The sequence below is a fragment of the Lactuca saligna genome, chromosome 3 (genome assembly GCF_052625555.1).
Source record: "Lactuca saligna cultivar CGN05327 chromosome 3, ASM5262555v1, whole genome shotgun sequence".
Lineage (NCBI taxonomy): Eukaryota > Viridiplantae > Streptophyta > Magnoliopsida > Asterales > Asteraceae > Lactuca > Lactuca saligna.
The window spans coordinates 112,819,877-112,891,965 of record NC_136419.1 but is presented as its reverse complement, the minus strand read 5'-3'; the positions used below and the strand labels follow the sequence as shown (position 1 = coordinate 112,891,965).

Sequence of the window (72,089 nt, the reverse complement as noted above, 5' to 3'; positions counted from 1 at the left end):
GCATCGAACCGAAGTCCAGAACTAACTGCATCGGATCGAAATCCGGAACTGACTAGGACCTTGTCCTTTGCATCAGACCGAAGTCCGGAAACTGACTGAGCATAACATGGCATAGCATAAACATATCAACTTGCATAAGCACATATAGTGCATACTGCATCAGACCGATGTCCGGAACACATAATACAAAACATACTTGAGTCACAAAGACATCAAGCAATCTCACTATTGCATCGTACCGAGGTCCGGATCTACTGCTAACTAAACAGGACGACATTATGGCCGTAGACCCATTCCTACTGGAAGGAAGACTCACCTCGTAGTCTAGCTGCTGAATGAACTGCTCTGGAATCTGTCTGCTGCTGTTCCGGTTTCACCCCGACTACAATTTCCATAAGTACACTCAATCAAATACTGATAACTATACTGGGGGTAAAATTACTATTTTACCCATGGACAAAGTCAAGCTCTTGGTCATGGTCAACATACAGTTGACCTGACTCGTCGAGTCCCTACTCTCATTTCTTAATTCTTCTCGCTACTACTCATCGAGTTTGGAATAGACTCGACGAGTTCCTCTTTGATACAAACACTTAGTCAATCTGCATCCGACTCGCCGAGTTGTATGAACAACTCGTCGAGTTCTCCTTCGTCATATGAACACTCTAAGTGGGACTCACCGAGTTGTATGAACAACTCGTCGAGTCTGTTATTGAGATATGAAGATTGCCTTGGTCTCGCCGAGTCAGGGCATTGACTCTTCGAGTCCCTCCATGGATGAGTCTGATCTCCGACTCACTGAGCCCCCCTAAAACTCACTGGTTCCACTTGGCATAATACATAGAAGGGGAAAACTCGAGGACTTGTGATCCGACTCGCTGAGTCTGAAGAACGACTCGCCGAATCGGTTGCATGCAACTTCTATACAATCGATTCTACTCAAAACCACTGCATACAATTTATAGATCTGGGTTCCTAAGGCTTTTTTACCATGTAAAGTTTCCAACTTTACGTGTAAATAAGCATGAAAAGGGATTTAAAGGCTCAAAAGACACTTAAAAGAGTAGATCTAGGGCTTTCATGCAAAATGGCTCCATAAAGGCAGTAGATCTGGGCTCTTGAAGCTCAAACCTAGCTAGATTCAAAGGCCATTCCACTTAATATGATCTCTATATTACAATCAAGCTAGGAAATGGATAAAGATGGCTTAAATGGGGTTTCTAAAAGAAAATTTATCATGGAAACAGAAAAGAGCTAAAATATACCTCAATGGACTCTGGATTGAGCTCTAGATCCTTGCTCTTCTCCTTCTCCTTGGTCCTTCCTTCTCTTCCTGAAAATTCTAGGAAAATCACACAAACACTCAAATCACAAATGGGAGGGTTAGGGTTTGCTAAAGGATGCTCTGAGAGTGAAGGTGGAGAGTTTAGGGCTCATAACTTGGTTTAAATAGGATGCAAAATCTATCGATCTAGGGTTTCTTCTAGACTGGCAGACTCGCCAAGTCCAGGTTATGGACTCAGCGAGTTGCCAACTTAAACGTTCTCACAGTCTCGTCTCTACTCGTCGAGTCAGGCCTACAACTCGCCGAGTCCTAACTAAAATGCCAAAAATACATAGATTAAAATACATACCAGGAATCAGGTGTTACATAAGGGACTTGTTTCACTTGGAGTCATATAAAGAAGTTGATCTCTCTGTTCATGCTCATTTGGAACTTGTTGGTCATGAGATATGCAAATTCATCAACCATACCATGATCTGTTGACCCGAATATGATATCATCCACATAGATTTGAACAATCATAAGGTGATTACCATTTTCCTTTCGAAATAAAGTGGGGTGAATCACACCACTTTAATATCATGACATGATAAGAAACTCAAAGAGAGTTTCATACCATGCCATTGGTGCTTGCTTAAGACCATAGACTACTTTTTCAAACTTGAAACAATAATCTGGGAGCTCTAGACTTTCAAAGCCAGGAGGTTGTTGCAAGTAAACCTCCTCTTTCAATTCACCATTCAGGAAAGCACTTTTTACGTCTATTTGATGTACTTTAATATTTTTGTGTGATGCATACGCTAAGAAGATGTGTATTGCTTCCGTCTTGGATACGGGGGCATAAGTTTCATCATAATCAACACCTTCTACTTGACTATACCCCTTGGCAACTAATCTTTCCTTGTTTTGAACGAACGCACCGGATTCATCGAGTTTGTTTTTGTACACCCATCTTGTTTCAACAATAGTGTGACCTTTTGGTTTCGGAACGAGTTTCCATACTTTGTTTCTTTCAAATTCTGCTAACTCTTCTTGCATGGAAGAGATGCAGTCAGGCTCCAAAAGCTTCCTTGATGGATCGGGGATCGACTGCGGACATAAAGGTTGCATAGTGGTAGTGGTCCGTAAGATCCTGCGAAGATCGAGTTTGTACACCTACGGATGGGTTTCCGATAATTTGACTCGGAGAATGTTCTTTTGTCTAGACATGTAAACGAGGTAATTGATGATCAGCAGCTGTAGTGGAAGGAACGTCAACAACGTCATAGGAATATGCGGTAGGAGAAGGCAGTTCCCCCTCGACTTGTGAGCAACGTGCAGAGGTGTCTTAGTGTAACACCGTAGATTTCGAGGCAAAATTTTTCATTTAATTAGTCAAATTAATATTAAAACACTTGTTTAAAATCTCATACACATTTGAATTACAAAAACATAGTTCCATTTTCACTTAGTAGAAAACCAGGATCCTCCAGAATACAACTCTTTCTTTGGTGTGTACAATCGAGCCGGCGCCATCCCGCGTTACTGAAAGAACCTGAAACAACATAACATAAACACGGTAAGCACGAAGCTTAGTGAGTTCCCCAATATACACCTTACGCACATACACCTTTCCAGGCCCTGACCTTCCGGTCCCTGCGCAATGCCTTCCGGCCCATGAGATAATCGCCTTCCGGCCCATAACGTGTTGCCTTCCGGCCCATAACATATTGCCTTCCAGCCCATAACATATTCAGAACACAATACATTTACTCTAACACATAAAGCACATATATCATATATCATACCTGACCTTTCTGCCACATAACACTTTGCCTTCCGGCCCATACATAAACATGCATATCACGCGTAGCAACTAACTTTCCATTTATAGCATATAAACGTAACACATAACATATTCGACCTTTCGGTCACACAATCAAACCCTTCCGGGTACAGTATAGTGAGAAAACTCACCTCGTGGGTGCTGGAAGTTAGCAACTCCTGAATCACTTGCACCTGATCTGCCGAGCTACAAGCTCCCTATAACAATATCTCCCTTATTAATACTTTGATCTTCCACATTAACTGAACCTAAGAAATCACACATAGGTCATCTCTGGTCAACGGTCCATGGTCATCTCGACTGGACTCGGCGAGTACCCTGGCGACTCGGCGAGTCTAGTCGTCCTCACAATTTCCTGGATGTTCCCTTTCTACTCGTCAAGTATCTCTCTGACTCGACGAGTTCCTCGTGGAAGAATCGCGGGGCCACCTCGACTCTACTCGCCGAGTCTGAAGAACAAACTCGGCGAGTCCCAGTGAATCTCCAAGCTACTCGCCAAGTCTGCTCATCCGACTCGGCGAGTCCATGCCATGCAGTCGATCAACTGCTTCCAGAATTACGTATGGTCCCGAAATACACAATCATGGGACTTCTAGACCTCTAATCATCCTATCACTGGGGTATAAACTTTTGTATAACAACATAATAATCCATCAAATCACCAAATTGGTTTCATAAACCCTAAATCCGTGTACACATCAAAATAACAGGAATGATCCGAAACATTACCTGAAAACGTACTCTCTGTGTCCCCAAACCTCAGAACTCAATCCCCTTGATCTTCCTTTGGCCAAAATCCTTCCTCTTCTTGCACCACGATTCCTTCAAAGTCACTAATGGCCTTCAAGCTTGCCCTAGATGCCACAGTCATTTAGGGTTCTCCTCAATCGACCAAAAGACGAACAATGACGGCATAAGATCCCTTATATACGTCCCAAACTGAACGGCTAGGGTTTTCCGCTGAACAGCGTCGACTCGCCGACTCCATATCTGGACTCGTCGAGTCCAGTCGCGAACCCGCAACCAAGTCCGTGCTCCTACTCGGCGAGTCGAGCTCCAACTCGCCGAGTCCCCCCTTTAAAACACCCCAAAATGTGATGTAATAATACTTCGAGATTTCGGGCTGTTACAATTCTCCCCCACTAGAAACAGACTTCGCCCTCGAAGTCTCACTCTGAAATTAGTGCCGGATACTGCTCCCGCATGTCACGTTCCGGCTCCCCAGTCACTTCCGATCACTTCCGAGTTTACCACCGAACCAATACCAGAGGTACCTCCTTGTTCCTCAGAACCTTGATCTTCCGATCCCTGATGGCCACTGGCCTCTCATCGAAACACAGGCTCGCATCCACCTAATTGTTCTTTAGTGGAACCACTGCTGACTCATCGGCTATACAGTTCTTCAATTGCGACACATGAAGAGTGTCATGGATCCATCCCAACTCTGTTGGCAGCTCCAAACGATAGGCCACCCGTCCTCCCTTCGCACCTTCACGAAAAGGTCCAACATATCGGGGCCCCAACTTGCCCCTCTTCCTGAATCGAATCACCCCTTTCCAAGGAGAGACCGTCAGAAGTACGAATTCGCCGACCTGAAACACATGCTTGCAACGGCGTCTGACCGCATAACTTTCCTGTCAACTCTAGACGATCATTAACCTCTGATTAACCTGCTGCATCTGCTCTGTCGACTCAAGCACGATCTCTGTACTGTCCACCACTCCCTGTAACCGGGAATTACCCAAGATGTAACTCTGCTCCAATTCTCAACGATCACCCGACCCATAAGAGTTAGGAAACCATGAATCACCGGATCCCCGATCCAAAGCCCACTCTATCCATTTCGGAACGACTGCGAGACTCATTCTCACTCTCAGATCAACTCTCACGAGCTCTCTTCTTGCAAACACATACCCTTGCTGCATTAGCCCCAACATACCTTTCCCTTCCCTTACTTAGTGAAATCCGCTTGGCAACCTTGCCTCTACTCCCCGGATCACACGTGCTCTGGATCTGCTCGCAAGGACTCTCGGGTCCATGCACTACCTTTCCTCAACGAACGAGGTTCCGACATCACCTTCCATGCAACAGCTCAAAGGGCGGCATACTAATGCACTAATGATGGCTGTTGATATGGGACAACTCAACCAAGGATAAATACGTACTGCGGCTTCCTCCAAAATCTAATACACATGCCCGAAGCATGTCTTCAAGCGTCTGAATCGTTCACTCTCTCTAAAGTGTCCTTAGATGTCATCAGGATAATCTCCTTTCTCATATTCCTCTTCAAGACTGAGTACCAGATCAGCTTTTGGCTCCACATATGAGCCCCCAACGGTCACCCATATCACGATCCAAATATTCCACTAACTTTCTCCCCGTGACCACTATCCCGACCCAGTGACACGCAAGTCACAAAATCCTCTTTTCCCCATGCGGGAAATATAATCCAACCGAGGATCATCCCTACTCAAATCTCTGGTCCCTGTTGCGCATATTCCTTGTGTATCTCACCGCATCTCCCGACAGAAGCGGAGGCCCCCGTCTTGCCCTCGACCCAATATCCAAGCTCCAAAAACTTAATACCAAGGCTACCCAAACTCAAAACTCTTCCACCTCATACTCTGCTCGAAAGAAATTCTCTTGCCATATAATGAGTACTGCGACTCCACACGGTATCACAACATCTTTTGATTAGTGAGTACTGCGACTCGAATATTCACCACAGACTACGAAGGCAATCAACATAACGAACGCCCACCTTGCGAAAATCCACTCTCTCAAATAGTCTCCCCGGATGTCCATACTCGAAGACTTCCACTAGATCCGTAGATACTTAATACGCCACACGTCGATTCAGTTCAGGATTCTTGAATAACTCCGAAGTAAGGATATCATAACCGAATAGCCCTGAACACTGCCACGACCACTGATCTCCTGTCCCGACATCATGTAGACCCAATAATACATTCCCTCTGAACCCCATATCTAGATCTTCATTTCTCACCTTACAACTTCGGTGCATCTAATCTTCTCGATTTGGAAAACAAGAAAATGCTGTCGCTGTGAAATTTGCTGATAATGCTCCGAAACCCTTCTTCCGATGCTCAAAATCCAACAAGGATACGCACACCGACCCCGGAGGTTGGCTGCCCAATCATTCTCTATCTTCTTGCAACAACACCAATCACTTATCATGAGTACATTCGTTCTCCTCCTCAAGTACTTCCCGCATAAACTCACTCTGACCTCTTCACTCGATCACCGACACCTCTGGTCTCATGATTTCTTATAGCAGATCTCTATACTTCACTTATAGTCACTCTTGACGAATCTTTGCTTTATTATGTACCACACCCGGTTCTCCCCCACTTAGGGTTCGAACCATCCCCAATTAACACTCAACTAACCCACGACTATTTTCCACCAGCGAAATCGCACCTGCTCCGAGGAAGTGCCACGCAACGCCCGATAATTCCCCCTTAAGGGAATCAATCGACCCCCTATACTCTGAACCTCTGATGAACTCCTCAAGAACTCCTCATCACGACTGTCTCTAATCGTTCCAAATCTCATACCAATCCAATACTAAGCATCTCAACTGCTCAATAACATCCCTGGCTCATAGACTGTGCTGCAGAATCGTCGTTCCTCTCACCTCAACTCATAAACCAATGTTCCAACACCGGAATTGTCCCAAGGATAGGGACCCACTCTCATCATAGACGAAAACTCTCTGCACTGCAACACTCGACTGAACTCCCCACTGCTACCACTACAACACATCTTATTATTCCCAATTAGGTGTAGTGTGGTTCTCGACTACCTCAATCCCAACTGACTGTCTGCTCATGATAAGCCACTGCCTCGCGGCACACATGCTCCCTGACACTCTGGAGGAAATCATCACCGATAACGACCTGCAGGGTGTACCCCCCCCCCCAAAAAAAAATCCAAAACTGAAACATCAGGCCTCTCGTATCTTGCACACAACATAAATAGCAATTCCCACCTAGAAGGTGACCTCTCCCTTATCGATTGATTGCTCAACTCAGATCGAAATTTTCCTCTCCTTTTAACTCCTTACCAAAATACTCTGATAGGCACTCGCCTTTCCTCTCGAAGGACGCCCCTCCACACTCAATCATGCTCTGCAGGCCTAAGACCCATCGTGCCCGATCTCTACCTCATTGATCATGACCGGATAACAAGATAACCATAAGCATCATTCACTACGAACCATGGTACTCATCCCATGACATCCCTTCCCAATCGGCTCCGGTGTATGGTTCTCGAACCACAACATCTATCCTCAATCTGTTCCGATGTATGGTACCCGGACCATAACATCACTCTGCAATCCGCTCCGATGTATGGTATTCGAACCATAACATCACCCCTCAATCTGTTCCGATGTATGGTACCCGGACCATAGCATCACTCTGTAATCCGCTCCGATGTATGGTGCTCGAACCACAACATCCATCCTCAATCTGTCCCGATGTATGGTACCCGGACCATAACATCACTCCGCAATCCGCTCCGATGTATGGTATTCGAACCATAACATCACTCCTCAATCTGTGCCGATGTATGGTACCCGGACCATAACATCACTCCGCAATCCGCTCCGATGTATGGTATTCGAACCATAACATCACTCCTCAATCTGTGCCGATGTATGGTGCCCGGACCATAACATCACTCTGCAATCTGCTTCGATGTATGGTGCTCGAACCATAACATCACTCCTCAATCTGCTCCTTAGGACCTCCTGAATACTCCCTGTATCAAGTATGGGTCCTCTGCTTTCAGTAGTACGGGCCCATACTACCTGCCACATCTACCCATACTTTCCACACGGACCATCCCAGAGCTCGTAAGTAGCTGCTCAACCTGCTCTTTCACCAATCCCATCGCACGTGCTCGCTCCCCAGCGAAATCCTCTACTCTTTCATCGTACTTATCCGGCTAGGTTTACTCCCTAGTCTCTTCCGTCGTCCACCCACTTCTCTGCTATCAGCTTCTGAAGAGCTCCTAATGATGCCAGCCATCTACCTCCTGAATATCGTCATACTCACTTAGTAGCTGACTCCCATCATCGAGAATTCCACAAAGCACAAAGCAGCAGCATTCGAGCATTGAAGAATTTATAGGACTCCCTATCTGTGATAGCTCCATCTTCTCGGCTCGTCCTCGGAGGTACCACTGAACTCTGTAGCTCCACCCCTTGTGCGTTCTAACTGGATACTCTCATTCATCACATATTCAGAAGCATAACGCACATATAACAATAAACCCTAGGCTAAGGCATCACAAATCAGGCCATTCTAGTCCTAAGATATGAAATACCTAGCCTGTCTCTAACATGCAATAGTATCTCATAAGTGCATGATAAATATTTCATAACTTAAAAGTAAGGGTATTTTGGGAAATCACCGTCTGGCTCTGGCTGATTGTACACACTGCTCTTTCTTGCTTTCTCTTTGAACTCTTATTCACTTTTTAAAAAACTATTTATTTGAAAACTTTTTCTTACTTCCTCAGTTTGAGTCCAGATTTACCCGAAGGCGCATCCGAATCCCTCAAACCAAGGCTCTGATACCAATTTGTAACACCGTAGATTTCGAGGCAAAATTTTTCATTTAATTAGTCAAATTAATATTAAAACACTTGTTTAAAATCTCGTACACATTTGAATTACAAAAACATAGTTCCATTTTCACTTAGTAGAAAACCAGGATCCTCCAGAATACAACTCTTTCTTTGGTGTGTACAATCGAGCCGACGCCATCCCGCGTTACTGAAAGAACCTGAAACAACATAACATAAACACGGTAAGCACGAAGCTTAGTGAGTTCCCCAATATACACCTTACGCACACACGCCTTTCCAGGCCCTGACCTTCCGGTCCCTGCGCAATGCCTTCCGGCCCATGAGATAATCGCCTTCCGGCCCATAACGTGTTGCCTTCCGGCCCATAACATATTGCCTTCCGGCCCATAACATATTCAGCACACAATACATTTACTCTAACACATAAAGCACATATATCATATATCATACCTGACCTTTCTGCCACATAACACTTTGCCTTCCGGCCCATACATAAACATGCATATCACACGTAGCAACTAACTTTCCATTTATAGCATATAAACGTAACACATAACATATTCGACCTTTCGGTCACACAATCAAACCCTTCCGGGTACAGTATAGTGAGAAAACTCACCTCGTGGGTGCTGGAAGTTAGCAACTCCTGAATCACTTGCACCTGATCTGCCGAGCTACAAGCTCCCTATAACAATATCTCCCTTATTAATACTTTGATCTTCCACATTAACTGACCCTAAGAAATCACACATAGGTCATCTCTGGTCAACGGTCCATGGTCATCTCGACTGGACTCGGCGAGTACCCTGGCGACTCGGCGAGTCTAGTCGTCCTCACAATTTCCTGGATGTTCCCTTTCTACTCGTCGAGTATCTCTCTGACTCGACGAGTTCCTCGTGGAAGAATCGCGGGGCCACCTCGACTCTACTCGCCGAGTCTGAAGAACAAACTCGGCGAGTCCCAGTGAATCTCCAAGCTACTCGCCGAGTCTGCTCATCCGACTCGGCGAGTCCATGCCATGCAGTCGATCAACTGCTTCCAGAATTACGTATGGTCCCGAAATACACAATCATGGGACTTCTAGACCTCTAATCATCCTATCACTGGGGTATAAACTTTTGTATAACAACATAATAATCCATCAAATCACCAAATTGGTTTCATAAACCCTAAATCCGTGTACACATCAAAATAACAGGAATGATCCGAAACATTACCTGAAAACGTACTCTCTGTGTCCCCATACCTCAGAACTCAATCCCCTTGATCTTCCTTTGGCCAAAATCCTTCCTCTTCTTGCACCACGATTCCTTCAAAGTCACTAATGGCCTTCAAGCTTGCTCTAGATGCCACAGTCATTTAGGGTTCTCCTCAATCGACCAAAAGACGAACAATGACGACATAAGATCCCTTATATACGTCCCAAACTGAGCGGCTAGGGTTTTCCGCTGAACAGCATCGACTCACCGAGTCCATATCTGGACTCGTCGAGTCCAGTCGCGAACCCGCAACCAAGTCCGTGCTCCTACTCGGCGAGTCGAGCTCCAACTCACCGAGTCCCCCCTTTAAAACACCCCAAAATGTGATTTAATAATACTTCGAGATTTCGGGCTGTTACACTTAGACTTGGACTGTAGGATTTGGATCAGAATGAGATTCCCCATGGATTGCGTATGGGAGTCCCTCTTGAACCAAAGATAGTTCCCCCTGGAATAAAGAATGTGTGATAACTCTTAGATCGGTTCTTGTGTCAATATTTTCTTCTTCATCAGAGTCTGAGAAGCATTTGATGGATTAGAGACTCTGCGGATGGAAACGGGAGCTATATCTTCGATAACTAGAACCTCGATGGTTGTTTCAAGAACTGGAGTAGTTTTTTCCCCCTCAACCAGAGAGGTGGAAGTTCCATGTGATAGATCTTCATACCTTGAGGGTCCAGAAACTTCTGCGTATTGTTGTTGAGCTTCCGGAGACACAAGAATTTCAGACAGTTGAGCAGTCTTTAGGGGTCGAAATAATTCATCATAGTTAACTTCAACTATGCTGAAAGGAAACGAAGAGGCTAGGATATCACTTTCCAGGATTTCTTTTGTTTCACTCGAAGGAGCAGTGTTACGGACGTAATAGTCACTGAATTTAACATCGAAACTTTCAACTATTAGTCGCGTGCATCTGGTAAGAACTATGTATGCCACCTTGTTTCTTGAGTAGCCTAGAAATATGCCTTCATCAGACTTCGGTGCAAATTTGGTAAGGTGATCCTTATTGTTGATCACAAAACATCTACACCAGAATATGTGAAAGAATCAGACATTCGGTTTTCGATTGTTAAGGCCCTCATAAGGTGTTTTGTTGAGACGCTTGCAGACAATGCTTCAGTTTTGAACAAAGCATGTTGTTTCCACTGATTTGGCCTAGAAGTATAGAGGGAAATTTACAAAGTTTAACATGGACATGGCTGCTTTTACCAGAGTACGGTTCCTTCGCTGTACTACTCCATTTTGCTGAGGTGTGTAGGGAGCAAAGAAGTTGTAACTGATACCTTTAGAAAACATGAAAATATCCATGATGATTAGTGAACTCGGTTCCGTTGTCACTTCGGATTCTGCAGACTGGTAGCTTGATTTGGAGGTAAATTTCTTTGATGAAGTTTATCAGGACCTGCGGTGTTTCGGATTTGAGTCTTAGGAAGAAGAACCATGTGAAAAGAGTCAACTCATCAACTATAACCAATATGTACTTCTTGTGATGGAGACTGGCTACGGTAAATGGACCGTAAAGATCAATATGCAACAGCAGTAGAGGTCCAGAAATTGATAAGTCAATGATCAGTGGATGACTTTCCTTTGATTGTTTTCCACAGTCACAAGCAGGGAAGAGTGTTTCAATGTTGTACTTCAGAATTGGGAGGCCTCAGATGAGTTCTTCTGTGACAAGGTTATTGATGTACTGAAAGTTTAGATGAACTAGCTTTCGATGTTATAACTAGCTAACTTTGGATACGCCTTTGGATAGAAAACATAGCTGTGGTTTCCTGATAATCAACGAGACATTTGTAACATCTGGATTCCCAGGTATAGTATTCTAATATTTTAATTTTGGAATTTGTGAAGGAACTCGGCGAGTTGAGGCTTCAACTCGTCGAGTAGGGTTGCAGATTATCATCCGGGTTCGCGATTGGACTCGGCGAGTCCATTAGTGAACTCGGCGAGTCACGCTATTTATGAAACCCTAATCGCTCGGGATTGGAGGCTATTTAAGGGCACTCATAGTCCCCCATTGCGGCTACCAGTCCCTTGAGAGAACCCAAAGTGATCTAAATCGTTTGGGAGGAAGGAGAAGCTATATTTGATCTTTCTATCTTTGGTTTAGCAAGAAGAAGGTGATCAAGAGCAAGAGGAGACTGAAGGAGGTGTGATTCTATTGGTTTCAGAGTCAAGAGACTTCAACTTGAGGTATTTATTCGGATCTTCTTCAGTTTTGGTATTTATTCTTAGAGTTAGGGTTTTCTAACCTCTTTTGAGGATGGTTAGGTGGAACAATTGGTACCCTCTCGAGTTAATGCTTTGGATCTAGACTCAAAGAGGTCCAGAGACCTTAACCCTTGGAGCTTTATGAGTCATCTTGGGAGTCATGAGCTTAGAATGTCATTTTGGGGCTAAATCACCAAAAGAGACCATCTAGATGATATATGAGTGTCAAGGTCTGGACTTTATGTGATTATTATGCTTGGGAAGGCCAGATCTAAGGATTCGAGGAACAAATCTGACGTCAGGAGGTCAATAGAGTTTGTGCATGGCATGTACTCGCCGAGTTGTCCTTGAGACTCGACGAGTTGAGTCGGGGTGGCCCTGCGATTCATACCTGGGGACTCGTCGAGTAAAGGGAGGGACTCGACGCGTTAAATGGGACTAAAGAGTTAGTGGACACATGTGGACTCGTCGAGTTGCGCAACTGCACTCGACGAGTCGGGTCAAAGTTTGACCGTTGACTTTGGTTGACTCTTAGGGTTTGGTCAACAATGAGGGCCTTTGAGCTAAAAGAGGGGTAAAATGGTCTTTTCCCCTTTCTGTGGGTGCCTAGAGAGGGTTGAGTCTAGTTCTGAGAGTTATATTTATGAGAGTATTACTTTATGTGTTTAGGCGGAGGCTAGATCGTATTTCTACCGAGTTAGTGATTTACCAGGACATCTGAGGTGACAGAGTTATTTCATGTTATTATGTGATGTGTTGTACTGCATTATTTCAATGTGGTTGATATCATGTGTATATCAGAGTTAGAACCAAAAGGTTCACAGAGTTAGGACCAGAGGGTCCATAGAGTTAGGGTCCACGGGCCCACAGAGTTATAGCCTCGAGTGGCTAGTATGTGTTATGTATGGTATTTTGGAGAACTCACTAAGCTTTTTGCTTACAGTGTTATGTGTTATGTGTTTCAGGTACCGGTGATGATCGCGGGAAGGCGCCGGCATGATTCGTGCACATGCATGGGTTTTTATGTATTTTGATCTTGGGAAATATTTGTGAAACAAAGTATGATACAATGGGGTTTTATCAATACATGTGTTGGAAAAGTGTGTTTAAAATGTGAAAATTTTGTTTTAAATTTTACGGTGTTACAATTTGGTATCAGAGCCTTGGTTTGAGGGATTCGGATGAATCTTCGGGCGTATCTGAATTCAAACTGAGGATTTGAAGAAATATTTGGTAATAATGTAAATTCTTTTTTTTAAAGGAGTAAAAGAAGTTTTGAAACAAACAGAGCAAAGCTGTGTGTACGATCAGCCAGCGCCTGAACGGTGATTTCCCAAAACACCCTTACAATAAGTTGTAAAAAAATGTTATGTTATGCTATATGATGAGTTATATCATGCATGCTAGAGTAAGACTAGGTATTCTTATTAGGACTAGAGTGGCCTAATATATGATGCCTTAGTCTAGGGATTTTCCTGTTAGGAATGCGTGAGAGTGTTGAGATAGCAGCAAGGAGCTTATGGGAGATTTGCTAATGAGTGGCACATGATTAGAAAGAATAGCATACTTGGGATTTGGGGCTCTGGGAGGAGGAGTTAGTGTGAATGCTGAGTCGGTATGGTCGGTAGTATTGGGCCCATACTATCGAAGGCACCGATTCAGTGCCCAATCAAAGTAAGAATCCTTAGGGTACCAGAGATCAAGTAGGGTTGGGATATCAAGTGTTTGTACGTCCGAGCAAATTACTGATATCTTGTGTTGTATTTCAGAGAGGCATCATGGTAGGGACACGTTACAGACCAGGGACCAGTAGAGGGGGTGTGAGCAACGAGGAGCTCCGCAAGATGATTCATGATGAGGTGGCTGTTGCCATCCACGACGAGATTCCAGAGATGTTTGGGTCTATTAAGACCACCCTGATAGAGACATTCGATGAGAGATATGCTGCTCTATCTGAGGCTGCTGTTGCTACGGCCACTGCAGCTGTAGCTACGGCTAGACCGCAAGGTGGTGATGCGTTGCTGTTCCGGGAGTTCAGCAACACAAAACCACCGGAGTTTGATCGGACCCAGGACCCGGTTGCGGCGATGAGGTGGATATCAAACATAGAGGGATGTTTCTTTACTTGCTCATCTCCTGAGCATTTGAGGGTCCAGTTCGCGCTAAACCAGCTTCGCTTGGGAGAGAAGGATTAGTGGAAGTTTGTGACGTTGCATTATTCTCCTGCTGAGCTTGCCACAGTGACTTGGGAGAGGTTCACTGCTATGTTCTGGGATGAGTACGTTCCCCAGGTGGAAAGGGAGCATTTGGCCCTTGAGTTTTTAACCCTCAAGCAGGGTACTGATTCTGTTACGGTGATTACGAGGAAGTTCCATGAGCAGGCGATGTTTTGCCCAGAGCACATGTCCTCCGAGCAAGCACGTATGAGCCGCTACCTAAGCATTTTGAGGAGGGATATACGGTAGTTCGTGGAGAACTCGAAGTATCGGACAATTGCTGAGCTTCAGGCAAATGCCCAGAAGAGGGAGATAGAGCTGGAGACCCAGGCTAGGGAGGAGGCTGAGTTTCAGGAGAGGGATCGGCGACCAACACACTCTCAGCCGGCAGCCAAGTAGGTAAAGCCTGCTGATTCATGATCTAGGAGTCAGAAGGGACGCACTTATGGAAAGTGCGGTAAGAGCCACGAGGGGGTGTGCAGAGCGGGGTCTTGCTACAAATGTGGCAAGGAGGGGCATATGGCCAAGGATTGCCCCAAGGGGTTTGCAGTATGCTAGCACTGCAACCAGATTGGACACCGCAAGGTAGAGTGTCCACAATTACGAGGGACTACCCAGGGAGCATCTTAGGGATCGGCCCCTGCTGCTATCAGAGCTACTGAGAGTCGACCAGTGAAGGCCGAGGTACCGAAGGCGCGAGGGAGAGCCTTCCAGTTGACTTCGGAGGAGGTCCGTGTAGCATCGATGTCGTGGATGGTATGTAATCTTTCATATATTTAGATTTATATTGAGTTATTGTGCTTATATTATGATATGTGTAGGTACTTTTCTTGTGAATTATGTACCTGACTTGGTGTTATTTGACTCGTGTGCGAGTCCGTCTTTTGTATCTTTGGCTTTTAGTCAGCACATCAGTATTAGTCGAGAGGTGATGAGTCGACCTCTGCGAGTTTCCATAGCTGACGAGAGAGCGGTGTATGCCACCGACGTGATCCGAGGATGTGTACCCGAGATTTTCAGCATCAAGTTCCCGAACGATCTAGTTCCTATTGCGATGGGAGATGTCTGTGTCATCGTTGGCATGGACTGGTTGAGCAAGTTTGGAGCAGTTATCGACTGCGAGAGACAGCTGGTGACCATACGAGACCCTAGTGGGGGATTTCTTACCGTATACGGTGGGGGTACGCGTTATGGGTCGGCATTTTGTTCAGCCGCCAAAGCGAGGCAGAGTCTACAGTAGGGTTGTAAGGGATTTGTAGCATTTGTGATGGATACGAGGGTTGGTTCAGAGAGACCGAGGTTAGTTGATGACGTTCCAATAGTGCGTGAGTTCCCAGACGTATTTCCGGATGAGTTACCAAGTGTGCCTCCCGAGCGGCAGGTTGAGTTCAGCATCGATTTGGTTCCGGGAGCTGCACCTATCGCTAAGGCACCATATCGCCTTGCGCTTCCAGATATGCAAGAGTTATCCTCGCAGCTTCAGGAGCTGTTGTGGAAGGGGTTTATTCAGCCGACCTGTCCTCCATGGGGAGCTCCTATCCTTTTTGTTAAGAAGAAGGATGGCTTACACCGAATTGCATTGATTACACGGAATTGAACAAGATGACGGTCAAGAACCATTACCCGTTGCCAAGGATTAATGATTTGTTTGATCAGTTACAGGGAGCATCTTGGTTCTCCAAGATCGATTTGAGGTTGGGATATCATCATGTGAGGGTGCGAGATGAGGACATCCAGAAGACAACATTCAGGACTCATTACGGGCATTACGAGTTCGTGGTGATGCCTTTCGGGCTCACCAATGCGTCGAAGGTGTTCATGGGCCTCATGAACAGAGTGTGTAGGCCGATGTTGGATCGCTCGGTGATTGTGTTCATTGACGACATATTGGTGTATTCGAGATCCAAAGAACAGCACGAGGAACATCTGAGAGAGATCCTCAGAGTTTTGAGATCGGAGAGGCTTTACACCAAATTCTCCAAGTGTGATTTTTTGGTTACGAGAGGTCCAGTTCCTAGGGCATCTCGTTAACCAAAAAGGGATATTGGTCGATCCAGCCAAGATTGAGGCGGTGATGAGTTGGGAGGTGCCGAGGTCACCTACAGAGATCAGGAGTTTCCTAGGATTGGCAGGCTATTATCGGAGATTTATCAGGGATTTCTCCAAGATCATCGTGCCACTCACTAAGTTGACCCGGAAGGGCGTTGCTTTCTCATGGGGCCCGGAGCAGCAGGCCTCCTTTGAGACACTTCGTCAGAGGTTATGCCAAGCCCCAGTGTTAGCCCTTCCGGAGGGAATAGAGGACTTCGTGGTATATTGTGATGCGTTGATATCAGGGTTGGGAGCGGTGCTTATGCAGAGGGGGCACGTGATAGCATATGCATCGAGGCAGCTGAAGCCTCATGAGGAAAGGTATCCTACCCACGATTTGGAGTTGGGGGCAGTGGTGTTCGCCCTCAAGATCTGGCGTCACTATCAGTATGGGGTCTGGTGTACCATATACACGGATCACAAGAGCCTAATGTACTTGATGGATCAACCCAGCCTGAACATGCGGCAGAGGAGATGGTTGGATGTGGTAAAGGATTATGATTGTGAGATCCTGTACCACCCGGGTAAGGCTAACGTGGTAGCCGATGCCCTGAGCCGTAGGACGGAGAGCGTCCCGATGTGAGACGTTTGTATGAGATTGACAGTGATGACTCCGGCGTTGGACACCTTTCGAGGGGCCCAGGCTGAGGCTGTGAGACCAGAAAACCAAAAGAAGGAGCAAGTTATCGGGCAGGTATCGGAATTCGTTACTGATAGTTGGGGACTTATGACATTTCAGGGTCGGATTTGGGTACCGTTTGTGGGTGGGATGCATACCATTATGATGGAAGAGGCACATCGATTGAAGTTCTTGATCCACCCCGGGGCAACTAAGATGTATTTGGACCTAAAGAGGGAGTATTGGTGGCCCTGTATGAAGAGGGACATTGCGTGGTTCGTTGAGAGGTGCCTAACCTGTCACCGGGTTAAGGCCAAACACCAGAGATCCTATGGTAAGTTGCAGCCGTTAGAGTTTCCTGAGTGGAATTGGGAACATATTACTATGGACTTTATCATGAAACTGCCAATGACTGCGAGGGGCGTCGATGCAATTTGGGTGATTGTAGACCGGTTGACGAAGAGCGCTCATTTCCTTGCTATCAATGAGAGCTCTTCCGCAGAGAAATTGGCAGAGATGTACGTGAGGGAGGTGGTATCGCGGTATGGAGTGTTGATCTCGATTGTCTCAGATCAAGATGTGCGTTTCACTTCCAGATTCTAGAAGAAATTTCATGAAGAGTTGGGTACGAGGCTGCATTTTAGTACCGCATACCACCCACAGACTGACGGGTAGAGCGAGCAGACGATCTAGGCGCTCGAGGACATGCTCCAAGCGTGTGTGTTGGATTTTGGCGGGAGTTGGGACACATATTTACCTTTGGCAGGGTTTTCCTACAACAACAGCCATCATTTGAGCATTGGTATGCCACCCTTTGAGCTGTTGTATGGGAGGAGATGTCTGACCCCCCATTTGCTGGGGAGAGGTAGGGTAACATGTGATGGGTAGTACGGAGATTATGCTTCAGACGACTGAGTAGATATAGTAGGTCAGACAGAGGTTGTTGACCGATCAGATTCGTCAGAAGAGTTATGCGGACAGGCATCGGTCCGAGGTCGAGTTTCAGGTCGGTGACTTCGTGCTCCTGAAGGTCTCTCCTTGGAAAGGAGTGATCCGATTCAGGAAGAGGGGCAAGTTGGGGCCTCGATATATTGGATCTTTCAGGGTGATCGTAAGGGTAGGCAGGGTAGCCTACCGTTTGGAGTTACCCGCGGAGTTAGGTCAGATTCACGACACTTTTCACGTGTCGCAGTTGAGAAAGTGTATAGTCAACTAGTCATCAGTGGTATCGTTAGAGGATATTCAGGTGGATGTGGGCCTGAACTATGTTAAGAGATCGGTGGCAATTAGAGATCGGAAGGTCAAGGTTCTGAAGAATAGGGAAGTGCCTCTGGTGCAGGTGCAGTGGCAACATAGGAAAGGGTCAAAGTTGACTTGGGAACCGGAGCGCGAGATTCGTGAGCAGCATCCAGAGTTGTTTGCAGAATGAGACTTTGAGGGCGAAGTCTGATTCTAGTGGGGGAGAATTGTAACATCCGAATTCCCAGGTATATTATTCTAATATTTTTATTTTGGAATTTGTGAAGGAACTCAGCGAGTTGATGCTTAGACTCGCTGAGTAGGGTCGCGGATTATCATCCGGGTTCGCGACTGGACTCGGCGAGTCCATGCTGTTTAATGAAACCCTAATCCCCGAGTTTGGAGCCTATTTAAGGGCACTCATAGTCCCCCATTGCGGCTACCAGTCCCTTGAGAGAACCCTAAGTGAGGTAAATCAGTTTAGCTAGAAGAAGGTGATCAAGAGCAAGAGGAGACTGAAGGAGGTGTGATTCTAGTGGTTTCAGAGTCCAGAGACTTCAACTTGAGGTATGTATTCGGACCTTCCTCAGTTTTGGTATTGATTCTTAGAGTTATGGTTTTCTAACCTCTTTTGAGGATGGTTATGTGTAGCAATTGGTCCCTTCTTGAGTTTATGCTTTGGATCTGGACTCAAAGAGGTCCAGAGACCTTAACCCATTGAGCTTTATGAGTTATCTTGGGAGTCATGATCTTAGAATGTCATTTTTGGGGCTAAATCACAAAATGAGACCATCTAGATGATATATGAGTATCAAGGTGTGGACTTTACGTGATTATTATGCTTGGGAAGGCCAGATCTAAGGATTAGAGGAACAGATCTAACCTCAGGAGGTCAATGGAGTTTGTGCATGGCATGTACTCGATGAGTTGTTCTTCAGACTCGGTGAGTTGAGTCGGGGTGGCCCCGCAATTCATACCTGGGGACTCGTCGAGTAAAGGGAGGGACTCGACGCGTTAAACCTGGCTAAAGAGTTAGTGGACACATGTGGACTCGCCGAGTTTCCCAAGTGCACTCGACGAGTTGGGTCAAAGTTTGACCGTTGACTTTGGTTGACTTTTAGGGTTTGGTCAACAATGAGGGCCTTTGAGCCAAAGGAGGGGTAAAATGGTCTTTTACCCTTCTTTGGGTGCTTAGAGAGGGTTGAGTCTAGTTCCGAGAATTATATTTATGAGAGTATTACTTTATGTGTTTAGGCGGAGGCTAGACCGTATTTCTACCGAGTCATTGATTTACCGGGACATATGAGGTGAGTCTTCTCACTATACTTTACCTTGAGTGGTAATTAGAGTTATGTGACCAAGTTATTGTATGCTATTATGTGATGTGTTGTACTGCATTATTTCTATGTGGTTTATATCATGTGTATATCAGAGTATATCATAGTTAGAACCGAAAGGTTCATAGAGTTAGGACCAGAGGGTCCACAGCGTTAGGGTCCACGGGCCCACAGAGTTATAGCCTCGAGTGGCTAGTATGTGTTATGTATGGTATTTTGGGGAACTCACTAAGCTTTTTGCTTACAATGTTATGTGTTATGTGTTTCAGGTACCGGTGATGATCGCGGGAAGGCATCGGCATGATTCGTACACACGCATGGATTTTTATGTATTTTGATCTTGGGAAATATTTGTCAAACAAAGTATGATACAATGGGGTTTTATCAATAAATGTGTTGGAAAAGTGTGTTTAAAATGTGAAAATTTTGTTTTAAATTTTACGGTGTTACAATTTGGTATCAGAGCCTTGGTTTGAGGGAAATCGGATGAATCTTCGGGCATATCTGAATTCAAACTGAGGATTTGAAGAAAAATTTGATAATAAAGTAAATTCTTTTTTGAAAGGAGTAAAAGGAGTTTTGAAACAAACAGAGCAGAGCCGTGTGTACGATCAGCCAGTGCCCGAACGGTGATTTCCCAAAATACCCTTACAATAAGAATAGGGACATGAGGTCCCTCTTCTACAGATATCCACACAGGTCCTGTCCTCAAAAATTAAATATTCTTAAAGGCCCACGACGAACAAGAAAAAAATGGCCCGTATCTTTATTATAATTTTGTATTTTTAAATAAAAATATATAATGAAAAAATTGGGCCCTGTGCAGCTACCCACTTTGCCTCCCCTCTAAGCCCCCCATGTCTCTACACATCTCGTCCAAGTCTTCTTAGATATCTCTCCATCCTTTGGGACCAGTGATGATACTCATTTACTACCAGTATTGGAGCACTATTCAAACTTCCAACACTATTAGAAACGTTAAGAGATAATGCTTGTACCATATTTCATTGTTTTGATTTTTTTTAAGAAAATTGAGCTTTAGTGGTATAGAAAGCTTTTCAAAATCAGAGTTTTGTTCAAAAAGCAACCACTTTGGCTCTGATACCAATTCTAGAGAGAAAAACTTTTAAGAAAAACACTTTAACAAATGTTAAAACAAGTTATAATGCAGAATAAGTTTAACTCAAAGGATCATAAATCTCAACAATAATAAGTTAGAGTTAGCAAGTTAGATAATTATATGTGGAAAGATAATGACGAAAATGTAAGGAAATATAAATGACAACAAGTATTATATCAAGTAAACACTAAGCTGATTCTTAATAATGATTGCATTCAAACCAAGTTAGTAAGTGTGATCAGCTTAAAGTGATTAAGTCAAGAATGACTTGCTCTGAAGGAGAGATTTCGATCTTAAGATAAGTCTGTAAGTTCAGTAAAATCTTTGATAATAAGAGAGAGTAATAAGTGATGTAAGAGATAAGAGAGATGTGTATTTCATTTGAAGCGGAATCCTTTATTTATTGAGTTTTGAGAGCATTACAAGAGAATAAACAAAGACTATAATTTAAAAGAAGTGTCCATGTAAGGCACACTGGATAATACATTGTAAATACATAAGTTAAAAAACACTAAGTCTTTGTTCCAGATAAGATGGTTGCGGACAACTTTGACTCTTCTCGTTGTGGTAGCACAAACAAGCTTGCGGTAGTGAAGAGGACTTCAGATTAAGGTTCAAGAAGGTCACTTCCTTGATTCAACAAAAGAGATAGAGGAAATTATAGATATGCCAATGAAGGAGTATAAGAAAAGGCTGCGAAATGACAACGGCCCCGGTGTAGTTTCACCCAAAAATCCAGCTTCAATGGGTTTTGAGCTCAAGGTTCGTATTCTTTCCATTCTCAAAGATATACCTTTTTCCAGGAAAGATTATGAAGATGCTTTCAAGCATATTGATGAAGCTTCGGACCTTGCAAATTATTTCAATGCTCAAAATGTTTCAGGAGATGTAGTTTTAGTAAGAATGCTTCCCGTGATGTTTACTCATGATGCAAAGATATGGTTTAAGTCATTAGCTCCTAGAACAATAAGAACCTATCACAAACTTCATGAAGCTTTCATTGAGCAATTTAGTCCTCTTTCAAATATATCCAAACTTAAAAAGAGATTTCTAACTTCCAACAAGAAATCGATGAACCCTTATTCGAAGCTTGTGAAAGATACAAGGGTCTTTTGAAAAATTATCCTCAACATGACTTGAACACACAACAAGATGTGTCTATTTTATATGATGGGGTGAATGTTACAATGAGGCAACTTCTTGATTCTCAAGGGTCGATTAATAAGAAGAATCCAACAACAATCATAGAATTGATTAAAGAATTCACAAAGCACTAAAGAGAATACTATAACCCACGAGAAGATGCTATCAGAGGTAAAGTTGATGGAGGACATGAGAACATGGCAAGGATAACATGGATTAGTGAATGAAAAAACTAGACCAGTCTATACATTCTATACGAGTAGGGTGTTATAATTGCAATGGGCCGTACTTGACCAAATATTGTGATTTAGATGCAAATGGAAATAAAACAAAATCCCAAGTATGTTACTCTAGCAGGGACTAGTACGATAAGGATTGTAGGAAATCTAAGGAGTGGTTTCCTTACGATGAATACAAGAAGCAAAAGGAAGAGAAGAATAAGCAAACTAGTTGAGGCTTCTATAAAAAGAACAACCACCACCCAAAAATAAATCCGAGTTCGAGTTGATGCTCGCACGCTTTGCAGCCGTTTTTGAGAAAAGACATGATGCAACTGACGCTATGATAAGAAATCGACATGCTGCAATTAAGAACATTGAGACTCAATTGGGTTAGTGACCAAAATCGTAAATGATCGATTGCCACCCAAAATTCCCAATCAAATTCCTCAATCTCATGTTATGGTGATATTTATTGAAAAGGAAGGAAATTATAAGGCTTTTTTGATGTATGAAACAAGCACCAAACAACCCGATCCACAACCAAAAGAAGGAAGGTCTGAGGCAACAATAGAAAAACTCATATGCCCACTGCCCACGCTGTATCGAGCATGCCATGTCGTGGCCACTGAAGAATGATAGTTCCTCATTTTTAAAACCATATCAGCCTCCTTTGCCATGTCTATCTCAAGCCCTCGAGAATCCTCTAGAGTCGGAAAAGAAGAAATTAATGGAACAAGTGCTATCCCTTTCTATCAATGCTCAATTCCTCAAATCTATGACTAAACTCCCTAAATTTGCTAAGGATGTGATGATGAACTGCAAAGAGTTATAAAAAGCATTTATTATTGTTCTTAATGAATTTAGTTTTGTTGCAATCATTAATGGATTGCCTATAAAGATGGGAGATCCGGGTCGATTAACTTTACCTTGTGAATTTGGAAATACTACTTCAATAAATGCTTTAGCCAATTTGGCGGCTAGCATAAATATCATGCCATATTCTTTTTACAAGAAGATTTCTCTAGCAAGGCGACAAAAAACGAGAATGACAATTCAAATGGTGGATCACTCCACAACTCATCCACATGGCATTTGAGAAGATTTGTTGGTGAAAGTTGGGAAATTCATTTTTCCAGTGGATTTTGTGGTATTAGAAAGAAGATGAAGACATTCCCATAATCTTGCGAAGACCATATTTAAGCACCGCAAGAGCTCTTTTTGACATCCATGATTCAAAGCTTACACTTCGAGTAGAGACGAAGAAATAAATTTTGAAATGAACCAAGAAGTGAGTCATGATAGATCTTTGGATGAGATGTTAAGAGTGAGTGATTTGAAGCGTGTACAAGAAGAAAAAGGATTAGAACAACCTCTTAATGCAATAGTTGAAATAGAGAAACTGGTGGAGGAGGAATTGAAAGCTTCGGAGAAGCCTCAAGTTGAAGAACCAAAGGATACCAAGCCAAAAGCTTCAACTCCTATGACTTTTAATGTTTTTGAGTTTACTAAACCCAAGGCTCAGGTCGATGAAGCAATTGAAGAAGAAAAGTTTGATTCAGGTGATGATGAGGAGATAAGCAAGAAGGAGATTGAAAAAGAGAAAAATGATCCAACAATTGGCAAGATGGAAGTGGAAGAAGGAGCAGTGAAATAAGAAGATAGGAAGACAAAACTTGCTGGAAAAAGAAAAAGGGTTGAAACAAAAACACGAAGAAAATGCCAATCAAAAGAAGAAGGAAAATTCGAAAAAGTGTACAAAGATAGAATTAAGGTATACGAAAGAAGATGGAAAGAGAAAATGAAGCATATGGAGATTCTGCTCCTAACTGATACAACGTAGAGCGGGAAGTAGTCTAGCTAAACACTCCTCCAAAAAGAAGCGCTTATTGGGAGGAAACCTGATGTTTGAAGAATTTTTATCCTTTTTATTTTTATTTTCGTTGTTTTTTTCTAACTGAATGATCATAATGTTTTCTGAATTTATCTAGTAAGTTTGCTTTATTTTTTACTATGCAGGATAGACGGTAAGTTTTTATGGGAAAAAGTCGAGAGATTTTAGAAGATTATAGTCGAAGACCATATCTTTGAATAATTGTGGGGTACCTATTAGGTGACAGAAGAGTTTGGTAGAATTTAAATACAAGAAGAGATCTGAAATGTCCTAAGCCATTGAGAAGTATAGATGTTTTATATTTTGGCTTAACAAGACATTCTGTGAAGTCTTCATGACATGGTCATGACCGCCATACCGTTACGTATGTACTTTTATCGTAACTGAATTTTTTCAGACTTATCACCACGATGTGGTGAATATTTCCCACATTATTGCCATATTTAACACAATTTTTGAAGAGGTTCTTTGGCTTATATTTATTCAACACATTTAAATTTGCGAGAAGAGAGTCCAAAAGTACTATTTCCAACAATTATACAAGATGTCAACCACACGACTTTTGAATTCGATCTCACCATTACTATCCTAGGGGAGTTTGTTTCATTTTTCCTTTTTTTCATTTTATGTTCATTAATTGTTTAAGTATGCAATGATGACATTGCATGAATTAAGTGTGGGGTACAAGGTTGAACATAGGAATGCAAGCAGAATAATAAAAATTAATTAAAATAACTAGGATTTTTTTTTAGAAAGGATTGAAATAGTGGTCTAAAATGGAATCTAGTTACAAAAATTGTTATATTTGTATGTTGAGACTTGGGTTGCTAATGTTGTGTGGGACAATCTGATGGGAGTTTTGAGGCTTAATTGAGCCAATAAATGTTCTAGTGTATTTGTGGCTTCTCTATCCTTATGAAATGATGAGACAAAAGCATAACCTTGTTTAGTTTGAGGGATGTAATATGTTTAACATCATATACCTGAAATGTAACTAGGAGAGCTTATATAGTCATTGCAATTTAGACTAATACCTCTAACCAATAAGTGTTCAAGTTAAGTTCTCTTGCTTATGCATATGTTTTTTTTTTTAGGATTTTTAGTTTTTAGTGAAAAAGTGAGAAAAGAAAAAAAAATGTGAAAAAAGAAAAAGATATAGAAAAATAGAAGAAAAAAGATATAAAGACTGATTGAATAAGAGTCTACAAAGCTATGAAGACCAATAAATATTATGAAGAAAAGTTCAGGAAATCAAAAAATCAAAGACTAAAGAACAAGACAATTTCCCAAGTTGTTATTTATTGTGGTTTCTCTTTCTAGGTTATTTTACCATATGTATGCTTGGAGATTAACCAAAAATTCCTTCAGTTTAAGACAATTTTCTGAGGATATGTTCGGAGTGATGCATAAAATGAAAGTTGTTTAAAATAACTAGGAAGTGTTTAAAAGGATTGTGAGTATTTAGGATTGGGGAAGTTCTTAGGAATCAGTAGACACAAATATATGCATTGCGATCTTGATGTAATGGAGAAGCTTAAATGGGAATGTCTTTTACAATGTTGGTGGCTAGGTTTTTGATGTGATCATATGATGATATAAAAAAACCAGTTTTGCTTGAGGGAAAGCAAAAGTCAAGTATGGGTATTTTGATATGTGCATATTTAATCATATATTTTGTACATTATCTTAATATTTCTAGCTACAATTGTGATCATTTTAGGACAAAAGGTACTTAATATGTTTAATATCTTTTTTGTAGCAGCAAATACATGCTCGACATAAAAAAAAGAAAAATCAGAAAAAAGTGGGCTATAGCAATCAAAGTTAAAATAAGTCATATATAAGGGTGCCCACAACATGGCCATTCTATCCCACGTTGTGGGGAGGAGAAGATTTGTGATTATCATATGACTTGCCACATATGGGATTTAAAAGATGTCCACAGCGTGACACCTATTCCCTACGCTGTGATGACCAAATTTTAGGAAAATGTATGTATATATATATATATATATATATATATATATATATATATATATATATATGGTATTAAGTCGAAGTTTTGAGAGAGCCTTGAGTATTAAGCTAAGGATTACGACTAAAAACCCTTAGAAAACCCTCAGAAGTAAAGATTTCCATTTGAACTCAAGCTTTGAAGATAATTGAAGGATGATAATCATTGAATCATTCGGGTTGCTAGAATTTACCATTTCTTCTCTAGCTAACATTGATTTCATGTTTGTTTCTGTTTTACTTATGGGCTAATCATCCCAAACTTCTGTTTGGTGAAGATGAACCCGATCATTATGTGTTGATTTCAAAATTATGGATGTTTAAGTTGATTTTACTTGTGTTTGATAATGAAAATCCTAGCATGTTGAAGTGTTAATTTATATTGCTTATTAATCACGTTCCATGATCATTCAAGTTGCATGAATTGTTACCTAATTGTTTATGATCATTAAATAATTAGAGTTGGTGATTAATGATATCCTAGGGTTAAGTATATCCTAGGGTTAAGTAAATAAAAGTTAATAACTTTAACTATGTTAGAGAGGGTAATTGATTTATAAATTGTGCTTGGTTGCTTGACTTGATTATAGGGTAGTAACAAATAGATTTATCATTCATAGTCCAATTCATACTTATATCAATTTGATGTTTAACTTGTGCTTGATCATTGCATGGTAATTCATAAATTGGTACATCTAGGTATTTGATCATAATAACTAGTAAATTAAAAAATTAGTAATTAATATAATCCATCCACTAGAAATCCACCATATGAGAGGGGGAAAACGAAACTAAACAGAAGTACTCTGTGAATCTTGAAGTAGAAATAGTATTCTTTGCTTGTTTATGTTTTAATAGTTGTTTATTTGATAGTAGTTTGAACTCAGTTAATGAACTTGCAAAACTGGTAAAAAAAACCCAATTTTAAGTTTGTTTTCTTAGTTTAATTAAAAATAGTTCTTTTACTGATAATTAAATCATGTTTCCTGTGTTCGACACCTGACTTACCTAAGTTATTCTATAATCTAACTAGGTACACTACTTATAGGTGCGTAAATTAGTTAAGTTAGTTAGGTCTGTATATCTAAAAGTTGATAGGTATACTTAATGCACATCAGAAGTGAATTGGAATCCTAGTATTTTGACCAATATTAGTTGACAAAATTAAACGGCATGGCACGAGAGTCTTCTTTTGTTACGCTTTCAGTTGAAATTTGAACTAAAAATCAAATGAAAGAGTGAATAATGAAATTCAAACAAAAATGATTTCAAGAACAGTAATTTCAATATAAAAATGAAAATAAATTGTAATTGCACAAGAGACCTAAAAATCATAATTTGAGAACAACCGAAGTCGTTGAACAAAACAAAATTTAATGATTTGAAATCAACTTAAAGATTTACTTCTCTAACGCCACTTGTTGGATCGATTGGCTAATTCAATACATATGAATCATGATCATGTACAAAAAGAATGTAAGAAATGTTAACATAACAATCCTTATATTTTCAAAATAGAGCCAGAGAGTTCAAAAAAAAATTGGATATAAGAACTACTCAAAAGACTTACCCTACCTTCTAACAAATAATTGTATTTTTAGGTTTAAAAATAAGGAGTTGGTTAGAGAATAACCATTAGGATGATGACATCTAAGCAATTATATGTTGTAAATCAGTTATGTTACATTCACTACGCACCGAAGTTGTACAAAATTCTGATACAAAACATATTATTGGAATTATACAATGAAAACTAAAATATTACAATATAAACTTTCGTAACAAACTTTGAAAGTAACAATATATATATATATATATATATATATATATATATATATATATATATATATATATATATATATATATATATATATATATATATATATATATATATATATATATATATATATATATATATATATATATGTGTGTGTGTGTGCGCGCGCGCGCGTGTGCGTGCGCGCATGTGTATGTGTGTGTTTGTGGGTTTGTGTATGTGTTATATATATATATATATATATATATATATATATATATATATATATATATATATATATATATATATATATATAACACCAAGAATATGACATTCATAAACATAAATCATTATCATAATGAACCATATTATAAAATCATATACGTGTAAGTTGAGGAGTACCAATCTTCAAGTTAAGAAGATTGGTATCAAACTGGTGCTTAGTGTAAATGTAGGTCGTGTTCGACAATGTTGTGAATCGGCATTTGAGTTATGTACACTCAAAATTGATTAAGTTGTTTAATTTCCTTTGGAAATGGGTTGTTTTTAACGGGCTAAGTAAAATTTAACTATCCAAATCCAGTAACCAGATTTAAACGATTTTTTTATTGTCCTCAAGTTTATAAAATTACATATAACTGATCATTGTTGAAAAACTATTGTCCTCAATTCTCGATCTGATTGATTCAAAGGTACAGTTTAAATTAGTTTTTAAACTTTATATATATTAGATCAATATGGATGACCTAATAAAATAAATTGTAACATGTTATTTTATGATAAATATTAAGCAAAGTTATCTTAAAATGTCTATAATGATGTGTCTGTTGCAAAGAGATGTCCACATTTATATGCAAATTGTGATCTCGATCATATATAGTAGGCGAATACTCATGCGTTATGTAGAATAAAATTGTATGGTTTTTTAAAAACGTTTTTTAAGTCTCTTAGAAATATTTTCATAAACATTTAAAATGACCATGTATTATTCCTAAGAAACTTTCATATCTAATTAACATTGTATAAAAAAAATCGTTAGATAGTGAATTTGTTATTTTACTTTAGCTACACACAATAAACGAAGGATGTACATTTGTTATAGAAAACATACAACACATTAGAAGATTTTTTGAACATTTGTATGGATTTTTGAGTCACACATATATGCCATTTATTTAGATTCATTTTAACTACTATGTATATAATATGTATATACAACTTTGATGTCTATTTGATAATATGTAAATACATACTAAAATGGATATTTATACATGTTGTAGAGAATGAAATATTTTAAAAGTTAATCTTTTAAGTTATAAAAATAATGACTTTGACAATTTAATTAACATATGAATTTTAGCAAAGTTGAAGTGCATGGTACTTTTTCTTCCTTTTTAAATTTTGTTGTAATGTATTATCATTTTATTTTTAAAATTTAACATACACTAGTTTACAATCGATACCATCAGCAGCTAATTGTAGATTTAATGTTTTTAGATTATTAATGATGATGACTTTATTCACTATATATCTTTATTTATGTGTATAAAGTCTAACATGTTCTTTAACTAATAGTAAATATGAATATAAAAAGATATCACTTATAAAAAAGTTATATATAATTGTAGTCATCTATACTTGTAAACCACGGTTAAATGTCATTCAAAAATTTAGTTTTAATTGATTTTATATTATCATATAGTTTCGATTATTATATAATTTTGTATCAAATTAATATAAAACTTTACATGTTATGTATAATGACAATAAAGTAATTATTTTTAACCAAAATTATAGAGCAAATGGAAAATAAGTCACTATATTACCATGAAATTTTGAATTTGACACCATGTTGTTTTTTTCGTAAGTATGTTATTATATTTACATTTTTATTGAAATATCAACCAAATGAATTGTTCTACCTGTTGTTCTCGTAATCACTTTTTTTCGAACTGCAATAAATTCAGTATGTTTTCCAAGATTGTGATTTTGACATTGTGTTTTTTTTCTCAATTATATCACTATATTTACCGTTTTGTTGCAATATAATCAAACACAATAACTGATTACCATTAATCTAGCACATTACAAAATAAATGACATGATAATATTGTAGCGTGAAACCCATATGACACATCTATGTGCCGCGACACATTTTATTAAATGCACCTGACTCTACATGTCCATCATTGTATGCAAAAAAGAAAAGTCAGTGTGACCCATGACCACGCCGCGACCCTCTATAGGGTGCGACATGGTGAGGCAAAAGCCTCCCTATAAATGGAGGGTCACCCATCCTCCTTTCTTTCAACCAATTCTTCCAACTCTCTCTCTCTCTCTCTCTATCTCTCTCTCTCTCTATCTCTCTCCACATCAAGATTTCGGTCCCTTATGATTCGACTCCTCATTCTGTAATCCAAGTAGTAAAGCTCTCGAGGTTTCGAAGGATAACTAAAGAAAGGAAGTAAATGTCAAAGTTCTGTTCGCTACTATTTGGACCTCATCAATTGAGTAATTTACACTTACTCTTATCTAAACTACTTAATTGTTTCAAGAATATTTAGGTGAGTTATCTCACTATACTTTGTGTGGCAATATATTTTCTTTGTATATTAGAATGTGAGAACTATTGGAATAGAGTTAAATGAATAGACTAATTCACCTGAATATTCTTGAAACAAGTAAGTAGGTTATATAATTAAGTGTCAAAGTAACTTATTCGAATCACGATGGACCGAAATTTCAAGAGGGCAAGGGAGAGAGAGAGAGAGAGAGAGAGAGAGAGAGAGAGAATTAGAAGAATTGGTGGAAAGAAATGAGGATGGTGACTCTTCTTTTATAAGGAAGTTATTTCCTAGACGTGCGGCGTCATACGGAGGGTCGCGTTACGGCCATGGGCCAAACTGACCTTTCTTTCGTGCACACAATGTTGGACGTGTGGATTCAGGCCATTTAATAAACATGCTACAACACATAAATGTGTGGTATGGCTTCCACATCACAATAATATCATGTTATTTATTTTGGTTGATATCGCAACAAAACTATAAATATAGTGATCTAATTATGAAAAAAAAAAACATAGTGTTAAAATCACAATTTTAGTAAATATAGTAACTTTATTGCAATTAGAAACAAATAGTTACTGAAAACTTTAAATATAGTAAATATAGTAACTTATTGCAATTTTAGTAAATATAGTAACTTTATTGCAATTTTACTAAATATGATTTATGTTGAACATATTGAAAATTGAAAGTAATGACCTACCATATAATATTTATATAGATATCGATATAGATATAAATATACATACATCTATTTAACTTATGTTTTTTTTTATCATAAACAATTTTTTATAATATTCTTTCATTTGTTTATTTTATTTATTTATTTTTTTAAAATTAATTTAATATACTTATATCGTTAGGATATATAAAAAAGACCGATTCTTGCAACTTAAGCATAGGTATGTCTAAAATAAAAAATTTAAGAACTGTTAAACGACCTTCTTAACTAGATTAAATTATTATAAAATGAAATGCGTAATCGTATGCATGTTTCACCATATATTGTTGTTAATGATTCTATATATCGGCAATCGATTTCTTACCAACTTACATGGAAGCTGTCGTTAAACAATATATAGTTTCCTTTCAACAAAAAAAAAAAGTTTGTCGGAAATCTATTGGTATTACAAACAAAAATTTCTATCAGTAGAGTGTTATAAAATCTGTCGGATGATTACCCAAGCCTCTTGCCCTCCTTTGCAACGCAATTTTTCCGTGTCGGTATATTTGCGAAAACTAGTGCTGTTTATACCGACTCATAAAAAGACTTATTAGTTATTAGTCAAAAAGCAATAACATAACACGGATCACTCATCTTTGTGATTACATAATTGAAAAACGGATTAGCCAATATAATCGAAAAAAATATTACTATAACGGCACATTGTATAGCCAATATATATAATCCAAGCATATATATAAGCCTAATTAATAAAAAATTCGCTACAAACATATATGTATAAGACTTGCATACAAATTAACGCTTACTAAAATTTCGAGTATATTAGCTCTCTTAAACGAGTAAAACTTAAGTGCAGCTCGACATATGGAAACAAATGAAAGGGTACGTCTTGTTCATACAATAGCACAGTGTTAATTTGATTCTTGGCAGCTTATATCTTTCTCTTTTATCCACTCAATAAAATTGCTAAGATTTTTGTGTGAGCATCCGCCTTCTCTAATACTGCTTGTTACCTTCTCTTTGATATCCGTCGCTTTAGTTCTGAATGTATTGTCTCCGAGCAGCTGCTCTACCTTACCTTTTATTTCCCCTCTTCGGATGATACCAGCTTCATCTTTTTCAAACCCAAGCCCAATCTTCCAGATGTCACAAATGTAAATTTCATTTTGAAACTGATCAGCAAAGTATGGCCAACACAAGAAAGGGAGTCCATTTGTAACACCCTCTAAAGTAGAATTCCAACCACAATGACTCACAAAACAAGCCACAGAAGGATGAGCTAACACTTTCTGTTGAGGTGCCCAACTCAGTATTCTTCCACGAGAACCTACTCTTTCCACAAACCCATCTGGGAAAGCAGCTGTAGTCTCCTTTGTCATGCCTTGTCGCACAACCCACAAGAATGGTCTGTCGCTAAGTTCAAGAGCAAGTGCCAATTCTTCAAACTGTGTTTGATTGAAAATGGTGAAGCTCCCAAATGCTACGTAAATGACCGAACATGGTGGCTGTTGGTCGAGCCATGCTAAACAGGTGGAGTCTTCTTGCCAGAAGTGACCTACTTGGTCAGCTCGTCGGTTGCTTGCCAGCAAAGGGCCAATTGGTAATAGCTGGGGGAAGAGGTTAAGTGCTCCAGACTCCAGCTCAATAGTTGATCTGCATAGATGCCATTCCGTCAATCTGTAGGCTTCAGGAGCTTCTTTTACAACTTGAAAAAAAGCTTCTACAGTCGGCAAGTCCTCAAAGCGCGTCCACCAGAGGTTCGTTGGTTTTATAAGCGGCATGGTTTCTGATAGCTTAATCATCTGCTGATTAAGAGGTATGCCTGAAATAAAAAAATTCAAGAAAGGTTAAACGACCTTCTTAGAAAAGGAAATGGGTAATCGTTGCATGTTTTCACCGTTGTTGTTAATGATTCCATCAGCAATCAAATTCGGACAGCTCAACATGGAAGTTAGCGTAGTAACCGATGCTGGGCAGAAAGCTGCTCTTCTTATTCCCATCTTCTTTGCGACTTTTATGGCCCATCCCATGCAATCATCAACAATAATACAGGTAACTTTATTGCTGTCTTCTTTGTTAATTTTCTCTATAAGTTCTTCCAATTTGCCAGGCATAGTTTCTAGTATTGATCTGGTCAACTTACAAAGGTCAGTCCTGTCCGCCGATGATTGTAATCCATCGGGGATTGAAACCAACTGCAATAGATCACTAAAACCATCATTTTCAAATGCATTGCTTGTTACCAACGTGTGAGTGACCTCTGTGTTTACAACTGTAACTTTGACATCATGGTTGACTAAGCGTTGAGCAAGCTCCATTATAGGGATGACATGGCCTTGTGCGGGATAAGGTATGACTAGAACATGAGGTTTTGCCATGATTTGTGAGGGACGTTTTCTTGGAGGTTCAAACAAGTAATAGTGCTTTCTCTATACTATGTGGCTTGCTCCGTTTTATAGACAAAAATAATTGAGACGTCAAGGCTATATTGTTTATTTTGTTGGTTGCCTTATTATTTTTTTTATTAAGGGGCTAGTTGGCTGCTTTGTGGAAAGTTATCATAAAGCAAAAATTAGCAAATAGTTCATAATATATATATATATATATATATATATATATATATATATATATATATATATATATATATATATATATTACTATCTTATAAAAGAAATCTCACTATATATATAAATAGATTCAATATAATAATAATATTTTTTAACACGTCCAAGTATTAAAGCTTAAAGTACAACCAAACATCAATAAAATAATATTAAAATCTTAAGTTAACCCATGGAGATCATATATACGTTTAAACTTTGAATCCTCCTAAAAATCTCGCAAAATTGACCAAATATTCACTATAGTTCACCCGATTAAATTGGTTTCAGATGGAGTTATTATTTGACCTGAATCCTTAGTTTTAGTAGACTAAATCAATCTTTATCTCATGTGTAGTTTCAACAAATGTTAAAGAAACCTAAATGTGCACCGTAAACCGTCGGTCCCTTTTCTTTTTCATGAAGTCACCTCTCTAATCATAACTTGTTTTTCTTTTTACAGGCTGTAAGTCATGGATCTCGATCTACACTACCATTTTCACACCACCTAAGTCTCTCTCTCTCTATCTCTCTCTCTCTCTCTCTCTCTCAACTGTGTTTATTTTTAAAAGTTGTTTATTTATAGATTTTTTTTTTATTTTTTATGCCAGCAATGATTTAAGTATAAATGCACATAGAGGAAAGAAAAGAAACGTAGGTACCAAACTTGAAGAAAAGAAAACTGTGAAGCAAACCTAAAGGTATCTTCTTGATTTTGAATTCTCGATTATTTTGCATTTTTTTGAACAAGTAATCAACTATATTATCTTTTAACATATTTGACCATATGTGATTTATCGTGATTTTCCTCCTGATGAGTTTGTTTTTTGATATGATTTTTTGGTAGATCCATCCTCCACAAAAAGTTTGTTGAAATTCAATAAATAACATGCTTCAACAATATGTAACCATTGATTGTTATGGGTTTGGCTTTTGCTTGAATTGAATTATCGTTCAAAAATATCTTACCTAACTGCCTTGTTTTTCAAAAGTATTTTATTCCTTAATTGCTCATGGCAGGTTCATTAATGTTAGCAAGAGAGACTTTTTGAAGAATGAAGGGATATTGACCAGCTTCCCTGAAGGTAGACATATAGGTTCCTTTGATGATGGTTATTGATGGCGAAGACAGTCATTCGCTCCTTTATCATTCAAGATCACCCAACAGGAATTTGGTAGCAGCTATATTCCTCCATACAACATGAAGGTCAAGTCAATTTCAGCCTATATATTTCTAGCAAGCTATATCTTATAGTTTTTTTATATGGGCTGAATGTTTGAGTTCATTTTGGACGTAAAAACCTGATAATCGATGTCAATTTTTGGATCCGAAAAAGCAATATATTAAAATTTTATAAACTATAAAATCTATTGCATCTTGTGAAATGCAAGAGCGTAATCACATTGGATTTACCTGGTGTCGCAAGCATACATGAAAGTCAAATTCTTATAATATCACAATCTATGTGTAAATCGATACCATAATGTTTTCTTTGGAAAATACACAAAAGTTAAATGGTTGACAAATAATATCATTGACGGCCATTTCCTAATACTAAATCATACTTTTCTCATTGGTAGTCTATTAGTTCAAAATCAATTAATTTCAAGAATACTTGTTTTCTGTCTAATTGTGTTGTTTTTGTTTATTATTGAGCAGGAGCTATTGTAAGTATGGAAGAGATAAAAGCATGGGATTATGGTTTTTTGCTATTTATATGCTTATTCTTCGTCCTAGCTAGGGGATTATTTTTGGAATTTTGAAGGGATAAAATCAAATAATATTTGTTTGCCCAATTTTTTTTATTTTATATAATTCTGCATCAGAACCAGTTATGTATAACTATGCTTAGATATCAATTTTTTTTATTGTATACACTTACATTTAAAAATGTCTTTCACCAACAATTTATGGGTGTTAATACACATTAGGGGGGTTTTAACATTCTAAGTATCATGCCTATTAATAGATTAAACTTATTGTTCATTTTTTGAGTAGATTAATTTTGTTGGTCTTAATTTCACTAATTTGTTTGATGAATTTTAGAAAATTCTCTTTGTAAAAGTTGCTGATCTTACCGAAAAAACTATACAAACTCCCTCCCCACCCTTATGGTCGTCCGCCGCATTACGCGGGTAGACGGCTGGTATTTATATGTATGTATGTATATATATATATATATATATATATATATATATATATATATATATATATATATATATATATAAGACCCTAACTTTCGTATTTATAAAAGAACAAAACTTTCATATTTGACAATATAGTTACCCCAAAACATGCTATTTGCATATTCATAAAAACAATATTTTAGATTGATAAAGAGGTTACAAACTACTGGATACAAACCGACTATTTTAAAGTATTATATATTACATAACTTCCTAGGATTCTATAGTTTTGTACATATGGGAGTGCAAAATACAATAGTTTCAAACTATTCATAAGCTTCTATCAATACAATAGTTTCAAACTATTCAAAAATCTTCTGCCAGTATATAACTATACTGGATGCTTATCTCCTGCAATTTGTTAAACATTGAGAGGGTAAGCGATGACGCTTAATGAGTTCAATAATAAATACAATATAACGATATGCCATATATATACTTCAATATAGCAGAAGCAAAGAGGAACAAGGAACAACAAGGGCATATGTGAATCATGTGACAATCTTTCCATATCAATCATTGATTTGATTTAAAGATATACAATCAATGAGACATAACAATTTTCATGTTTGATATACATCAATAAAGCTTTGGCCCAGATGGTATGAAAGACATAGAACTTCAGATTAACATTTTGGTAGATTTCAGGCTTATAGCCCTATCTAACCTTCTGCCAATACCATAAAATAGAAATCATTATCTTACGGAGACATGTTCTACATGGACAGAGGCAACATACCAGTACCAACGTGAATCTAAGTCCTTTCACTGATCACATGGTCAAAGGTATTTCTTTGCTATTAAAAATAGCGAATAAAAATAACCTGGAAAAATGATCCCGGAATAATAATACTGAAAAGCACATAGCACATATAACACATAACATACAATTGTTCATATATATTAAACTTACCATGAAATAACCGGGGGCTAAAATATTAATTTGGGCAGCACTTCGGCTCTAAATATCACTTTCTTCGTTGAAAATCGGGAGTTTTCTTGATATCCGGGCTCTGCGAAGGTAGAGCTTCAAAACCGAAAAGATAAATTTTTTCACGCTTCTCAGGAGTATCGGGGCGTGTTTCGGGCTTTGGAATCAGTACCGGGGCTTCGAGCGAAGTGGAAGTAGAAGAAATATAAGTTTAGCGGTAAAAAGTGGCAAATTTCTAACATTTACTCGGGAGGTCTCGCACCCTTATATAGGGCCGAGGTTCGGATCCGAAGCGAGGGGAAGAGGGCAAGTGGTTGTGAGGCTCGGACCAGCTGGCTGCTTCAACGAGGCTCGGATGCGAGGGTCGGAACAGCTGGCTCGCAAATGGCACCTTCGGATTGGACCCAACTTCGGTCCAATGGGAAGGCTCCACGTAGTGCGAGGTCATTCGAGGGGTGTCTCATGCGATGGTGTCTGAATGCAAGTGAGCTGCGGACTTGGTCCAATCAGAAGATGACACGTGAAGCTCGGTCCTATCAGGAGGTTCCACGTGGAGGCCTCACAAGTGAGGGATGACGTGTCTGAGGTGACTCAGTGAAATTTCTCTAAAAATGTGCCAAATCTTGTAAAATTCATAACTTTCGCATACGAGCTTCGTTTTAGACGTTCATTATATGCACGCATAGCTAAAATTATGCTCTACAACTTTCATTTAGACTTCGTTGGCTAATTTTGACTTTTATTTTAATATTATTATTTTTAACAGACCGGGACAGGAAAATCCGTTAAAAAATCATAACTTCTTTATCTGACGTTCGTTTTCGTCATACTTTTTACCGTTGTACTACAAATGACGAGACCATCAATTCTCATTTTGGTTGTATCGGCTAAAAATCACTCGATCTAAAATTCGAATTTTTAGCTGTCTACTGCTAAGCTGAAACTTCGAAAACTCATAACTTCCTCATACGAAGTCAGATTTTAGCGTTTTTTTTTATCGAACTTCTTGGTTTAACGAATACTAAGAATTTCATTTAGATTACTAAGGCTAAAAATTAGTTTATCAAAAACTCACTTTTTACATTATTCGGCGCCGTTCCGGTTTTGTCGCGGATCTTTAATTGGTCAAAACTTCTTCGTTATAACTCGGATTTCGATGAGGTTTTCACCTAAATGTTTCTAACGAGATTATCTACAAATTTCAATAATAAAATTTTACTTATTTCAAATTTTATATTTTCTCTATATTTCACTATTTGGCTTTTAATTGGAATCTCATAAGACTTCCAATATTTTATGAGTGATTCTAAACATAGTTTTACTTCATTTCTAGTAAAAACTATCTGTTAGAACTCAACATGAAAATTCACATAATATTTCATTATATTATTTACTTAAAAAACGATTTCAAAACGTGTATGTTACAAATACCTCCTCCTTTTGAGGATTTCATCCCTGAAATTACATCGATTAAAATAAATGGGGATATTTTGCTCTTATCTCATTCTTATTTTCCCAAGTATAATTTGGAATGGTGTTTCCACTTGACAAGCACCACTCTACTTCTTTATTACGTAGATTAGTTGTTCATTCATTCACGATCTCTTCCGGATATTCTACATATCTTAACTTATTATCCAATTTCACTTCGGATAATGGAACTATCTCATCATTGATGCTCAAGCATTTGCGCAGATAGCTCACATGAAACACATCATGAATACCTGCTAAATCTTCAGGCAATTCTAAATGGTATGCTTGTTTACCAACTCTCTGGATGATTTTGAAAGGTCCAACAAATCTAGGACTCAACTTTCCTTTCTACCCAAATCTCATAAGGCCTTTCCATGGGGATACCTTCAGCATTACAAAATCACCCACTTGAAATTATATGGGTCACCTCCTCTTTTCTGTATAGGACTTCTGTCGATCCTGGGCCGCTTTCATTCTTTCTCGTAAAATTTGAATCTTGTTGGTGGTGTCTTGAATCATTTCAGGGCCTCCAAGGATCTTCTGTCCTATGTCTCGCCAACATAATGGAGTACGACACTTGCGACCATATAATGCTTCATATGGTGGCATTTTGATTGAAGCGTGGTAACTATTATTATACGAGAATTCGACAAGAGGTAAGTATTTATCCCAGTTATCACCGAACTCCTAGACACATGCACAAAGCATATCTTCTACTATTTGGATTGTTCTCTCCGCCTGACCATCTGCCTGGGGATGATAAGTTGTGCTGAGAGTAACTCCAGATCCTAATTCACGTTGCATACTCGCCCAAAAGTGAGAAGTGAAGCGAGTATCACGATCGGAAATGATCTTTAGTGGCACACTGTATCTTGAAACAATTTTATCCAAGTATACTTGTGCGTATTTCTCCAGTGGATCCGTTTCACGCATGGAAAGAAAATGAGCGCTTTTAGTCAGGTGGTCGACGATTACCCAAATGCTATCATGCTGTCTAGCAGTCTTTGGCAATTTGGTAATGAAATCCATGGACGGTTCTTCCCATTTCCATACTGGAACACTAAGACTTTCTAGGGTTTCATAAGGCTTTTGGTGCTCTGCTTTGACTTGTAAGCATACTAAGCATTCCTGTACATATCTTCCAATGTATCTCTTTAATCCAGGCCACCAATAATCAGCTCTTACATCATGGTACATTTTACTTGTACCAGGATGGATTGAAAATTTAGATTTATGGGCTTCATCTAAAATCTTATGTCTTAATCCACCAATCTTTGGAATCCACAGCCGATTCTTGAATACTTTTAATCCTCGCGGATCATCAAGTAAAGCATCATTATAATGTATCATCCCTTCTTTCTTCACATTTTCTGGCTTTAGGGCCTCTTCTTTCCATTTCTCTAATTCATCTAAAATAGTGAATTTTACTGTAGTATGAGTAATAGCATAACACATACTATTGCAATAAACTTTCTACTAAGTGCATCGGAAACTACGTTGGCTTTTCCAACATGATATAGGATTTCACAATCATAATCTTTGATCAGCTCCATGGCTCGTTGTTGTCTCATATTCAAAGTTTGCTGACTGAATATATGTACTTGAGACTTTTGTGGTCGGTAAATAATTGGCATTTTGTACCAAAAGATAATGCCTCCAAAGTTTTAGGGCAAATACCACTGCGACGAGTTCGAGATCATGAGTGGGATAATTCTTTTCATAATCTTTCAGTTGTCTTGAGGCATAGGCTATCACTTTGCCACGTTGCATCAACACACAACCGAGTCCCAATCTTAAAGCATCGCTATATACAGAGAAATCATCATCACCTTCTGGGAGTGATAAGATTGGAGCATGAGTCAATAGATCTTTTAGAGTTGAGAAAGCTTTTTCTTGTGCTTCACCCCATTCGAACTTCACTTCCTTCTGTGTAAGAATTGTGAGAGGTACAACTATACGAGAAAAGTCTTTAATGAAACTCTGGTAATATCCTGCAAGACCCAAGAAATTGCGAGTTTCGGAAGCATTACGGGGCACTTCCCAATTTTGAATAGCCTCGGTTTTAATAGGATCTACGGATACACCATCACTAGAAATAACATGGAAAAGAAATTGAACTTGGCGAAGCCAAAATTCACATTTCGAGAATTTAGCATATAGTTTCTCCTTTCGAAGAATTTCTAATACCGCACGAAGATGAATGGCATGATCAGCTTCAGACTTGGAATATATTAGAATATCATCAATGAATACGATAACTGGTTTATCGAGCATTGGGCGGCATACCCGATTCATCATATCCATAAATATAGCAGGAGCATTTGTTAAACCAAATGGCATAACAAGGAATTCATAATGCCCATATCAAGTACGAAAAGCAGTCTTCGGTACATCCTGCTCGTGAATTTTCAACTGATGATAGCTAGATCTTAGATCAATCTTTGAGAAATGGCTAACACCCTGAAGTTGATCGAACAAATAGTTGATGCGGGGTAGTGGGTACTTGTTCTTGGTAGTCACCTTATTCAGTTCACGATAATCAATGCACATCCGCATCAATCCATCTTTCTTCTTGACATACAGTACCGGAGCATCCCAGGGAGAGGTACTCGGTCAAATGAAACCCTTGTCAAGTAGTTCCTGCAGTTGGATCATCATTTCTTTCATCTCAGCTGGCACAAGACGATAAGGAGTCTTTGTAATCAGAGCATCACTAGGCACAAGGTCAATTCGGAATTCTACTTTCCTATCCGGAGGAAGGCCAGGCAAGTCATCGGGGAAAACATCAGGATATTCGTTAACAACGAGAACATCATTAACAATTTTCTTCTCCTCTTTTGATACACCAACTATGTAGGCCAGATAGATAGAACACCCTTTCAATATGAATTTACGAGCTTTAAGGAAAGAGATTATTTTTAAGAGTCTTTGTTCACCGTAGACATAGATAGGATTCTCCCCTTCAATAGGAATGCGTACTATCTTTTCATAGCACAAGAGTTCTGTGTGGTTCTTTGATAACCAATCCATGCCAAGAATAATATCAAAGTTGGGCAAGGAGATAGGGATCATGTTAGCAAGAAAAGTATAGCCTTCAATTTCTATAACACAATCCCTATAGACTTTATCAGCAAGTAATGATATACTTACCACGGTATCTACGAGAAATGGTTGCGTGAGTACAAAGAATGCAATTTGAAAGGAATGCGCAAATTCAATAAGACACAAATGAATCTGAGGCACCAGAATCAACTAAGATGTGAGCAGGTCTAGAGTTGACAAGAAATGTACCCGTCACAACATTCGGGTCCTCGCGTGCTTCCTCTTAGGTAATCTGGAATACACGACCCTTAGCTTTTGGCACCTCCTCCTTTTTAGTTGGAGTACCCTTTGATTGTTGAATAGGGACTTGACGTCTCACCAGTTGTTGAATAGAAGCTTGAGTTCCCGTCATCTTACTAGTAAGAGTAGGACAAAAACGCTTCTTGTGGCCAGTAATACCACATGAATAGCAAGTAACATCCTTTCTTGAGCAAGCTGGATTTATATTACCCTTTTCTCCACATCCATAACAGACAATGGATTCCTTGTCTATTTTGCATTTTCCCGGATGATTCCTTCCACAAATACAAAATGAAGGCGATTGAATAGAAAAAGATTGTGATCTACCGCATCCACGAAAGGCATTTTAAGTTTGAACTTGATTACCAGGTTCAGTCCGAACGGATTGAGCTGGTAGAAAAGAAAGAATAGGAACAGTTCTTTCAGTACGTGGATGCTTCAGAGCAGTAAAAGTGGCACCACGTATTTCTAAGTCATGCTCACGTCTTCGAGCATATTCAACGACTTTATCGAATGAAAGAACTTCTCTATTGGCAATGAAATCATGGATTTCGTGTCGTAGTCCCTCCATGAATAACTGAATTTTCTCATCTACAGTTGGAATATACTTTGTAGCAACCTTGGTCTTTGATTAAACTGAGTTTCATACTCATTCACAGTCATTCCTCCTTGTTTAAGCTCGAGGAATTCCTTCTCCAATCTCCTCCTCATGTCTAGAGGATAATACTTCTCCAGCAAACGAGTTTTAAACATTTCCCAGGCTAAATTCTCCTGGTCAAACCCGTTGAGAGCTTCATATGTTGCTTCCCACCAGACCAAGGCTTCTCTAATGAGCATTGTAGAATAATAATTAGCCTTATCTTCATTATCCACATGAGAAATACGAAACACTTTCCTTATGTTCTAGATCCAAGTAAGAAAAATAATGGGATTGAGAACACCGGAAAACTCTTCTAGCCAATGAGGAGAGGATGCAAAAGGGATGTGGCGAAGGATCTTCCAGTAGGAGTCCGCAACGTCATGCCCCACGAAGGAATGTCCAACAGAATCAGTTGAGGTCCACATGCCTCTAGAACTAGGTATAAATGGATCCTACTTAATCGTGAAGAAGGGTGACTCTCTTTCCAGTGAATATTTTTTCTCTTTTTTCAGAACAAACACTAACTAGATCGTTGAAGCTTCATCTCGGGAATCCCTCCCGGACGTCGACTAACAATTTACTTTCAAGTTTTTTATTGTGATATCAAGAGAGGGCATCTCACTAAACCCACCATCAATCTCAACGCTACCGTCACCAACATATCAAAAAACGTGCATACTCTATAAGGCACCCACGACGTATCTGACTAGTACGCACAACATATGCCTATCTATGCCCCGCGTACTAGGCTTACCACTAGTATGCCTAATGTACACTTGTGTACGCCCTACGTACTAGGTTTAACCCTAAAACCACCAAACCTCCAAATCACAAACCGAACTCCCGAATCATCTAACCTACATTATCCATACCCCAAATGGGTCTAAATCTCCCTTTCCCTAAAGGTCATAAGCATTGTGATGATTTGGAACAGGGCGTTACATCAGCTCAACACTCCTTTAGCACATAAAGAACCATAGGCCATCCTGCAACATGCTTATTAGCCCAATAATACTTTAGCCCATAAAGAATCTAGAATTTTTTTTCGGACCGGTCACAGTCTTTTTCGGTCTGGTCTCACAGTCTTTCCGTGCGTCTTTTTTGTTTGGATTTACGGGTTTTTTTAGTTCGGTTTTGAAAATTTTCTATTCTTTTATTTCGGTTTTGAGTTGTTTCCGTTAACAAATATGTGATTAACCTCAAATAATAGATTAAAACATATTTAAAAATGATAATTTATGTTTAATAAAAGAAAAAAATGAAATAAGTTACATGTAATTAAAAATTGGGTAATTAACACAAAAGGATTTATTTATAATGTTTGGCTACCAGTCTTTTTTTGAGACCGTTTTCGAACCAATCTCAATCGGTCTTGGTCTTGTATCAGTGTCAATACGGTCTAGTCTTTTTTCGTACAGGTCCTATCTTTTTCGGACCGGTCCTAGATGGTCTTGTGCTGGTATTTTTTCGGTCGAGTCTTGTTCTAGACCGTTTCAGTCTTGATCTTTTTTTTGGGTCCGGTCCAAGACCGGTCTTTTTGTGCATGTCTAGATGGGATAAAGAAAGTAATGGGTTGTGTTATACAACATTTACATAGAAAGGTCTAAGTGTGTCATGATGTTATTCTGGTGGGCTGCTGATATGTGCATATATAGCCTTTATTTAATATTAAGTCTTATCATTTATTAGTTATTTATTTCCATATTATGGACAAAGGATACTTAAAAGTGTGTGAATTGTGTTTTCAGCCCAAAAGGAATGCTTGGGAGCAAAAAGAAGCGGGGGTACTCATTGGGAAGCTTTGGAATGATCAAAAGAAGAAAAGTCCACAAAATGGAAGGAACTTAGCGAGTCGTGTCGTCGACTCGACGAGTCGGTATGAAGATTCGAGAAGATAAAGACTCCTTAACTTACCGTGCACGTGAATTAAGGGATGTACTTAACGAGTCGGTCATGGACTCGACGAGTCGGGTCGAATCTATAAAAACGACTTCGCCGATCGACACAATATTTTCTAGAAAACCCTTGGGGAGAAAAGCTGCGAATAGAAGCCAGAAAATACCTAGAGAATGAAGATCCAACCCCAAATCCGATTCTGAAGGAGATTAGAGGCAATTTTCATTACTTTCAATTCAATCTATTGTTTCCACCATGCATAGACATATAGATTTCGTTTTTGTGCTTTCAGTTACCTCAATCATGAGCTAAAAACCTCTTAACTTCTGTTTGAGGAGACAATATTGATATTATGGTTTGATTTATGGTAGGATTACTTTTATATTCGTAATTTTGTTAATCTAAGCTTGTTAAACAACCTTATGTCTGAATGATAACTATTTTTCTGTTAATAGGAAGAGAATGAAATTGCATGAACATCTCTTAATTGTTACCTCATATAATTTATGTGACCACTTTATTATATGACCAGGATTAACGAATGTGAAACTAGAATTAATAGAAAAATAGGTAAATTCCCATGTGAGCTTGTGTGATGACCATCAACAAGAGGTTAATTGGAGGACCAATTTAGTTGACCATTACATGTCTTAATTAACCCGAATAAATAATCTAGGAAATTAAAGTAAATTAGACAACTGGCCACTGTTTGAATTAGTTTGTTTTCTAAGGTTTAGTGTAGCGAATGTGAACCTAATCACTTGAATCGGTATCCAATAGAACAACTAATCCATTGCACTATTACCATAAAATCAGCCATAGGATCGATTGAGTTGAACCTAAAGAGAAGTTTCCTTTCTTATTGAATTTAGTTAAATATTTGCTTCCTTAGTTTCTAGATTAATTAGTTTAATTATTAGTTAGTAAGTTTCTAGTCTTGTAAAACTAGAGAAAACCACCTCTTTTATTATTTGTTAGTTAATATTAGATAATTTTAGTAATTAGTTTAAATTGTCGTTCCCTAAGTTTGATACCCTGCTTACTAAAACTATACCCCAATAAACAGGTTCATTGCCTTTTGTGTGATTAATTTACATCTAATAAGTAGGATCAAAACTTGTTGGTTTCACACACATCACCTGCAACTCATTTAATCCAACTTGGAGAATGGAATACACTGATCTTTTGACCTGAACTAAGTAAGGGGCCAGACTTAGTGTATTTAAAGTAAAAATCAGGTGGAGATGAGCTCATTCCATCGACCTTGTCTTCTCTGATTATCTCTCCTAGTTTTAGGGTTTCATACGTTGTATTTGCCATTCAATTTTATTACAGTATAAACACAAGTTTATACTTCTTAAGCTTGTAACTACACTGTATACTTATTAATAATTAGTAACTTTTGTATAATTGTATTATTTTTGTTTTAGATTCAAACCTGGTTTGTGAAGGTTGTTCTTATGTAAAATTTTGGCTTGTTTTGTTCTTTTAAAAATATATTTAACATTTTCAATACCTTGTCAAAGATTCAAAGCCCTTTCAAAATATTGAATTCTTATGTACGTATGTAAACTGTTAACTAGTACTTATGAATATAACGAATGTAAGCAATAACCTAATCAAATTTTCGATAACAGAATTACATCCATCACAGAATCAAAATACTTCCAACTCAATCTGTTGTAATTCTTTTCAATGTCTACTTTTAAAAGCATAAGTTTTTTCTTGGTATTTTTGACCAAGCAATTAGCTTACTTACCGTAATATGACTATCAAGAAATTGTCTCCATTTCGTAAATGTAGTTTGAATCAGTCTTAAAACTGAAGAATAAATGGTTTCGAATGGCTTGCTAATATTTTGCCCTATGATGCACGGAAACTTCAACTTAGTCGCCGTTCTCGTATCAGATACTCCATGGAAAAGCCTAGTGTAATGCCCCGTTCCTAGTATGTATTTATTTTGATTAAATGTTTCTTTTTGGAAGAGCTACTTGGCGACTTATACCCCTAACTCGCCGAGTAGATGTCGAGTTGGATGCGGGCTTTAAGTGATCTACTCGACGAGTCCACGCTTGGACTCGGTGAGTAGGCCAGTTAGGAGGAAACCCTAATCCTTAGGGTTTGCACCCTATTTAAACGTCCTTATAGCCCCATCTCAGCCTCCATCCCCTCAGAGCATTCCTTATCAAAACCATAGCCTCCATTGGTAAGTTTGAGTGATTGTTGCCTTGTGAAAGGACTTTTGGAGAAAGTCGAAGAACGGAGAGGTTGAAGAAATCAAGGAAGACGACATAGATCTAGAACACATTTGTTTGTGGTCATCCATTCTGGTAATAAAGTTTCCATCTTGATTATTGATCTATTAGATCTTGTTTGTCCCTAAATTGTTGCTTTTAAGCCCTAAAACCCCAAATCCTTTGTAAAGAAACCTTATGGTTGGGTTATACTTCAGATATTGACTCTCATTACCTTCTAGAAGTGTTAAGTTTCAGTCATATTTGTGATTAAGGTCCCTCTTGAGCTTAGAAACCCATTAAGAGCTTAGTTTGGACATTTGAAGCCCCTAAAGCTATGCATGCACGTAAAGTTTGCAACTTTACGTGATAAGCATGCCCTAGAAGCCTAGATCTGTGGTTTGGAGCCGCTGCATGGCTCAAATCAGGTCTGTATGGAAAAAGGACCGAATGAACTTGTCGAGTAGAACGTTGGACTCGGCGAGTCCTATGAAGATAGCCGTGAACTCGGCGAGTTAGATGAGCAACTCGGCGAGTACGATGAAGATTGCCTTAGACTCGACGAGTTGTTCTTCAACTCAGCGAGTTGGATGAACTTGGACTCGGTATGTGTGCATCGAAGAAGAACGCGTCGAGTCTTCGCTAAGCTCGACGAGTAGAAACGAGTATAAAACTAGAACAGATGGAAGGGACTCGGCGAGTTGGCGAGCCAACTCGGCAAGTCCAGTAAACCAGGAAGTTGACTTTGACCAGGGGTAAAATAGTCATTTTACCCTAAGATTAGTTATCAGTATTTGACTTAGTGTTTTTGTAAATTGTAGCCGGGGAGTTCGGGAGCAGCTGTCAGACAGTTTCAGATTTAGCATCTCGACAGTCAGCGTTACGAGGTGGGTTTCCTTCCAGTAGGAATGGGTCTAAGGCCACAATGCCGGCCCATTTAATTAGTAGTAGTTTCCGGACCTCGGTCCGATGCAGTAGTTAGAATGTTTGATTCCTTCATGGATCAGGCGGTGTTTATGTGTTATGTGTTCCGGGCTACGACCCGATGCAATATGTAGTTTATGTGTTCATGCTAGTTGATATGTTTATGTTATGCTATGTTATGCTCAGTTAGTTTCTAGACTTCGGTCCGATGCAGTTAGTTTCAAACTTCGGTCAGATGCAGGGGACATGGTCCCAGTCAGTTCCGGACTTTGGTCCGATGCAATTAGTTTTGGACTTCGGTCCAATGCAGGGGACAAGGTCCAGTCAGTTCCAGACTGCAGTCCGATGGAGTTTCCGGACTTCGGTCCGATGCAATGGGCAAGGCCCAGTATGTGTTACAGTTTCAGTTTTGGTTTCAGGTACTTCCGCAAGTAAAGGGAAGGGCTCGGGTTGATGGCATCGCACACACCACAACTTCAGTTTGTCCTGGGAGTTGTTTTAGTTTTTCATAGATGTGATTTGATACAGTCTTGATACAGTTTTCTCATGATACTTTGCTATGGTTTTGAAATATTCACGTATGAGTTTTATTTTATGATATTGACATGATGTTTTCAATAATTATTAAACAAAAGTTTTTGGGTCGTATTTTTGGGATGTTACAAGTTGGTATCAGAGCGTTGGTTTGAGGGATTCAGGCACACTCTCGGGTGTGACTGGACTCGAACTGAGGAAATGGTAGAAAGATTTTCAAAAAAAAATGTTTTCAAAAAGATTTTGAAAGAGAAAACCTAAAAAGAAAAAAAAAAGAGTTTTGAGAAAAGGAAAAAGGGGTGTGGTGCATGCGATCAGCCAAGCTCAAGTAAGTACTCCCAAATTACCCATACAGGTTTATGTTATGTTATCAGTTCCAGTTTCAGTAGAACAACATGCTAGAATATGACTAAGGATCGAGGAGGATGCCTTATGTGCCTGCTATATGTGTTTCAACTTTATGAGAAATTGCATGCTAGTTTCGAGTATACAGCAGAACGATAGCCTGTTTAGGTTATGCCTGATAGTATGAGCTTAGCATTGTATGCTAGTACATTTTCTTGTTAAGAGGATAAAATTGCTTTAGTAAGTCTTTTGTGTCTGAATGTTGCTTGCTTTGTGCTTTGTGGGACTCTGAGTGATAAGAGTTAGCCATTAGGTGAATACGTCACGTCACATGTGAACAAGGTTGAATAATCTCAGAGTGCTAGATTTGGCCCTATTGCGCAACTCTTGATTGAGTCTCACCGTTGTAGGGAAGAGTCTTTTACTCGAAGGATTATCTGAGCCTCGCTGCATGTGATGGTATTCAGGTGATGGCTAATTGACATCACAAGGAGGCTTTCAGCAGCTGAGGACTGGGTCGGGTAGAGTCAGAGATTTTCACTAGGGAAAGCCTAGGATAAGAGTAGCAGAGATCAATAGCAGTAGTAGTGACTTGGTGGAGTCGAGGCAGTTCTTGAGGAAAGTACGGATAGATGTGGAAGGTAGTAGGGGCCCATACTACCGAAAGCAGAGGATCCATACTCGAATCGAGGAAAAACTGAGATGAGACCCGGAAACTTGTGGTAGTAGTGACTCCTCGAGATATATCAGTGTTCCTGGCGTTTATTATGTTGTGTTTCAGAATGGTGATATTACACCCTAGACCAGCATTCAGCAGTTCAGGTGTCGGAGGGGGATCAGGATCAGGCCCGGAGGCCGGGCAGTTGGATGAGAAGACTAGGGAGTTTCTCTCTTTAGAGATTACTCTCACCATACTTGAGCAGACTCCTGCGATCTTCAGTTCGATCAAGGAGGGTATTCTAGAGCTGATGGACGAGAGACTAGGAACATTTCGTGCAGAGGTGGCGGCCATGATGGGGTCGCGCACGCTTACTTTCAGGGAGTTCCGGGCATGTGGAGCTCCTGATTACCATGGGGCACGACACCCCATAGCGAGTACTAGATGGTTGGTGGACGTGGCCAACGCTTTCCGCAGGAGCAGGTGTCCTAAGGGGGACAAGGTCAGATTGGCATCCTGTCTTCTAAAGAACAGGGCACGAGATTGGTGGGAAGAGGTCAGACATGCCATTGGAAATGACACAACTTTGGATGCTATGACCTGGGCTGATTTTACTACCAGGTTCAGAGCCGAGTTTGCACCGGTTATTGAGGTGCAACAGTTAGCCATAGAGTTTCAGGATCTTACTCAGACTACAGAGATAGTGGTGGAGATTACCGCCAAGTTCAGGGAGAGGGCTCTTCTTGTTCCTCAGTACGCGGATGATGAGGAAATGAAGAAGGCCCGTTATCATGAGATGTTGCGGAGTGATATCCGCCAGTTTGTGAGCCAATCCAGCTGTAAAATGCTAGATGACATGATTTCCAGGGCGAGAGAGAGAGAGAGATTAAGAGAGAGAGAGAGAGAGAGAGAGAGAGATTGAACTTTAGATGGAGAGGAAGAGGAAGCCGGAGGCGGCTCCAGGTACAGGGAGTGCGGGCAAATAGCCCAAGGGTTCAGATCACGGAGCTAGGAGTCAGCAGAGCCATGCTCGGTGTGGCAAGTGTGGGAGATTGCACGATGGGGTGTGCAAGGCAGGGATGCCGGCTGCTACAAGTGCGGTCGGACTGGGTATATGAGCAGAGATTGTACAACCAGTACTACCGCTGTTGCGGCATCAGACCTGATTTGCTTCCATTGCAATCAGATGGGACATAAAAAGTCCCAGTTTCCGAGTTTAGCTGCTGCAAGAAAGGTGTCAGCACCTGCTCCTGCTACTTTGAGGATTACAGATGGCCGTCAAGGCCGAGCTGAGACGGCAGTGGCAAACAGTAGGGCTTTTCAGTTGACAGCAGAGGAGGCGCGAGCGACTCCTAACGTGGTGATGGGTATGTATTTTTCTCCTGACCTCTGCATTAATTATTGATTGTTTCTTATGGTTATATGTTTTGTATAGGTTCGTTCTCCGTGAATGGTATATCTGCTACAATATTGTTCGGTTCGGGGGCTACCCAATTGTTTGTTTCACTTGCGTTTAGCAAGAGATTTAGTAGAGCTCCAGGGGAGCTAGATTGTCCACTTGAGGTTGAGATAGCAGCCAACAGGACAGTTAGGGTGGCAAGAGTACACAAAGGATGTTCTCTATAGTTGTTCGATGAGCAGTTTCCAGTGGACTTGGTCCCTATTCCCTTGCGAGGGAATAAGGTCATAGTAGGCATGGATTGGCTGAGACCTAATGGGGTGGTGATAGATTGTGAGCTACGGTTAGTGAGGGTTCGCACTCCCAGTGGGGGAGAGTTAGTGATTCAGGGGGAGAATCCACAACGTGGACCAGTTCTGTGTTCAGCAGCGAGAGCGAGGTGCTACTTCCAGCAGGGTTGCGCCGGTTATATTGCCTATGTTTTAGATGCCCGGGAGAAGGGCAAGACGACAGTTGATGATGTCCCGGTAGTGCGAGACTACCCAGATGTATTTCCATAGGATTTGCTTGGAATACCTCCCAAGAGACAGGTCGAGTTCAGGATTGACCTGATCCCTGGTGCGGCTCCGATAGCCAAGACACCGTATCGGTTGGCTCCCCTAGAGATGCAGGTGTTATCTATGCAGCTGCAAGAGCTGCTAGACAAGGGTTTTATCAGGCCGAGCAGTTGGCCCTGGGGAGCGTTGATTTTGTTTGTAAAGAAGAAGGACGGTTCGCACCGTATGTGTATAGATTACCGGGAGTTGAATAAGTTAACGGTGAAGAACCGTTACCCACTCCTGAGGATAGATGATTTGTTTGATAAGCTACAGGGAGCCTCTTGGTTTTCCATGATCGATTTACGCTCCAGGTATCATCAGATGCTAGTTAAAGATGAGGATGTGCAGAAGACTGCTTTCAGGATCCGCTATGGTCATTCTGAGTTTGTGGTGATGTCATTCGGGCTCACCAACGCTCCAGCCGTGTTCATGGACCTCATGAACCGCGTATGCAGACCGATGCTGGATCGGTCTGTGATAGTGTTCATTGATGATATATTGGTTTATTCCAAGACCCAGGATATGCACGAGGAGCACCTAAGGGAGGTACTAGAGACTTTGAAGAGGGAGAGACTTTTTGCGAAGTTCTCCAAGGGTGAGTTCTGGTTGCGCGAGGTGCAGTTCCTTGGTCACCTCGTCAACCAGAAGGGTATTCTAGTAGATCCGGCCAAGATAGAGGCCGTGATGCTGAAAGACCCTAACTTTCGTATTTATGAAAGACCCAAACTTTCATACTATTTCAAGATTTCTTAAGTTACTTCCTCAAAACATGCTACATGCATATTTATAAAACAATATTTTATATTGATAAAGTGGTTACAAAGGATTGGATACAAATCGACTAAGTTTTATTACAATTTCATGACTACCCAGGAATCTACTATTCATATGCATACATGGACATTAAAAATACAGAGAAATATTATTAACTATTCTAAATCTTTCAGCAGTATAAAGCTATATTGGAATACTCATCACCTGCAATTGTTAAATATTGAGAGGAATAAGCGATAACACTTAGTGAATTCAATAGATAGATACAATATAATCTTATGCCTTACATATACCAATATGACAGAAGCAGAAGGGAACAAGAAGACATATGTGAAATCATGTGACAAGCGTTCATATCAATAAAAGACTTTATTTCAAGATATACTTTTCAATGAGACATATCGATTTCAATACTTGATATGCATCAATAAAGCTTTGGCCTAATTGGCATAGAAGACATATAATTTCTGATTAACATTTTGGTAGATTTCAGGCTTATAGCTCTGTCTAACCATTTGCCAATACCATAGAATAGAGTTCATTCTCTTACGGAGTCATGCTCTACATGGTCAGAGGCTACATACCATTCCTATCAAACCTTATGCCAATGCCACTTGCTCTACATGGCCAGAGGCTACGTACCAGTACCAATGTGAATCTAAGTCCTTTCACTGATCACATGGTCAAAGGTATTATATTTGCTATAAACATAGTGAATAAAATAACACGGGAGAATAACTCAAAATAACAACACTGAGAAGCACATAGCATATATAACACATAACATACAATTGTTCCTATATATTGAACTCACCTTAAGTTAACCGGGGGTTAAAATAGTAATTTGGACAACATTTCGGCTTTAAATATGTCTTTCTATGTTGAAAACCGGTAGCTTTATTGAAAACCGGGCTCTGCGAAGGTAGGGCTTCAAAACTGAAAAGATAAAATTTTCGGGCTTCTCGGGGGTCTCGGGACGTGTTTTGGGTGCTAAAATTGATACCGAGGCTTCGGTAAAAGTCAAAATAGTGAAAATATGGAAAAAGGGGCCAAAAATGGCAATTTCTCAAAATTACCCGAGAAGGCTCGCATGCCTCATATTTATAGGCGAGAGGCTCGGATCTGGAGCAAATCAGAAGCACGCACATGGCTCGCATGCGAGCCTCCAGGTGGCTCGCTTCGCAGGTCGACACGGGAAGGGCAGGTGGCGGACTCGGATTGGTCCAGCGCTTCGGTCCACTCGGAAGTTGACAGGAGCGCGAGGCGCGTCAACAGCTCGGATGGGACACGATTCGGTGACGTAGCAGCTTTGTGTGAAGGACGTGGCCAAATCCGAACCTCTCATGCGAGATTTCTCGGATTTTGAGCCCCGAACTTCTAAAATCCATAATTTTCGTTTAGATTTCGTCAGCTAATTTTGACTTTATTTTTAATATTATTATTTTTAACAAACCGGGATAGAAAAATCCGTTAAAAATTCATAACTTCTTCATCCGACATTCGTTTTCGTCATACTTTTTACCGTTGTACTACATATGACGAGACCTTCGATTCTCGTTTAGGATGTACCGGTAAAATATCGCTCGATCTAAAATTCGAGTTTTTAGCAGTCTACTGCTAAGTTGAAACTTCGAAAAATCATAACTTCCTCATACGAAGTCAGATTTTGGCTTTATCAAATTTCTCGGTTTAACGAATACTACGACTTTCATTTAGATTACTAAGGCTAAAAAGTAGTTTATCAAAAACTCACTTTTTACGTCATTCGGCGCCGTGCCAGTTTTGTCGCGGATCTTCGGTTGGTCATAACTTCTTCGTTATAACTCGGATTTTGACGAGGTTTTCGCCTATAAGTTTCTAAAGAAATGATTTACAACATCAAATAATAAAATTTTACTTATTTCAAATTTTATATTTTCGCTAAATTTCACTATTTGGCTATTAATTGGAATCTCTTAAGACTTCCAATATTTTATGAGTGATTCTAAACATAGTTTTACTTCATTTCTAGTAAAAACTAGCTGTTAGAACTCAACACTCAATTTTATTCACTTTTAATAATAACAATACACAATTTCAGAACATGTATGTTACAGATGCAGTGGGAGGTCCCGAAGTCTCCATCTGAGATTTGGAGCTTCCTAGGTTTGGCAGGGTACTACAGGAGATTCATCTAGGATTTCTCGAAGATAGCTGTACCGCTCACCCGACTGACTAAGAAGTCGGTGGTGTTTCGCTGGGGGCCTGAGCAACAGGAAGCATTCGAGAACCTCAAGCGGAAATTGTGCGAGGCACCGATTTTTACCCTGCCAGAGGGAGTATAGGATTTTGAATTCTACCGTGACGCTTCAATCAGAGGTATGAGAGTAGTGTTGATGCAGTGAGGCCGTATGATAGCTTACGCCTCGAGACAGTTGAAGCCTCATGAGGCTAATTATCCTACGCATGATTTAGAGTTGGGGGCAGTAGTGTTTCCCTCAAGATTTGGAGACATTACCTCTATGGGGTCCGTTGTACCATTTACATGGATCACAAGAGTTTGAGGTACCTCATGGATCAGCCGAATCTGAACATGAGGCAGAGGCGATGGTTAGCTTTGTTAAAGGATTACGATTGTGAGATCATTTATCACCTAGAGAAGGCCAATATGGTGGCCGACGCCCTGAGCTGCAAGGCGGCAGCAGCCCCGATCAGGGATATATGTCTGAGGATGACAGTGATTACTCCATTGTTGGAACAGATCAGAGAGGCACAGGTCGAGGGCCTCAAGGAGGAGAGGCAGAAGTGTAAGAGGATCGTGGGCCGAGTAGCTTCCTTCGACAATGACAGTCGAGGACTGTTGACCCTTCATGGGACAGGTAATGATGGATGAGGCCCACAAGTCTCGATTTTCCATCCATCTAGGGGCGACGAAGATGTATAGAGATCTTCGACCCTATTATTGGTGGCCCTGCATGAAGCAGTACGTCGCCTGGTATGTGCAGAGGTGCCTAACCTGCAGGAAGGTCAAGGCAGAGCACTAGAGGCCTCACGGAAAGATGCAACCATTAGAAATTCCAGTGTGGAAATGGGAAGACATCACCATGGATTTCATCACTAAGCTCCCCAGGACCGCACGTGGAGTGGATTCGATTTGGGTCATTGTGGATCGGTTGATGAAGAGTGCTCATTTTATATCGATCTGGAAGAGTATATCGGCGGAAAAGCTAGCCGATATTTATGTGCGAGAGGTTGTGGTATGGCATGGAGTTCCTGTTTCGGTGGTGTCAGATCAAGACGTCCATTTTACTTCTAGATTCTGGAAGCGGTTTCACGACGAGATGGGGACTCGTCTCTATTTCAACACCGCTTTCCACCCTCAGACGGATGGGCAGAGCAAGAGGACGATTCAGACTCTCGAGGACATGCTCCGGGAATGTGTCCTAGATTTCGGTGGCAGTTGGGATACGTATCTTCCGTTAGCAGAATTTTCATATAACAACAGTTACCATGTGAGTATTGACCACCCTGCTTTCGAGATGCTCTACAGGAGGAAGTGCAGGACCCCGATTTGTTGGGGCAAGGTCGGTCAGTGTGTCATTGGGAGCACCGAAGTGGTGCTCAAGACGAAAGAGTTGATCCAGCAGGTTCGTAGTAGACTGCAGACTGCACAGAGTCGACAGAAGAGTTACACCAACAGAAGGCGTTCAGACTTTGAGTTTCAGGTGAGTGACATGGTCCTCCTGAAGGTATCACCCAGGAAGGGTGTCATTAGGTTCCGGAAGAGGGGCAAGTTGGGCCCCAGGTTCATTGGTCCTTTTAGGGTTTTGGCACGGGTAGGTCGGGTCGCCTATCGATAGGATCTTCCAGCAGAGCTTAGCCAGATCCACAACACTTTTCATGTTTCTCAGTTGAGAAAATATTTGGTGGACGAGTCAACAGTTGTACCCTTGGAGGACATTCATGTTGATAGCAACCAGAATTATATTGAGAGAGAAGTTGTGATCTTAGATCGAAAGGCGAAGACCTTGAGGAACAAGGTGGTTCAGTTGGTGAAGGTGCAGTAGCAGCACTAGAAGGGTTCAGAGTAGACATGGGAGGCGGAGGAGGAGATGAGGGAGCACTACCCAGAGTTGTTCCTGGAGATAGTAGACTTCGAGGACGAAATCTAAGATAAGTGGGGGAGAATTGTAACACTCCGTTCCTGGTACGTATTTATTTTGATTAAATGTTTCTTTTTCGAAGAGCTACTCGGCGAGTTGTAGCCCTAACTCGCCAAGTAGATGTCGAGTTGGATGCGAGCTTTAAGTGATCTACTTGATGAGTAGGCCAGTTAGGAGGAAACACTAATCCTTAGGGTTTGCACCCTATTTAAACGTCCTTATAGCCCCATCTCAACCTCCATCACCCTCAGAGCATTCCTTATCGAAACCCTAGCCTCCATTGGTAAGTTTGAATGACTGTTGCCTTGTGAAGGGACTTTTGGAGCAAGTGGAAGTAGGGAGAGGTTGAAGAGATCAAGGAAGGGGACATAGATCCTGAACACATTCGTTTATGGTCATCCATTCTGGTAATAAAGTTTCCATCTTGATTATTGATCTATTAGATCTTGTTTGTCCCTAAATTGTTGCTTTTAAGCCCTAAAACCCCAAATCCTTTGTAGAGAAACCTTATGGTTGGGTTATACTTCAGATCTGCACTCTCATTACATTCTAGAAGTGCTAAGTTTCAGTCATTATTGTGATTAAGGTCCCTCTTGAGCTTAGAACCCCATTAAGAGCTTAGTTTGGACATTTGAAGCCCCTAAAGCTATGCATGCACATAAAGTTTGCAACTTTACGTAATAAGAATGCCCTAGAAGCATAGATCTGGGGTTTAGATCCACTGCATGGCTCAAATTAGGTATGTATGGAAAAAGGACTAAATGAACTCGACGAGTAGAACGTTGGACTCGGCGAGTCCTATGAAAATAGCCGTGAACTCGGTGAGTTGGATGAACAACTCGGCGAGTCCGATGAAGATTGCGTTAGACTCGACGAGTTGTTCTTCAACTCGGCGAGTCGGATGAACTTGGACTCAGTATGTGTGCATCGAAGAAGAACGCGTCGAGTCTTTGCTAAGCTCGACAAGTAGAAACGGGTATAAAACTAGAACAGATGGAAGGGACTTGGCGAGTTGGCGAGCCAACTCGCCGAATCCGGTAAACCAGGAAGTTGACTTTGACCAGGGGGTAAAATAGTAATTTTACCCTAAGATAGTTATCAGTATTTGACTTAGTGTTTTTGGAAATTGTATCCAGGGAGTTCCGAAGCAGCTGTCACACAGTTTTAGATTTAGCATCTCGACAGTCAACGTTACGAGGTGAGTTTCCTTCCAGTAGGAATGGGTCTAAGGCCACAATGTCGGCCTGTTTAATTAGTAGTAGTTTCCGGACCTCGGTCGGATGCAGTAGTTAGAATGTTTGATGCCTTCGTGGCTCAGGCGGTGTTTATGTGTTATGTGTTCCGAGCTACGACCCGATGCAGTATGCAGTTTATGTGTTCATGCTGGTTGATATGTTTATGCTATGCTATGTTATGCTCAGTTAGTTTCCGGACTTTGGTACGATGCAGTTAGTTCCAAACTTTGGTGCGATGCAGGGGACAAGGTCCCAGTCAGTTCCGTACTTTGGTCCGATGCAGTTAGTTCCGGATTTCGGTCCGATGCAGGGGATAAGGTCCCAGTCAGTTCCGGACTGCGGTCCGATGCAGTTTCTGAACATCGGTCCGATGCAGTGGGCAAGGCCCAGTATGTGTTATATGTTATTGTATGGTATGTGGTAGTTTGGGGGAGCTCACTAAGCTTTGTGCTTACAGTTTCATTTTTGGTTTCAGGTACTTCCGCAAGTAAAAGGAAGGGCTCAGGTTGATGGCATCGCACACACCACATCTTTAGTTTGTCCTGGAAGTTGTTTTAGTTTTTCATAGATGTGATTTGATATAGTCTTGATACAGTTTTCTCATGATACTTGCTATGGTTTTGAGATATTGACGTATGGGTTTTATTTTATTATATTGACATGATGTTTTCAATAATTATTAAACAAAATTTTTTGGGTCGTATTTTTGGGATGTTACACCTAGGAAATGTTTCCATGATGTATCTGTTAAACACGATATGTTTATGTGTTTTGGACAATTAACTACATTATAAAAGGAAATTTTCAGATTTTTAGGGATAATTAATTCCCCTAATTTTAAAAATCTGATTTTTTTTAATTAATTGAATTTTCATGCTAACGTAATATGTAAACATAATCGATTTTATTATATCAAAATATTTTTTTGTTAGAATGATGTTTTTTCAGAATTTTATACTTGTACAATATTACTCAAAGATAATAAAATTCTTGAATCCGAGGTTGAATAATAACAACATTCTAATATATTCTTATAAATTCAAACTTAAATAAAAATTCATACATATTCTTATAGACTAAAAGCCTTATACATTTTAATATAACTATGCATATTCTAAAAGAATATCAACAAAAATAAATAAAATTCTTTAAAAATAACAATATTCTCCTAGAATACTCTCGTTCTCCTTGTTTTCTTCATTTTTCACATCAATAGCAACCCCTTCAAAACCTAAATCCAAAATATAAATGTATATATATATATATATATATATATATATATATATATATATATATATATATATATATATATATATATATATATATATAAAATCAACTTTAAAAATATTATAACTTTCAGTATATTCTAAAAGAATAAAACTATAAATTCTAATAGAATGTGTTAGACATTAAAGACTTTTAATTTATTCTAAGAGAATGTAATACTCGAATCACTTGATCTAAATAATTGACTTAATCTAAGTACAATTAATCTAGAACCTACACAATAGCGAACACAGAAGACAGTACTTTGGAAAAATATCAGCTTATTACAAGCTAGAATATGGTAAATATGACAGTTCAAAGATCACAATTTTTTCTGAACAATGTAAAAGTGCAAAAAATACAGTTGTAACATTACATGTTCGAAGGACTATAACTCAGCCAATATTATCCAATCAAAATGACTTTCCAACCTAACTTGTACCTAACACAAAGGAGATTATGCATAAACAAATTTCAAATCATTCCAAGCTAGTATGAGAGAGATATGATAGTTCAAAGATTACCAAAAAAATTGGCTGAAATATCTGATTTAAGCATTTAAACAAACATTTGGCGGGCAAAATCAGATGCTCAGATGTTTATACTCCATTTGATGAAACATACAACATATGTAATTAATAAATACATGAATGTAACTAAATTTAAAATAAAAGAGTGTATACCTTCAAAGGCAAATAGAGAAAATAAAGACCCCAATTGACTAACACCAGACCAAATTAACAGGTGAAGTAGAAAAGAAGCATTACAGTTTCAAGAAGCTAAAATCTAAAAACAATACCACGAGGTCTGCCCAGGTCGTTCAACACTAGCTTCCATGTTATAACCTAAACATCATCATCCCAAATGGTGAAGCAACCTGATGCGATCGTCCAATTTGTAAACTATATTTCGTTCGAAATAGAAAGACATTGAATATGAGATTAAGGCAGAGCAACTCCTTGAAGGTCACACATGGTCGTGTGCTTCTCACTTTGCCGTTCGGGTTGGGAAATAAGCCATAATCGATTGCAGTGAGGTTGGACCTTAGTCACCGATGGGAGAAGTACGGTAGGCTAGGTTTAGAAGAGGGACTGACAAATGGTGTTGTAAATGAACCAAACGAACATGAACACGACTTCTTCATGTTCGTTCGTTCAAGTTAACGAAGAAATGAACAAACACGAACGGTTAAACGAACAGTTGTTTTTGTTCATGTTCGTTCGTTTAACAAATTCTGTTGTTCATGTTCGTGAACATGCTAAACGAACATAAACTGATAAAGATAAATAAACATATATGAATATAAATTAACGTATAACATAGTAATGTAATCAAATAAAATTACACATATATGAATATAAAATTAACTTATGAATGAACATAAACAAACGTAAACGAACAACATAAACGAACATTCACGAACATAATTGAATGAATGAGACCATTGTTTATGTTCGTTCGCTTAACTAAACGAACGAGAATTTGTATTCATGTTTGTTCATTTATTAAATAAACGAACATAAACGAACTTCCCGCCAAACGGTTAACGAACAGTTCGTTGAACGTTCAGTTCGTTTACAGTCCTAATGATGAATAAAGGGATCTCTTAGTGATTTTATAGTGTTTATTAACAAAACTTCTATATTTAAATGTTATTAATGATTTTTTATTATTTACCATATTTAACATAAATAAGATTACTATTATACCCTTTAATGATTCATTATTGATTTTATTTTTTCTTAATTGTCGTATTTTTTCATATTTTTATATTATGGTATCTCTGTCGTATCCGTATCTTGAATTTTTGAGTTTTGCGGTTTCCAATTTCCATTTCGTATCCGTTTCCCGTTACCGTATCTTGAATTTTTTAGTTTTACCGTTGCCACATTTTATACCGACTCCCAGAAAAACTTATTGGTCCAAAATCAGTAATATAAAATGGATCACTAACTATTGGGATTAAACCAATAAAAGACGGATTCGAAAAAATAATCCATGCATAGATTACTATAATGGCACATTGAATAGCAGTATGATCCAAGCATGCAAGCCTAATTAATTAGGAAATCCTTACAATTGTAATTGCAGCTCTAATTAATAAGCTAGCATTCTTACATGACTAAAAAGTAAGTGTATCTTACATATATTGGAAACAAATGAAAGGATACGTATACCTTTTCATGGAACTTTAAATCAAGGAGCTAAATATGCCCATGCCCACCTCTTTTTTAGAGATTCTTGCTCATAATTTCATATTGTGTCATGTTGATTCTTGGCATCTGTATCTTTCTCTTTTATCCACTCTATAAAATTGCAAAGGTTTTTGTGTACGCATCCGCCTTGTGTAATACTGTTTGTAACCTTCTCTTTGATATCAATGGCCTTTGCTCTGAATCCATTATCTCCGAGCAGCTGCTCTACCTTACCTTTTATTTCTCCTCTTTTTATGATACCTGCTTCATCTTTCTCAAACCCCAGCCCAGTTTTCCAGATGTCACAAATGTAAATTTCATTCTGAAACTGATCAGCAAAGTATGGCCAACACAAGAAAGGGTGTCCATTTGTAACACCTTCTAAAGTAGAATTCCAACCACAATGACTCACAAAACAAGCCACAGAAGGATGAGCTAAAACTTTCTGTTGAGGTGCCCAACTCACAATTCTTCCACGAGAGCCTACTCTTTCCACAAACCCATTTGGGTAAGCAGCTGTAGTCTCCTTTGTCATGCCTTGTCGCACAACCCACAAGAATGGTCTGTTGCTAAGTTCAAGAGCAAGTGCCAATTCTTCAAACTGTGTTTGGTTGAAAATGGTGAAGCTCCCAAATGCTACGTAAATGACTGAACATAGTGGCTGTTGGTCGAGCCATGATAAACAGGTGGAGTCTTCTTGCCAGAAGTGACCTACTTGGTCAGCACGTCGGTTGCTTGCCAGCAAAGGTCCAATTGGCAATAGCTGGGGGAAGAGGTTAAGTGCTCCAGGCTCCAGCTCAGTAGTTGATCTGCATAAATTCCATTCCGTCAATCTGGAAGCTTCAGCAGCTTCTTTTACAACTTCAAAGAAAGCTTCTGAAGTGGGCAAGTCCTCAAAGCGCGTCCACCAGAGGTTCGTTGGTTTTATAAGCGGCATGGTTTCTGATAGCTTAATCATCTGCTGATTTAGAGGCATGCCTGAAATAAAATATTTATTAAGAAAGGTTAAACGACCTTCTTAGCTAGATTCTTATATAATGAAAAGTGTAATCATGCATGTTTCACCATTGTTGTTGATGATTCCATCATCAATCAATTTCTGACAGCTCAACATGGAAGTTAACGTAGTAACTGAGGCTGGCCAGACGACTGCTCTTCTAATTCCCATCTTCTTTGCGACTTTTATGGCCCATCCCATGATATAATCAGCAATAATACAGGTAACTTTATTGCTATCTTCTTTGTTAATTGTCTCTATAAGTTCTTCCAGTTTGCCAGGCATAGTTTGTAATATTGATACTGTCAACTTACAAAGGTCACTCCTGTCCTCCCATGGTTCTAATCCATCAGGGATTGAAACCGACTGCAATAGATCACAAAAACCATCATTTTCTAACGCGTTGCTTTTTACCTGCTTTTGAGTGACCTCTGTGTTTACAACTGTAACTTTGACATCTTGATTAACTAAACGTTGAGCAAGCTCGATTATAGGGATGACATGGCCTTGTGCGGGATAAGGTATGATTAGAACATGAGGTTTGGCCATGATTTGTGAATGAAGATTTTTTGGGAGGTTGAAAAAACAAGTATTGATGCTTTGTATACTTTGAGATTTGCTCCAGTTTTATTGGCAGAAATGACTTAGACGTCAACAATTTTTTGGACGCTTTTTAGTTGCCTTGTTTATTTATTATTTTTTTGTTTTTTGGAATGGCTTGTTGGCTGCTTTGTGCAAAATTATGCTAAAGTCGGTTTGTCGGTTCTAAAGTGTCTTGATTCCATGCTCTCGAAACGTGCGATGTTATTAATTAGCAAGGAAAACGCTAGCCAGCAGCAGCTAACAACAAGTAACCAAAGAGCTGACACAGACACACAGTATTAAACAAAGCATTAAGCCGGTCCGTTTAAACCTTAAAGAAATATTGTGGTTTAATTCCACCTGAGCACCCAGTGGGAGCAAAGAATATTCTCCACATCGATACCTAGCTAGCTTGTTTAGATCAACTTTCTTAGGAATTTTGTCTAGGGTTACAAGCTACATTAGAATAGGAATAGCCCCTTGGACTGACCAGACCATATACTTTTATAGGTGGACTAGTTTATTTTATTTATTTATTTATTTATTTTTTACGATAACTAAGTTTTGGGTTTGGATCAGACCGGATTGAATTTGGAATAGGTTTAAGGACGTACGTAGGATTTCACAGTAGGAGTTGTACCGAAAAGTCAGATGTTGTATGATAGTAGAAAGTAAAATTTTCGAAAAAATTTCTACAGCCAGAAAAATCACGGGATGCCAGTGCCACCATATACCCTTAGGTGAGGTTTTTTTTTTTTTTTTTTTTTTTTTTTTTTTGTTTTTTGTAAATATGGGTTGACTTTAGAGACCTTTTGTAAAAATGAGTTGATTTTAACTTTGTTTTTCGGTATTGTCCCACATCAAAAACAACCATCAGACAATGTTTTAGTTTACAAACCCTTCATCTATTATATTATTTTGAGTAGCGGGGGCAGAACATTTTCGTAGGAGTAGTATTAAATTTTTTTTCCAAATAAATCTATATTAATAGTGTTACTCGTGTTTTAAGCCGATGCACCCAATAAAAAAACATTAAAAAAAAAATTACACTACGTGTCAGCGTCAGAGCAGTGGCCCGGGACCCCTGGGGCACCACTAAGGTCCGCCATAGATTATTTTTATTTTATATATCTTTTATAATAGAAAACTTGTTTTTTGTTTTATAAAGTTTCATATTTGTCCGTATAATTTATACCCTTAACTTGTATAATATTAATAATTTACATCTTTTATTTTAAAAAAAAAATGTTTATTTAGATATAAAATCAAAATTGATATACCATTTTAAACAAACTTATTATTTCATAAAATCTCGTCAATACTTACAAATCGATACTAATAGCGAATATATTACATGTTACGAAATTACAAAATTACAAGATAATTAAACACACAACTACAAAATAAATTAAACACGAATTACAAACTAAATTCGATATAAAATTACAAGAATAATAAAAGTTACATGGTTCACATTACATCAAATCTTGGTTAAGAATTTGTATAATTTCTTCTGTTATGACGTGGTTGATGACATAGTCCACATTTACAATGTTCATCAGAATGGAGAACATTTATCTCATTAAGAAATCGATTTGCACGCCTCCGACCTTGACCTACAACACATTTCGAGTTGTTTGCTTCAATACTCCAATCAACCTCGAACCAATAATCAACATGAGGAAGTGATGAAAATCCATCATTATATTGTTGCTTGTACGTCATAGTCGTGTAAACCCATCATTGTATTATTGTTGGCATCTTTTGTAAGAGCAATAAGCATTTTACCTTTGTACGAACATTTTTTGTATGAACCTCTCAAATGACAAGCATCAATGGAAATAATGGGTCAACATGCATTAATTGCAAGTCCAAAAGCCCAAAAAATATACTTAAATGTTGCAACATGTGACGTGTCTGTAGCATCCCAAAAATAAAACTCAAAAATTTATAATACGGTAATCCAAAACATTCATCCAACCAAGATGGATCAAAGTGTATCACTATATTATAAAATATCAGAGTATTCATATGAATGTGGAACAAAATAGTGTGTGCATTGCAATCACCCCGAGTTCTTTCCCTTTGCACCAGAAGTAACTGACACATAAACTGAAAATCGTAAGCACGAAGTTTAATGTGTTTCCCTCAAATACCACATACCACACATATCAAACATATAATGGGCCCTGCCGATGAGTGTAACGGACCCCGCCCTAACTCGCATAAGAGGGCCCCACCCACTGAGTTATATAGTAATTTTATGTTTAATTAATCTAGTAATTTTGTGACATTGTAATATATTTGATTTGTGCTTAAGTTCTCTTGAATGTGTTGATACTATTTTTTGAATGATATAATTTGTTAAAACTATTCAATTATATATTTTTAATAAAAAAATTTACTTGTCATATATAAAGAAGATCAAAAAGTATGTTTTTTAATATATATATATATATATATATATATATATATATATATATATATATAAAAGATGTAAATGTAAAATAACATAATACTTGAACGGGTTGGTGTATAAAATAAAATTTCAATTAAGAAAGATATGTAATTGTTTAATAAAGAAGATTTAAAATGAAAATAATAGAATAGTTAAAGGGGTTAGAATATAAAATAAAACATATGATCGTTGCTTTTTGTGTGGGGTAATCCTAAAAAGTAAAAACAACCCATATTTACCAATGAATTTAAAATCAACCCACTTTTACAAATCATTTCTAAAAACAACCTATTTGTACAAAAAAAAACAATCTCTAATACTTTCTTTCATTTGCAATGGTGATTGAAAATTGGGTTGGTTCCATGAAATGAAAGACAATCTAAGTCAAGTAAGTCCAAATACTTTTATGTTTTTGATGTTGTAATGAAAATTATTAAAATCCAAATATAAAAGAGCTTACATGTGTTTAGCCTTAAAAAAACTTATTAAGGTCATTCAATCCAAATTAAAAGAAAGAACAAATTACGCGAATGGTCCTTTAGGTTTTGGATTTTTCCCTAATATAGTCCCTATGATACTTTTTCCCTCAAATAGTACCTATGGACCATAAGTTGCACGCGTTTGGTCCCCGAGTTGGATGTTCGTCCATTCCAATGTGAAGCTGCTCCATTTGACTTGCACATGAGGGTATTTATGTCATTTTAGCCTAAAAGACCTTTTCTGAACATATTAATTAACAGTTATATCCATTAAGGTGGTGGGGTTTAGTTTTAGACATTAATTTTACACTCTATCTCTTTCCCCAAGAAAACCTTTTGATCATCCCATCTTCTTCACTCATGAGTTCTAATCGTCGTCGGCCGTTACAGTTCAACTGATTGAAGGGTGTATCGAGGAAAATGGTGCTCACATTGTGGTCTTTACGTCCACACTACACCCAACCACCTGACCTACGTAAAGAATATGGTAAGCATGGACCTTGTAATGCTAGGTTTTGACGAAATGTAATTTTTCTTTCCTCCATCATTAACATTTTATTGTTCTTGAATGTTCACAAGTTCTATTTCAAGCTTTTGCACTTTCAAGATAAATCATGGAGGTCTGTTCACAAATACGGTATCTGGAAGGTCATACATAGATGGGCTTGTTGATCACTTTGATTTTATGGACATGGATGTGTTTTTAGTCCACGAGTTAGATGATATGATGGTAGTTTTAGGGTACAATGATGGAGGTATAATGTTTTACCATTTCATGATCCCAGAGATAGACTTGGATAGTAGATTGTTACCCCTTGGCACCGATCAAGAAGTCATTCAGTTGGCAAGGTATGTGCTTAATCATAAGGAAATTAATTTGTACATCGAGCATGGAAATACTAGAGCAGTACCTTATGTTAAGTCCCCATTGAAGGTTCGTATTGAGGAAGTTGAAGGGGATGATTCTCCTAAAATGAATAGGGTTTGAATGAAAAGGAAATCAATTGGTTCATGTAGTAAAAAGTTGGATTTGAATGAGTCCAGTGATTTGTCAAAGTTAATTGTACCCTATGAACATGTAATCAACAAAAAAACACTTAGTTGATCGAGAGAGTGATCCCTTTAGGGGGGTACAGTTTGAGGATAACCATGGTAAAAAAAATGTTGACACAGGGGATGAGCACCAACCAAAAGGTGATGTTGATCCAGTGGATGATTATGAGGTAATGGGGGATGTGGACGCCGAATATGGCGGGGGAAAAATCTACATGATGTTGAGTTTTTTGAGGATGAATACAGTGGAAGTAAGGAAAGTGTTAGTAAGGGTCCTTGGAGTGAGGGTAGTAGGAGTGAGGGTAATATGACAGATGGTGAGTGTGAGGACAAAGACTTCTTTGTGGATTTAGAAAATATTGTAGATGATGTGGATGTTGATTTGAAAGAATTTCATACACATGTTGAGTTGGTTCAAAAAAACCACCAAAGAAGCAAGTGGTAGTGGTGTTGACTTTACTGAAGGTGAAGATTTGGAGGTCATAGACCCAGAATCGTTTGAGTCACCTATTGTAGATAAAGATAACAACAGAGAGAGAATGTTGAGAGACATAAGAAAGGAAAAAAGTTGTTCTGAGGGTGTAGTTCATCAAAAGGCTTTCACATTAGGACATAAGTTCAAACCAAAGAAAGATGTGAAAGAATATATAAACAAACATGCAGTAGAAACCAAAAGGGATTTACATTTTGAAAAAAATGACAAAACAAGGATTAGGGCTAAGTGTAGAGGAGTGGTACCAGATATGAGTGGTCGGCCATGGAAAAAGTCAAGGACTAGATTCAAGGACAAAACAGTAAATATGAAAGAGGGTAAATGTCCTTAGGTTGTACTAGTGTCTAGACCTAAAGAGATAGATGACTGGGTAGTGAACACCCTAGTTACTGAGCATCGGTGTGTGCAATCAAGAACCATTAAAGCTTGCAACTACAAATTCATTGCAACAAACATTGTGAAGGAAATTGAGAGTAATCCAACCATTCCATTCAATGCACTTCAAGAAGATCTCATCCAAAAATTCGAGATGAACATGTCAAGAATGAAGGTACATCGGGCAAAGGAATTAGCTCATAAGCATGTTTTTTTGGGGATTTTCAGAAACAATATGCTATTTTGAGGGATTATGGACTAGAGTTGATGGACAGAAACCCAGGTACTAATGTGAAGATCGATTGTTACAGTGAGCCAAATTTAAATTCTGATACAAGGACATTTAGGAGAATTTACATTTGTTTAGGAGCATTAAAGGAAGGATTTAAGGCTAGTCTAAGGGATTTCATAGGGTTGGATGGTACTTTCATGAAAGGTCCCTATCCTGGTCAAATTTTGACTACCGTAGGGGTAAATTCCAATAATGGGATATATCGTCTTGCATATGCTCTTGTTGAGAATGAAACCACCAACTCATGGACATGGTTTTGGAACAACTTGGTGACGATCTGGAACTTTATGCTAATTCAAACTTCACTTTCATCTCAGATAGCCAGAAGGTACATATACTTCAGATTAATTTGATATTTTTGTTATTTAGTCAACTAAGTATTGAAATATTTAAATAGGGTATCATTCCTGCAATTGCCAAACTTTTCCCTCGAACTGAGCATAGGTTCTGTCTGAGGCATATTTATGAAAATATGAAAAGATAGTGGAAGGATAAAGAGCTCAAAGATTTGGTGTGGGCATGTGCAACTACTACTACTGTAAGGCATTTTGAGAAAGCATTAGAAGAGCTAAAGAAATTCAAAGCTGAAGCTCATGATTGACTGATACAGATTCCTCCAGCTCATTTGGTCAAGATCTAATTTCTCAAGTTAGTACTTCATCTTTCCTTTATGTTAACATTTACTTGTCATTGTTAAAATTTGTTCTCATTTTGTATTATATGACTAAACAGGGAGGGCACATACTAACACTTTGTTGAATAACCTGTGTGAGGTTCTCGATGGAAAAATACAAGGTGGTAGGGACAAACCTATCATTTATTGTTTGGACTATATTAGAGAGTATTTGATGAAGAGAATTTGCAATGTCCAAAAAGAGATTGATAGATGCCATGGTCCTCTCACACCAATTGCCACTAGTCTTCTTTATCAAATGAAAAGACAAGCACAAAAGCACAGGTGTATTTTCAATAGGGTTAAAACTCAAGTCACTACTCATTGGGGTGATCAGTTTATTTTGAATTTGGATGAAAAAACATGCACATGTAGACATTGGGAAATTACAGGCATGTTATGCTCACATGCAATAAGTGCAATACGGGACAAGATTAAACATGGAGCAAAGAATGTTCCTGAGTTGGAGCATTGGGTCCACCCATGCTACTGGCTAGTTACATGGGCAGAAGTGTACAAACACAAAATTGAACCTATAAATGGTAGATTGATATGGCCCAAATCACAATGCCCAACCAAGTTGCTTCCACGTAAACATGTTGTTCAGGTATGTCTTCATATATCAATATAACTGTAGTTTTTTTAAGAACAACAATTTAATCTTATGTACATTTGTAAGTGGGTAGGCCTAAGAAGAAAAGGAAGAGGGCATATGATGAACCTGCTACACAGGGGCATAAACTGTACAATAGGTGGACCACTATCACATGTAGAAAGTGAAACAACAAAGGGCATAATTCAAGAACTTGTAAAGGTCAAGGTAGCCCTAATGACAAAAGAACTGAATAAACAGGAGGATAGAAGTGAGGATGGGCGTGTTATTGAGAACCATTAGGTCTTTTGATGTAATTTGCACTTTAATTTTATGGTTATGTTAACACCTATGTTTATGTGCCAAACAATACTTACTTTGGGCTCCTTATTTTGTATGGTCATGCATGTTGGCCTTGAATCATTGTACACATAGGTAAACTATGAAACAATGTCAACTGTTGTTGTGATATACAATAGCATTTTTGTTATATTCTTGTTCTTGTCAACTAGTATTTGTGATATTCAAAGTGTATGATCATGCATATTGAATTAGTGTTCTTGTCAATAATATTTGATTACACAAAGCCATGACACAATAACCTTATTCTGAAATTAAACCATTTGATTACAAAAAGACTATAACATTAAGACAACATTAACCATAACATAATTTACTGCAGTCAAACTCAAAAAAGACAGAAACATTACATAAACCATGCTACAATTTCCTGTCTTCAGACTCAAAATAAGACCACCAGTACATTAACCCTATGAATACGACAATACTTATTGCATTCAGACACCACATTTAGAGGCAACTTCGACCATGCTTCAAGTAATGAATTGTAAAAAGACCCCAACTGAAGACAATGATTAACTTATACATCCTAGCTTGCATTGTAGCTTGTTGAAGAGATTCTTGGAGCTTGTTCATAGACCTGATTAACCCAGGTATCACTTCCACCGATCTAGGGAAAATCGACTCATCAAACCACCCAATCCAACCACACCTTCTCTCATTACGAAGACAAGACCAAAATCGCCTTCTAGGGTTGCGATCTCACCAGGAAGTGACGATGGCTAGATCACGATTTCCTCAAGCACGTATCGACATTTTCCACAACTTTCTTTCTCTAACAGTAGTAGTGATCGATTGAATTAGGAGGAATAACAAGAAGAAGTAATATAAGCGTTAATTAATATGTTCAGAAAAGGTCCTTTAGGCTAAAATGAAATAAATACCCTCATGTGCAAGTCACATGGGGGCAACTTAGCGTTGGAATGGACGAACATCCAACTCGGGGACCAAACGCGTGCAACTTATGGTCCATAGGTACTATTTGAGGGAAAAAGGTACCGTAGGGACTACATTAGGGAAAAATCCAAAACCTAAAGGACCATTCACATAATTTGTTCTAAAAGAAATTTGGGTTATAAAATAAGAGAAAGGTCGAAACTTTATAGCATTATTGTACGTGTGGAAAAAAAACATGGAATTAAGTACTTGAAATCATAATATTATAAAATACTAAGAGTCTAAATTGTATTGATTTAATTACAACTAGAGGAAACTTTCTCGTGCCGTTGGCACAGGTTTGGATGGATTTGGACAATGTTTGTTTGGAAATTAAATGTTCACAGATATGACATAGAGTCACTAAAACTTATACAGTTCCAATTTATGTAATTTTGACAAGCATACCCTAAAATATGAGTTAATTTACATAGTAAAAAAATGAAAAAACAACAAAGCAAATTTTCATTCATTCCAACGGAATGAAGTATTCCACTCTTCTTCAATTAAAGAATCAAAATAGGTGGGTATGACTATGAATCACCTTAAGTTTAAGAAGAACATTCCCATTTGCTTCCAGAACAATGTGGTTCTTTCCTGGAGCTCCACACTCCACTCCTTCATAATCTTTAAACAAACATCAAAACACTTATTAACAAAACAAGAAACCGAAAATAAAGGCTTTTCAAATTTCACAATACCAACCTACATACATCTTTATACCATTACAGGAAACATACTTTATCTTTTAGCCAAAACCAACTTGAATTTTTCTACCATTATAGGCAACTGAACATACTTTATTTTTTTAGCTGAATAGCAACAAACTTAAATCTTGTATCATCACAGGTAAGTCAACATACTTTGTTTCTTAGGCAGAATAGTAGTCAAGTAGCATCTTTTTTAATATTCAAAGAAAATGAAGTTAAACAGAGATTATAAGAAATTTCTAAGGCATGGGTACATGCTCAACAATCTTTCCAGTAATTTTAGATGGTAAAATTGGTGCAGTGGCAACAACAGTGTTGACATTTATACTTGTCCTGGAGGCAGAAAAAAAACATGGCTTAGAAAATCTTGTAGCAAAGGATTTCAAGTAGACTTTACAATTTATTTAATAAGTATTAAGGGAACCATTTGAACGAATTTCGTTCCTTAGGTGTTATAGCATGAAACATCTAGCTAAAATAGAAAAGTGTATATTTTTAGCCACACACAAACCTATATCTATATGTAATGTACCATTGTAAGTGCTATGGAGTTTTTGATGATATTATACGATATTGCCATGATAGGTGTATTCAGATTCTTTCTTATTTAGCCAATACACATTCTATAAATTTCTATTTTATAATATTGTCGTATGATTGTGATAAAAAGATATTATAAGGGTTCTCAATGAAAAAGCATTAAGATTGCAAAGAATAAAACAGATATAAATACTAGCTAGAAAAAAAACCTTAATGGGCTAAAGACTAAAGGGCCCATAAATAAATAGGCTAATAATATGTAGGCTAACATGCCCCCTCTATAACATCCGGATTTTACCAGGTATAATGTAAGTTTAATTGTATTATTTTGTAAGAGGGACTCGGCGAGTCAGGGCTCAGACTCGCCAAGTAGGGACGCGGGATTGAGCGAAGGTGCGCGCTTGGACTCGGCGAGTCCAGGGTATGGACTCGGCGAGTCTGCGCTGTGTTATGGAACCCTAAATCCCCGGGTTTGTGGCCTATTTAAGGGGCCTTATGGCCGTCATTTGCGCTCATCCAACCCCCAGAGTGTGTCCCTAGAGTTCTTGAGCGTTTGGTGAAGGATTGAGAGCAAATCTTGACCTTGTGAGTGTTGTTTAGCAAGAAGAAGGAGGCTCTAGGAAAGAGGAGGCAAAGGAGGTTGCTATTTCGTGGATTTGGAGCTTGGATCATCACTTTAAAGGTAATATTTTCGGACCATTTTCTGTTTGGTGAAACTTGATGCAAGTTAGGGCTTAATATGATCATTTATGGGGTGATTTGGTGCCCTTTTGTTCCCTCTTTGAGTTGAGACCACGGATCTGGATCCATAGAGATCCAGAGGGCCTCACTCATCAAGCTTTATGGGTGGAAATGGAGTCCTTGGCCTTGTGTTGAAGTAGTAGAGTCAAAAACATCATTTGTGATCATGTAGAGGTTATTTATGCATCAAGATTGTGACTTTACATGCTAAATAAGCATGGGGGGACTGGATCTATGGATTAGTGGACTGGATCTGGCCTTTAGAGCGAGATTGAGTCAGTGCATGGCTCTGACTCGCCGAGTCCGAAGAACAGACTCGGCGAGTAGCTTGAATGCT

The 72,089-nt window shown here is 38.8% G+C and overlaps 2 protein-coding genes, 1 long non-coding RNA gene and 1 other non-coding gene across 4 annotated transcripts; 1 reads left to right on the top strand and 3 right to left on the bottom strand.

The window, feature by feature from the left end:
• Positions 1–21,853: 21,853 nt before the first annotated feature.
• LOC145038119 (small nucleolar RNA R71) lies at positions 21,854–21,959 on the bottom strand. Its single transcript, XR_013679186.1, has one exon. It is a non-coding gene; the product is annotated as a small nucleolar RNA R71 (small nucleolar RNA).
• Positions 21,960–31,884: 9,925 nt separating this feature from the next.
• Positions 31,885–33,555, bottom strand: LOC145037136 (UDP-glycosyltransferase 83A1-like). Its single transcript, XM_078985720.1, has 2 exons — positions 32,995–33,555; positions 31,885–32,919 (listed from the first exon to the last, which is right to left on the bottom strand). The coding sequence occupies exons 1-2, from the start codon at positions 33,473–33,475 to the stop codon at positions 32,009–32,011; spliced, it is 1,392 nt and encodes a 463-aa protein (XP_078841846.1). The 5' UTR covers positions 33,476–33,555; the 3' UTR covers positions 31,885–32,008.
• A 772-nt stretch (positions 33,556–34,327) lies between these two features.
• LOC145033895 (uncharacterized) lies at positions 34,328–35,491 on the top strand. Its single transcript, XR_013677766.1, has 3 exons — positions 34,328–34,398; positions 34,718–34,904; positions 35,358–35,491. It is a non-coding gene; the product is annotated as an uncharacterized LOC145033895 (long non-coding RNA).
• A 24,791-nt stretch (positions 35,492–60,282) lies between these two features.
• LOC145033894 (UDP-glycosyltransferase 83A1-like) lies at positions 60,283–62,028 on the bottom strand. The gene is made up of 2 exons (XM_078982382.1): positions 61,537–62,028; positions 60,283–61,449 (listed from the first exon to the last, which is right to left on the bottom strand). Exons 1-2 carry the CDS (start codon positions 62,015–62,017, stop codon positions 60,530–60,532), a joined length of 1,401 nt encoding a protein of 466 aa, XP_078838508.1. The 5' UTR covers positions 62,018–62,028; the 3' UTR covers positions 60,283–60,529.
• Between the last annotated feature and the right edge of the window lie 10,061 nt (positions 62,029–72,089).

Coding starts and splice junctions, on each gene's coding strand:
- LOC145037136 (XM_078985720.1), bottom strand. CDS start 33,475: ATGGCAAAACCTCATGTTCTAGTCATACCTTATCCCGCACAAGGCCAT. Junction 32,920..32,994: donor TGGAATCATTAACAACAACG/GTGAAAACATGC, acceptor TTTTTATTTCAG/GCATACCTCTTAATCAGCAG.
- LOC145033894 (XM_078982382.1), bottom strand. CDS start 62,017: ATGGCCAAACCTCATGTTCTAATCATACCTTATCCCGCACAAGGCCAT. Junction 61,450..61,536: donor TGGAATCATCAACAACAATG/GTGAAACATGCA, acceptor ATTTTATTTCAG/GCATGCCTCTAAATCAGCAG.